The sequence below is a fragment of the Coffea eugenioides genome, chromosome 7 (assembly GCF_003713205.1).
Source record: "Coffea eugenioides isolate CCC68of chromosome 7, Ceug_1.0, whole genome shotgun sequence".
NCBI lineage: Eukaryota > Viridiplantae > Streptophyta > Magnoliopsida > Gentianales > Rubiaceae > Coffea > Coffea eugenioides.
Genome location: NC_040041.1, coordinates 35,699,022 through 35,759,969, shown reverse-complemented (window position 1 = coordinate 35,759,969; position 60,948 = coordinate 35,699,022). Strand labels below are relative to the sequence as shown.

Below are 60,948 nucleotides of genomic sequence, written 5' to 3'. Positions count from 1 at the left end.
TGAAAATCCGAAAGGTTGAGGTCATCAAGGTGAGATTTTGGAGCACAAGAGAATCATGAACGAAAAGCGGGTTGCTGACACTTGAGATAGTTGCCATTCATTCAAATCTGGTCATTAGAAAAGTTGATTTGTGGTACAAAGTGAGGTATGGCTGACTGATGCTAGAAAATTGAGAAGATTCAAAATAAGTTGCAGCACAACTCTTGAGGAGCAGTTTTGACATCGAAGGATCATGCTTGCATAGTTCTCAGGGCCAAAAGGAGCACAAGGAATCACATGGTATTCGTATCATATGATCATTCTTTTTGTTTTTTCGAAAGCATGAAAAATGTGGCCTTCGTTAAACATGATTTACACTGGGGCAAATATCAAGAGGAATGAGCTCCAATTTTGGTAATGCATTTTAAATCGGCTTTGTGGAAAAAAAAAAGGTCTTTTAAAATCGAGAGGACAGTGACATATGTATGTACCTCTCAAATCTCTTGAAAGGAGAGTTGTCATTGGTATTCTTCAAGTTTTAGAATTTGTCACCTTTGTTTTTTTTCAAAAAAAAAACAAAAAAAAATGTGTGTGTGCTTCTTTCATTTGAAAAAAAAGAAAAAGATTACAAATCCACCAACTTGAGCCACAATGTCAAAATGCAAAGCAGATGATTGGTTGAACAAAATTGATTCAAATTGAGTCAATTTCTGAAATGATTTTTCAGGTAAGTATTCAAGAACTTTTTCATGCAATAAAGTGTGTCATGTCTTTTATCACCGTTAGCATCGAGTATTGACTCACTAGCGTGTGTTTTGCTTTTTCATATCCGTTAGCATCGGGTCCAACCCACTAACGTGTCTTTTATCACCGTTAGTGTAGACACCAAATTTTTGTCAATTTTTAATATTTTCTCAAGATTTTTCTATTTAATGAATTATTTATTTTCTAGCATTTTAATGTGCATTTTTCTCATTTTTGTAGGTTTGCATTTAAAAAAAAAGGAAAAAAAGAAAAAGAAAAACAAACAACAAAAAAAAAAAAAACAACAAAAAAAATAATAAAAAAATCCATCATAATCATTTTCTCTACCAAAACCCCTATTAACCCATTCCATACTCAATTGCCATGGACCTTTCTTTTCATTGGCAGAAGTCATCATTTCGGAAGATTCAGCACACAAGCTCCATTTTTTCTTTGGCTACAAGTCCCTCTCGGTTCTCTGCTCACGGGGACAGAGAGACAAGAAGAAAAAAAAGCACTCTAGCTCCCAGACAACACTCGGCTCTTCCTCACACAGAAGACAAGATCCAAAAAAAAAAAACTCCCTCTCTCGGCTCTACCCCAGGGGACTGGACAGACAAGCAAAAACAAGACCAACACTCCAATTTTTCCTCCAGAAAATCTCCATCCCTCTCGGCTCTCTCTCTGGGCTGGACCGAAAAGAAGAAGGAAAAAAAAAGAGAAAAACTCCTCTCTCCCTCTCGGCTCTCCTCTCTCCCAAATTTTTTCCAACACATTTGCACACAACAAGGCAGCAATCGGTTGGATTGGAGCTTGGCAATTTCATCAAAAATCTTGGCAAAAGGACCAAACTCTTCATTGAGGTATTTATCTCCCTTTTTTCCAGCTTTTCTTTTTTTAATTAACTAGATTGAATGTATGTGTGGTTATCTTTTTTATTGCTTATTTTTGCTGGTTTTTGTTGGTGTTGTATGGATGAAATTTTGGGATGGGTCACTGAACTAAATTAGGAAAAAAGAAACGGTACTGTGAATGCATGCCAAATGCTTGATAAAATGCCGAAATGGAACAACGGATTAAGAAGCTGAATATTGTGTATGTTGTTGTCAAAATGGATGACCGTTAGCTAGCACCAGGCCTGGAAATGTGTGTTTATCTAAATTTTTTGGAGTTTTGAGCTTTAAAGGCATTAGAATAATTTTCTTCATTTTTTGGGCTGTTTTGATTTAATGCATCCTTTTGTTGTTGTTTACTTGTCAAACTAAGATTATAGTTGTATTGTGGAAGTTATAAGGAGGGTTTTGGCATAATTTTTATGATTTTTGGTGAAGATTTGAGGGTTTTAAAAAAATAAAAACTGAACTGATTTCTTGGCATTTGGCCACTTTTGGGTCATTTTCTGTAAAAACTAAGTTCAAAAATGGAACCTACGCGAAAAATGGAGTGGGGAAGTGCATTTTGAGAAATCTTGGCGACTGAATAAGTCGCCGGCGACCGCCGCCAGAGGCGGTGGTGCCACCGGCGGCCACCATGGCCGCCAACTGAAGTAAGCTTCGGATGGCCAGAGGAGGAGAAGAAACGAAGGAAGAAGAAAGAAAGAAAAGAAAAGAAGAAAAAAAAAAGGGGTTTGGGCTAATTTTTTTCGGTGGGCTTGTGGTTGGGTTTTGTTTTATTTCTTTTGGGTTTCGGTTGGTTTAGGAGGTCTGAGCCCATGTGTTTTCTTTGGTCAGGCTTGAGTGACAAAATGAAAGGTTGGCCTGCTAGTTTCTTTTGGGCTTCGGCTGGGCTAAGATAGCATCCGGCCCAAATAAATAAAAATGATGGCCCGATGGCCTTTTTCTCCCATATCAGAAACCGAAATTTGCAATTTAGCCCCTGATCTTTGGAGTTGTTTCACTTCGACCCAGAACATTTTAAATTTGTTTCACTTAGGTCCTTAAATTAATTGCACTTTGGTCCCTGAATTTTATCTTTCATTTAATTTGGACCCCTGAACTTTGGAAATATAATTTTTGTCCCCCAAAAGTTTTCAATTTTTGCAATTCAGTCCTTTGCAAATTTTGGCTCTCTTTATTATGATTGTTTCTTTTCTTCAATAACTAATTATGTTACTTTTGAACATATTCAACTTGTAATTTTTAGATGTTTTAAATTTCTTTATGTTTGACATATTAGCGTGAGTTTAGTACTTTTATTATTATTGTTTTTTCAATTAAATTGGTGCCATGATTCTTTTGTTCATTGTGAGTATAAATAGGACAATTTGACTCCATTTAGTCACCACTTCAAACGGGAGGTACCCCTATTTTTATTATTTCAATGTCAATTACGTGCTCTTATGTGCTCCTATGTGTTTATGTGTTTATATATTTTTATATGCTTTATTTATTTGATTTAAATATTCATTCAAATTTTCTTATATATGTTAGTTAGTTTTTATAATGATTCGAGAGGTATTTAAATACCTCAAAAATGTAATAGATAGGATAATTAGATTTGTTTTATTATATTTTTCCCTCCTAGATTGTAGTTAGGCGCTCCCCGATGTAATAGATAGGTTGCGTGTTTATGTGGCTTATGTGTTATGTGTTTTATCCGCTTTTCTTAGGATTTTGGCATCTAGATATTATGTTTACGTGTTATGTGCTACGTGCTCTTATGTGTTTATTTGTTTTAATTTATGTTTTATTTGTTTCACTATGAATTGTTAATGCATGACGTCACCACACTAGTCCAACGCTAGTTGTGGTTTCTCCCTCCGCTTACTTGCTAGTCCAACGCTAGTAAGGACTTTTAGAAATGGGCTAGTCCAATGCTAGACCCTTTAGGTCATCTTGCGCTAGATTCATCTTTGTATGCTATTCACTACATTTTCATGCATATTTTCATTTTTAGGATCTTTTCTCATTTGCATGATATTCCCTATTATATTATCCCCTACCCGCTATAGGTGCTAATCATGTCATTTAGAATTGCATCTCATTTAAGCTAGTTCATTTGCTTGTTCATGTTAGGATAATTATTTTTTCAAACATGGGAAATGGGTGATTATAACTTTCTAGTTTAAGTACCCTATTAATCCATGTATAAGAAAATTATGTCACGAGTTTTGCCTCCCGTACCCTTTATGTTGCATTCTCCTTTTCTTTGATCACTTATATATATGTATATAATTTAATTTCTTTTCTTTTATTTTAATTTCATCATTTGCATATTCGTGACACTTTCAAGGAATCATTTTGGACTTCGCAATTAATGCGATTGGTTCAATTAAACCCCTTGAATGAACATTTTGTCCCTTTCGATATATTTAGATTTGCATCCATATAGGAAACATCCAAATATGATAAAATTAAGGGTTAGATTAGGAAAATTTTGACTAAACCTCGCAACTAGCTTAGACTAGGTTGAAAGGGTGCCTTAGGTTTGAGTCAATTGAACCTTTGCCTTCCCTTTCTTCAACCGTGACTCCCGAACCCATTTTCTCTTGTTTTCAAAGACCTGGAGTTGTCAAAAAGGGTTTTATTTTATTTTACTTTATTTTTGGGTGACTTGGTACACCAAAACTCCATACCAAGTGGCGACTCCTATTTTTTTCTTAAAAACCCTTTTAGACTAAATTTTGGACACAAATTGTCGCATACTTTTAAGTCCCATTCTAGGTCCTTTTTCATTTATTATTAATAAATCACATCTTTTTATAAAACACTTTCTTTTTCCATCTTGTAAAAAATGGGGCACGACAGTTAGCATCGAGTATTGACTCACTAACGTGTGTTATGTTTTTTTTCACATCCGTTAGCATCGGGTTCAACCCACTAACGTGTCTTTTTTATATCATGTTGGGATTCGGCAGGTTCGGGTTTTATCCCACTGACCGTTTTTTATTGTTAGTTGGGCATGTGTTTTATCCCTCCAACCTCGGCAGGCTCGGGTTTTATCCCACTGACCGTTTTTTATTGTCGTTGGGCATGGGTTGTATCCCTCCAACCTCGGCAGGCTCGGGTTTTATCCCACTGACCGTTTTTATTTCGTTGGGCATGGTGTTTTATCTCTCCAACCTCGGCAGGCTCGGGTTTTATCCCACTGGCCGTTTTTATTTTCGTTGGGCATGAGTTTTATCCCTCCAAACTCGGCAGGCTCGGGTTTTATCCCACTGACCGCTTTTATTTTCGTTGGGGCAGGCTCGAGTTTTATCCCACTGGCCGTTTTTATTTTCGTTGGGCATGGGTTTTATCCCTCCAATCTCGGCAGGCTCGGATTTTATCCCACTGACCGCTTTTATTTTCGTTGGGCATGGGTTGTATCCCTCCAACCTCGGCAGGCTCGGGTCTTATCCCACTGGCCGTTGTTTTTTATTTTCGTTGGGCATGGGTTTTATCCCTCCAAACCTCGCAGGTTCGGGTTTTATCCCATTGACCGTTTTATTTCATTGGGCATGGGGTTTATCCCTCCAATCTTGGCAGGCTCGGGTTTTATCCCACTGATCGTTTTTATTTCGGTGGGCATGGGTTTTATCCCTCCAACCTCGTTGGGCATGGGTTTTATCCCTCCAATCTCGGCAGGCTCGGGTTTTATCCCACTGACCGTTTTTATTTCATTTGGCATGGGTTTTATCCCTCCAACCTCGGCAGGCTCGGGTTTTATCCCACTGACCGTTTTTATTTTCTGTCGGGATGGTTTTATCCCCCAACCTCGTTGGGCATGGGTTTTATCCTCCAAACCTCGGCAGGCTCGGGTTTTATCCCACTGACCGTTTTTATTGTCCGTTGGGCATGGTTTTCCCTCCAACCTCGGCAGGCTCGGGTTTTATCCCACTGACCGTTTTTATTTTCGTTGGGCATGGGTTTTATCCCTCCAACCTCGGCAGGCTCGGGTTTTATCCCACTGACCGTTTTTATTGTCGTTGGGCATGGGTTTTATCCCTCCAACCTCGGCAGGCTCGGGTCGTATCCCACTGACCGTTTTTCATGATTATTTGATTAATGATAGTGCTTTATCATTCATTTTGTATTTCATGTTTAGAAGTTTTGAGAGTTCAAACTTTTCCGATTTTTTCAAAGATCACAGATGGTTAATGCACTTGTTTCATTGTGATTCACTTAATTTGAACTACGTTTGACCTGATTCCCGTGGCGGGATACGTAGGCAACTCTACATGAGTTCGGTCACGTTTTTGTAATTTCATTGCATCATTTTGTTCAATAATTTCAGCCAAGTGTTAGCTTGTTTATTTTAGCTCAGGTACAGCTAGAAGAAACAGGTAAGCAATTTGGTGTCTACGTCTTTGTCTTGAGTTTCTTTGAAACTCTAGACAAAGAGGGGCAAGCTGTAGACACAAAATTTTTGTCAATTTTTAATATTTTCTCAAGATTTTTCTATATAATGAATTATTTATTTTCTAGCATTTTAATGTGCATTTTCCTCATTTTTGCAGGTTTACTTTTTTTAAAAAAAAAGAAAAAAAAGAAAAAAACAAACAAAAATAAAAAAATCATCATAATCATTTTCTCTACCAAAACCCCTATTAACCCATTCCACACTCAATGGCCATGGACCTTTCTTTTCATCTGCAGAAGCCATCATTTGAAAAAAAAAATCCTACACACAAGCTCCATTTTGGTTACAAGTCCCTCTCGGCTCTCTCTTGAAAAAAGGGGGAAAAAAAAGACACAAAAAAAAAGAGGCTCTCGGCTCTCTCTGGGCTGGACCGAAAAGAAGAAGGAAAAAAAAAGAAGAAAAAAACTACTTCCTCAATCTAGTCTCTCGGCTCTCACAAACGGAGGACAAGAAACAAAAACAGAGACAAGGAAAAAAGAAGGGAGGCTCTCGGCTCTCTCTCTTGGCTCTCAACCGAAAAAAGAAAGAAAGGCATCAGAAAAACTTCAGCCAAGGCAATTCCACTTTCATTGAGGTATTTTCCAGTTTTTTTTTTAAGCATATTAGATGCATTGTGATTTTAATTTATCTTGCTTTTGCTGGTTTTTATTGTTGTTGTTGTGTTGCTGAAAATTGGGAAATGGCATGAACTAGATTGAGGAAAAGGAAATGTTTTTTATGCATGCATGTTAACCGTTTGAAAAAATACCAAAATGAAAAGAAAGAATCTTAGGGGACTGTTTTGATTTATTTTAGTCCTTTTATGTTGTTTTCTTGTCAAAATAAAATCATAGTTGTATTGTAGAGGTTGTAAGGAGTATTGTAGTATAAATTTTTGTGATTTTTAGTGGTGATTATAGTGATTTTAAAAATGAAAAACTGGGCTGTTTTTTTGCATTTTGACCACTTTTGGGTCATCTTTTGTAAAAACTAACTCCGGAAATGAAATCTACGCGAAAAATGGAGTGGGGAGGTGTATTTTGAGAAATTTTGATGACCGGAGAGGTCGCCGGCGGTGGCGGCGGCGCCACCGGCGGCCGCCATGGCCGCCAGCTGAAGCTGCCTCAGCTGGCCGAAGAAGAAGGAAAAAGAAACGGCTGAAGGTGGAGGAAGAAGAAAGAAAGAAAAGAAAAGAAAGGAAAGAAAAGAAGAAAAACAAATGGTTTGGGCTAATGTTTTATTTCGGTTGGGCCAAGAGTTAGTTTTGGTTGGGTTTTGAAAATGGGTTTTGGTTTATTTTCCTTTGGGTTTCGGTTGGGCTTAGGTAGTTTTTTGGCCCAGAAATATATAAATGATGGCCCAAGGGCCTGTTTCCTTAAGAAGATCTGCTAGCGAATTTTCACTTTAGCCCCTGATCTTTGGAGTAGTTTCACTGCGGCCCAGAACATTGTAAATTTCTTTCATGTTGGTCCTTAAATTAATTGCACTTTGGTCCCTGAATTTTATCTTTCATTTAATTTTAACCCCTGAACTTTGGAAAATATAATTTTTGTCCCCCAAAAGTTTTCAATTTTTTCAATTCAGTCCTTGGCAAATTTTGGCTCTCTTTATTATGATTGTTTCTTTTCTTCAATAACTAATTATGTTACTTTTGAACATATTCAACTTGTAATTTTTAGATGTTTTAAATTTCTTTATGTTTGACATATTAGTGTGAGTTTAGTACTTTTATTATTATTGTTTTTTCAATTAAATTGGTGCCATGATTCTTTTGTTCATTGTGAGTATAAATAGGATAATTTGACTCCATTTAGTCACCACTTCAAACGGGAGGTACCCCTATTTTTATTATTTCAATGTCAATTACGTGCTCTTATGTGCTCTTATGTGTTCCTATGTGTTTATATTTTTATATGCTTTATTTATTTGATTTAAATATTCATTCAAATTTTCTTATATATGTTTTAGTTAATTTTTACAATGATTCAAGAGGCATTTAAATACCTCAAAAATGTAATAGATAGGATAATTAGATTTGTTTTATTATATTTTTCCCTTCTAGATTGTAGTTAGGCGCTCCCCGATGTAATAGATAGGTTGCGTGTTTATGTGGTTTATGTGTTATGTGTTTTATCCGCTTTTCTTAGGATTTTGGCATCTAGATATTATGTTTACGTGTTATGTGCTACGTGCTCTTATGTGTTTATTTGTTTTAATTTATGTTTTATTTGTTTCACTATGAATTGTTAATGCATGACGTCACCACACTAGTCCAACGCTAGTTGTGGTTTCTCCCTCCGCTTACTTGCTAGTCCAACGCTAGTAAGGACTTTTAGAAATGGGCTAGTCCAACGCTAGACCCTTTAGGTCATCTTGCGCTAGATTCATCTTTGTATGCTATTCACTACATTTTCATGCATATTTTCATTTTTAGGATCTTTTCTCATTTGCATGATATTCCCTATTATATTATCCCCTAACCGCTATAGGTGCTAATCATGTCATTTAGAATTGCATCTCATTTAAGCTAGTTCATTTGCTTGTTCATGTTAGGATAATTATTTTTCAAACATGGGAAATGGGTGATTATAACTTTCCAGTTTAAGTATCCTATTAATCCATGTATAAGAAAATTATGTCACGAGTTTTGCCTCCCGTACCCTTTATGTTGCATTCTCCTTTTCTTTGATCACTTATATATATGTATATAATTTAATTTCTTTTCTTTTATTTTAATTTCATCATTTGCATATTCGTGACACTTTCAAGGAATCATTTTGGCCTTCGCAATTAATGCGATTGGTTCAATTAAACCCCTTGAATGAACATTTTGTCCCTTTCGATATATTTAGATTTGCATCCATATAGGAAACATCCAAATATGATAAAATTAAGGGTTAGATTAGGAAAATTTTGACTAAACCTCGCAACTAGCTTAGACTAGGTTGAAAGGGTGCCTTAGGTTTGAGTCAATTGAACCTTTGCCTTCCCTTTCTTCAACCGTGACTCCCGAACCCATTTTCTCTTGTTTTCAAAGACGTGGAGTTGTCAAAAAGGGTTTTATTTTATTTTACTTTATTTTTGGGTGACTTGGTACACCAAAACTCCATACCAAGTGGCGACTCCTATTTTTTCTTAAAAACCCTTTTAGACTAAATTTTGGACCCAAATTGTCGCATTTTTTTTAAGTCCCATTTTAGGTCCTTTTCACTTATTTTTGAATGGAAATCATAGCTTTTATAAATACCTATTTCTTTTATTTTCTTTTCCATCGCGAAAAATGGGGCGCGACATAGCCTAGATTTTATGATAATATTACTTTCAATAACAAAAGTAAAAAAGATAGAAATAAATAAAGATGAAGACTAAGAAAATTAAAATTAATATATGGATAATAATAGTAAAAAAAGAAAGTATTTGATCACGTAAAAGAAGGGAAAAAACTAAAAAATATAAAGAAAATGGGCAAATAGAAAAGAGCAAAAATGAGAAAAAGAAATAAAATACTAATTAATATGGAAGGCGCACTTTTGTCCTCAAACATAAAATAGGGGGACAAAGTTCCTATTTATTGAGTTGAGAGGGATATAGTGCAACTGAAGGTAAAGTTCAAGGGTTTTGGGTTTTTAGGGGGGGGGGGTTATTGCTTTTACACGTTAATATTTTAAGAAGATGTCTTTCAGATATCATAGGAAGAGCAATGATAAATAGAAGAAAAAATCAGGAGAAATGATTTCAAATTTAAAGTGTAATATTAATCTAATGCAGAGAGAATAAATGAAAAGAAGTCTACACTGGTTAAGATATTACTCGATCCTAAACATTAAAAAAGTCAAAAGCTATATTAATCGGGGAGCAATTATAGAAGAACACAGGAGAGACATGGGTAATGAGAAAGAAATAGTAAACCGATATATAGGGTCAAAAACGTTTTGAGTGATTGGAAGAAATAAGGTTGCATATATGGGAGTTCATTTGCAATAGGTTCAGTAATAAATTAAAGTGAGCAATTTGTCAATAGATTTAAAAAAAATTAAAATCTAGTATTAATACTGTAAATTGAGGAAGAGAAAATTGAGAGATTCCAACATCAGTTAATGTTACCAAAAAAAAAAAAAAAAGAAGTCCTTAAGCTATATTTGGCTGATCAATTCAAAATATATGTCGTAATATAAATATTTTATATAAATAAGGAACAAATATAGAAAAATTCAGCAACCCGAAGTGATGAGGATAAACAGTAATGACAAAATGAAGCCATGATTCCATTTCTTTTCTTAACCTTGAACTTAAATTGTTCCTGCATCAACCTTTAGGAATGGATTATAGAACATTGAGGCAAATCATATACGTAAGTCAAGTTAAACAAAATTATAGTAATGAACTTAACTCAAGGAAGTCTAAGAAAAGATGAATATTAATATTTATGACTTACTTAAATTGTCATCGTAGATTGAAAAGGAAAGTACATGGACACATTATGAATATAGTTAAAGTTATTTAAAAAATGAGCAGCAATTGGTTAGATAAAGAATAAATGATGATTAAGGATAATTAGCACAATATCTCAAGAAGATTATTATGTTATGGCAATGAAAGTAACTCAAAGAAGTTGTTTGATACCAATTAGTATGTCAGGTCAAACAAAATTATAGTAATGAAAGTAATTTTAGGAAGTCTAAGAAAAGATAAATTTTATCATTTATGACTTACTTAAATTATCATCATAGACTGAAAAGGAAGGTAAAATACTTGGACTCATTGTGAATATTGTTAAAGCTATTTAAAAAATAACAAAGGAATATCAATCAGAGATATGTTTAGGACTTTTTTTTTTTTCTAAGAAAACATCCCCAGGAAACTAAGGACAGAATCTCAAATAAATAAATAAATACTCAAAACATAATCGAAGAAAAACAGAATTAGGAATCCTAGCATTTCAAAGAGAGGCTTTTCAGAGTGCCTGAACTTGCCTCCTCTGTTTCCAGGCAATGCTTTGTCTTGATGTGAAAATAAAGTTCAAGTGCCACCTGATCCTTCACTACTTGAATATGTAACCAGTTTGAGTATGTAAAAACAAAAGGTTCGCAACACATATATCTCCATCCCAAGTAACATATCCAAATGAGAGGACGAACAATTATAAAGCCAAGCTCCCAAACCAAGGGTTCTATCTCCCTACAAGTTACTTTCTTGTCACTCTAGAAAAAAGGCTACTAGTACACAAAGGCCACAATAGGTTTATGGCAAAAAGGAATTAGAAGACATCCCTTTGCTTAATTGTCTTCCATTGATTCTTTATGATAATTCTCTAAATCAGCATCAAGAGCTTCTGCAGACATCTTCTCACCACGACCTCTTCCTCGTCCACGACCTCTCCCAAATCCACGACCACGTCCCCCTGCACCTCGTGGCCTTCCAAAGGAGCCACCCCTGCCTTGTCCACTTCTAGGGATTCCATTTGAGTCACCAAAAGCACTACCTGGAAATTGAGGTCCAGCAGCAGCAGTCACAATATTTGTTCCAACGATCTCTATTTTCATTGGTTTACCATCAAGCTGAACACCATTGCATCTCTTGACAGCTGCTGCTGCATCTTGCCGATGAGAGAAGACTATTTCTGCTGTTCCCTTTGATCTACCACTCCTGTCATAATGTATTGTAGATCTTTTCAAGTCACCAACCTCTGAAAACAGTTCCTTGATATCCTCATTAGAGACACCGTAATCTAGATTGGAAATATACAGCTTGGTTCCAGTCTCAATCGCAGACGCTCGGCTGCCGCCGCCCCCACCGACGCCGAGTTGGCCGGCATAGGCCATAGCCTGATCCGAAGAAAACATGTCGTGCGTCCACACTGAGTCAGGCGCCTTAGGAACGCTGTAAGGAGTGGCTCGATTGGCGGCACGGTTATTGAATCGATGGGTGGGGACTAGGACGGGGACCGGGACCGGAGCCACGGCCTCGGCCGTGGCCGCTGAGAAGAGTATATTTTACGTATTTTTAGTGTGATTTATTGGTTAGTTTTGGTGTGTTTTATTTAATTTTATAAATAATTAACTAAGATTCTAGTGAAAATATGCATTTTGTTGTTTAAAGTGTGAAAATTGCATTTCTATGAATTTTTATGATAACAATTTCATATTTTACAGGTTTATTGATTCAATCATCAAATAGAGTGCATTGAGAATATAATTTGATGATTGATGATGGATTAAAGTGATAAAAACAGAATACAAAGTGTGAAAGAAGAAATGCAATTAAAGTCAAAAGGAAGCAAGATGTTCAGCTTTGACACGTTTTTGTATTTTGGCTATATCTTGAGTTACATACATTGGATTGAGATGATTCTTGAACCATTTTTGAAGCTAAGAGACAGATCTACATTTGGTATGAAGACATCAAAGTCCAATTCGGCTATTTTCCTGGTCAAAATGTCGAAATACAGAAGTAAAAGTCTGCTGCTGAGAGCTGAAAACGCGGAATTGACCAGTCAGTGGTATTTTTATCATATCTTGGTCCTCAAAACTCCAAATTGGATGATTCTTGAAGCATTGGACAGATATTTCAATGGACTACAACTTCTATGTTTTGAACAAGAGGCAATTCAGCCGCCATCATAGAGAAAATAGCAATTGAAGTAGCCAGATTCTGGTCAGAAATAGCTGCTCTCCACTGGTACAACCTGTTTTCTCCTTCAATAATTCACAGCTATGGATGAACGTATGACAACCAATTAGCAGCTGTAAAAGGGATGTTTTAAACCTCATTTCCTGTCACAGCTATGGATGAACGTATGACAACCAATTACACAGGAAATGAGGTTTAAAACATCCTTTTTACAGCTGCTAATTGGTTGTCATACGTTCATCCATAGCTGTGAATTATTGAAGGAGAAAACAGGTTGTACCAGTGGAGAGCAGCTATTTTTGACCAGAATCTGGCTACTTCAACTTCTATTTTCTCTATGATGACAGCTGAATTGCCTCTTGTTCAAAACATAGAAGTTGTAGTCCATTGAAATAGCTGTCCAATGCTTCAAGAATCATCCAATTTGGAGTTCTGAGGACCAAGATATGATAAAAATACCACTGATTGGTCAATTCCACGTTTTCAGCACTCAACAGCAGACTTTTACTTCTGTATTTCGACATTTTGACCAGGAAAACAGCCGAATTGGACTTTGATATCTTCATACCAAATGTAGATCTGTCTCTTAGCTTCAAAAATGGTTCAAGAATCATCTCAATCCAAAGTATATACCTCAAGATATAACCAAAATACAAAAACGTGTCAAAGCTGAACATCTTGCTTCCTTTTGACTTTAATTGCATTTCTTCTTCCACACTTCATATTCTATTTTTATCACTTTAATCCATCATCAATCATCAAATTATATTCTCAATGCACTCCATTTGATGATTGAATCAATAAACCTGTAAAATATGAAATTTTTATCATAAAAATCCATAGAAATGCAATTTTCACATTTTAAACCACAAAATGCATATTTTCACCAGAATCTTAGTTAATTATTTATAAAATTAAATAAAACACACCAAAACTAATCAATAAAGCACACTAAAAATACGTAAAATATACTCTTATTCACAATTAATGGCCGATTAATCATGATTAGAAAAGCAAAAATAATAAATAACTTGCTCAAAATAATATCATCAAATAACTAAGTAAAAATCATAAACAAGATGTAGAAAGTTCATCCATACTCTAGGCATAAACTTTAACTAAACATGGTAAAAACAAAAACCAAACTTGTATTATAGTTAAACATGAATTCAAATACAAAAGAGAAAGTGATAGGAGAAAAGTCACCCTTGTCACATGAGGTTCAAACTCTCCATCTTTGCTCCTCCAATCGTCCTCCAAATCTAACTACAAATACAAGAAGGATAAACTACTCTACCTATACTATACTAATGAACTAAGAAAAACTAGTGAACACTACATTTTTTGTGAGTTTTCCTAGCCTTGCAAAGTTATTTTGAATCTTGCAAGTCCATGGCTATATATAGATGAATGCAGTCAGGAAATGAGGCTTGAAACATCCCTTTTACAGTTGTTAATTGGTTGTCATACGTTCATCCATAGCTGTGAATTATTGAAGGAGAAAACAGGTTGTACCAGTGGAGAGCAGCTATTTCTGACCAGAATCTGGCTACTTCAACTGCTATTTTCTCTATGATGGCGGCTGAATTGCCTCTTGTTCAAAACATAGAAGTTGTAGTCCATTGAATTATCTGTCCAATGCTTCAAGCATCATCCAATTTGGAGTTTTGAGGACCAAGATATGATAAAAATACCACTGACTGGTCAATTCCACATTTTCAGCTCTCAGCAGCAGACTTTTACTTCTGTATTTCGACATTTTGACCAGGAAAACAGCCGAATTGGACTTTGATGTCTTCATACCAAATGTAGATCTATCTCTTAGCTTCAAAAATGGTTCAAGAATCATCTCAATCCAATGTATGTAACTCAAGATATAGCCAAAATACAAAAACGTGTCAAAGCTGAACATCTTGCTTCCTTTTGACTTTAATTGCATTTCTTCTTTCACACTTCATATTCTATTTTTATCACTTTAATCCATCATCAATCATCAAATTATATTCTCAATGCACTCCATTTGATGATTGAATCAATAAACCTGTAAAATATGAAGTTTTTATCATAAAAATCCATAGAAATGCAATTTTCACATTTTTAACCACAAAATGCATATTTTCACTAGAATCTTAGTTAATTATTTATAAAATTAAATAAAACACACCAAAACTAACCAATAAAGCACACTAAAAATACATAAAATATACTCTTATCAGCGGCCGCGGCCGCCACCTCCACCGCTAGGTTTTTTATTCTGCTTGATGAGATCGTCAAGAGTTATGTCAAGTGCAGCGCCTGACATCTTCAATATACCCTAGGACGAAGACGAGAGAGAGAGAGAGATAGAGATGCCGTGGGAAATAGGGGGTCGAAGAAAGAGAGGAAAAGGGCCGGGGTGGGGGAAGGAGAGATATGTCTAGGACTAATAAAAGCATTATGTTGTTAGCGAATGGAAGGGTTAAAGAAAAAGAAAAATCATACATTTAGTGGAAAATGAAAATAAAAAGAGGAGGAAAAACATTCAATCAGCCTAGAATGAAAGAGCCAATGGAAATTTAACGTACTTGTCAGGAGAGTAAAAAAATTGTGGAAGAGAATTCGACAGTTCATCCCGTATGTATTACTTACTGGGGAAGAAGCTTGCACACTGCGCAGGAGTGAGTACCTGTATTATATTTTGTTAAGCATCATGAGATTAAAAAAGTAAAAAATACTATCAATATTGGTAAGCAAATGAGAAAGTATAGTGATTTTTAAATGGACAAATTGAATCAAATACACTAATTTGTTTAAGTGGAGAAATGTAAAATAACTAAATGGTCATTTAATCACATAATCACAAGTCAGTAGGAATTTTTTCTAAATTTATTGTGAAAACATTTATATGTAAAAAAAAAAGAATCACTTTCGTCCTTGCAATTGTAATGATTAGAAAGAAAATCAAACAACTGATTGTAAATCCTTAATTCTAAAATTGTACTATTTCAGATTGTAAATTGTTTCTCCTGAAGTAATTAACAAATAGGAGTCCCCAGCCATAAAACTATCATATGCTTAGATATTTAGGAATGTTTGGTGTGCTTTTGTTAATTAGTGCCTATTTATGTTTCCAACTACTGTAATTTAACTGACATGTAGGCTTGCAGATAAATTGAAAAGGACAATATAAGTCTAATTAGCAAGTCTAAATTGTAGAAATCAGATGCATAACACAATTGCGGAAAACACAATTGTAATTCTAGTACAACAATGCATGAACACCAATAATGCATTCATTAATTAGAACAATTGTTTTAGAAAGTACCTTAATCAAAAAGCTGTTGCTGGACAAACCCCTTGTTTTACAGTTATACCTCAGTTGTTGGCAAACATGAAAATTCAAGAATACAGTTACAAATATAATTACAACTTTTAAACTACACAATATTTGTCATTGTTTCATTCAAAAATTCGATATACACATAGATAGTATCTACCTGAAAAACACAATGCAAGAAACCCTACCTCTTCAGGGACCACCTTGGTGATATAGAGCTTAAGCAACTCATGCAACCTTATTGTGTTTACGTCCTTCATTATTGCAGGTTGCTAAAAAAAACTGCTCAACAAATGCTTTAGAAAAGCCAAAAACTTTCAGTTTCCATTCAAACATGCTTTCCAACAGGTCCCTCATCTTCCAATCATTACTATTGTATTAAAGAAGCCATAATTGCTCACTCTAATGATCCAACTTTTTACATCTGCTGCATTCATTTTGTGAAAATTTTAGAAGAGAAAAGCCAACAGTTACACTTCTACTATAAAGGATTGAGTTAATGTTCTTCTCAATGTATTCATGTCCGCATAATCATGCTCCAATTATTCAATGTAACCCTTGGATCTCTTTGCAGAAACTCAATGACTTGCATGAAGATTTGCAGCAATTACAAATCAATAGTAACGGTTATTTAGAAGTGCAAAGCTGAAACAATAGCTGAATAGCTACACATCAGTAGTATAAGTATCAATCCACTAAGGATAGAGTGGGTAATGCACACCAATGCACATTCAATGCTAGTACTATACCGTCAATGATTTGTACACTCGTGCTGCATTGCCTGACTTGCCCCTCGAAAAGGTCAAATGAAAATTATCCAACTATCAAACAAGAAGTCGTTTTTATATATATATAGGATGTAATTGTCAAAATTAAGGTAAAAAAAAAAAGATAATACAAAAAATTGGAGAAAGAATTTTACTTTAAAATTTCCACGATTAGATATATAAACATATGTTGACATGAAGGAACTGAATTAGTTAAACTACTAAACACAATCTAAGAAAAAATTGAAGCGAAGATTACATAAAATAGATTGCAACCGATTTGAAGAAAATCAAAATTCATGGAAAGGTTAAAAAAGTTGAAGTAAATTGACCAAAGGAAAGAGAATGATAGCAACCAGAAATTATGTCTCTCAAAATTGGTCAACAGTCGGTGAGTTATTTAAAAAGAATGAATGATGATTGAGATTTTTCAGCAATTGGATAATCTTTTACATATGGTGACTCATGCTTTTACTTTTTGCTTGTTAACACTTGTCAATTTACTACCCAAAGTTTGACACTTGTCCTTTTCATTTTTTCCCCTCTTCAATTATGTGTGTGTTTATATATAAGAATAGAGGTTTTGTAGGAATATCACTTGGTACCCTTAAATTTTGAAAAATCTCACCTATGTCACTGATTTTCAAATTTTTGTAACATTGTTTGGATAGGGTATTATTTGAAATAATTACTGTAGCACTTTTTGTGATGTGATGTATGTGAGATAAAAAGGTGGTTAAAAATATAAAAAGGTGAGTTGGAAAATGTGTTTATGGTGCAAGCGAAATATTAACTCATTTCAAAAAATATTATTAAGAAACTCATATTTGGGGAGAAGAAATGTTTTTCATGCCAAAATTGCCCTTGTGTTATCCTACTATTTTTTCAAAAGTGAACATATATTACTAAAAGTTTGAAAATAAAGACAAATAGTGTGAAAGCATATTATAATAGAATAAATTATACCAGTAGGTGTTTCTAAGATACATAAGACTACTATTTAAGAGTATGCTTAACGTACTTTAGCAATAAAAAAATCATTCATTGTAAAACGTTTTTGTGAATTTGAGGAGTATTGTAAATTTTAGAATTTTGAACTTTCTAAATTTTTTTTATATAGATCGATGACTTGAATAACAAAAACAAAACAATGTCTAAAATTATGTTTACAAACTCATTTGAGGTACTTTCAAAAACATAAAAGTAACTATCTTTATTACAAAGTTTTGGATGAATTTAGAATTTTATAAATTGTTTAGAATTTTTTTTAATGTTCTAACCTTTTTGTCTAAATCGATGGCTTGATAACAAGAAAAAGAAAAATTATTAACAAAATAATTAGAAACTTACTTGAGGTATTTTCAAGGCACAAAATGTTATCCTTTTCTAATTATAACAATTTTTTCTTTTACATTTCTTGTCTTGATCAATGACTTTTAAAAATTGTAAAAGATATTTCAACGTCAGTAATATGTTATAATTCTTAAGGATTTAATTTGGTTTGTCATGAAAACTAAAGGTCCCTAAGAAAAGCGTAATTTTGGAATAGAAATATTTTATCTCTCTCAAAATGAGTTTTTAAATTATATCTTTTGAAATGGGATGACAAAAATTACAAAAAGTTTTAAAAGGGCGGTAGATGAGATTTTTTTTAAAATTCAGGGGTATCATGTTAGAAATCTCCCCTGTGGGGTTTTCTATCTCACATCGGTATTGGGGGGTTGGGGTTTGGGTAGATAAGTCCCTCACAGGACTCCAAAAGTTGCCGGCTTTTGAAGTTAGTATGGGGATTAGGTTTATTTGCGTAAATTCTTACTTCTGTAAGAAAATGTCAGAAAAAAAAATGTTAGAAATCTCAAGGAAGTTTCTAAAATAATATCCCAAATGATACGAATTTGGTCATCGTACCCGTATTCGATTTAGTGGGTTCGAATTTGGTCACACGAAATGGGAACTCTTAAATCCAAATTCGTTTCTAATTCGACTATTGTGAATACGAATAGTATTGAATTTCGAATTCAGCAGCCAATTAGGTAATCTGACTTTTTTGCACACCTCTATAAATGACTGGTTGAATATCAATTTTCCTAATAAGTTACTATATTCTTTAAACAAAAGAAACCAATTTGGTTCATCCCAAACTTCTTCAGTTCTTTTTTTTTTTTTTTGGCGAAGTACAGCCCATGGTTTAGGAATTAAAACTGCATTCTTCCCTTCATCAATTTATCTACTACAGATTTTTACGGACAAACAATGATGAACATGAGTATTTGCATATAACTATTTTTGTTTTGGAAATTGATTACCCTTAAAGACCCAAATAAAAAAAAAAATCATCCGTTTTAACTATTTCAGTTCTACATAGGCCAACCGCTATAGTTGTCTAGAACCCTCATCTCCGATAACCGCATAATCGACACACACTACACACACTAAACACAGTAGTTATTCTGCAGAGAAACCATCAAAATGACTAACAGGACGACAATCACAAGACAACTAGCCTCATCAGAGCCTCAGCGCCGACGCAACTTCGTCGTAATACGCCTCCCGCATCTCGTTTACACCACCGTCACTTCCACCCCTTCCGTAGTCAAACACTGGCTTTTCAGAATCTGCCGCCATCACGTCTACCGTATCCACAAAGGCCGCCTAGTGGTCGGTCTAGGCGTCCAATGGACTCCCGGACATCGAAAGTCTCCCGCCACCCTCCAACTATGCGTTGGACACCAATGTCTCGTATTCCAACTGCTCCACGCGCCCCACGCGCCGCTCAAACTCCGGCGCTTCCTCTCCAACCCTAACATCACATTTGTCGGTGTCTCCAACAAGAATGATGGTGCCTTGCTGCGATGTTCGAAGCATGAGTTGTGCGTCTCTTCAACGCTTGTTGATTTGGTGGATGTGGCAAGTGAGGAGAGAGGTTACAGCAAGAAAATATCGATGGAAAAGTTGGCTGAATTGGTGGTGGGAATGGAAGGTGTGAAGAAGGAGGAATGGGTTGGAAGAAGTGATTGGGATGAATTTTGGCTTAGTGAGCATCAAGTGGAGTATGCTTGTCTTGATGCTTTCGTTTCTTTCTTGATTGGGAAGGATCTCAAGGCTTGGAACTGGATGAAAGTTGATGAAGATTGCTCAACTTCAATCAAGTAATTAGTTATGAGTTGATTTGATCATCATGGATGAATTATCTCCTCTGCTTTTTGTTATGTTTGGTTTGTGATGATGCATGCAATTTGTTGGATTGCCAAATCTTTTGCAGGCATAAACTTCTTAATAGATTGTAGTTAGTTTGGAATTTAGGATGTTTCTAGGGCATTTTGTGAAGAGCTAAATGCAAATTTGACCATTAGGTTATTAGCTTGAGTTATCAAATGGACCTTGAAGTTTTTGGGGTGTTAATTTGCATATAATTTGGTCCAAGGAAACTTAAGCTGTGATATATTAGTTTATTACCTTTTGTATTTGCTGTAATGCTTTTGATCGTTTTAATATATCTCTATCTTAGTGTTTTATAAAGTTGAATGTTTGGTATTTCGCTTCTAAATTTATGATTTGGTTGGGAAGGTTTGGTAGTTAATCAAATTCAGCTAATCCGCCTCATTTCTCCCAAGAGCATGATAGGTAGAATGACCATCTGGTTCCTAATTAATTTGCCTCCTTTTGGGGCTGGTGCATCTGAATAATCTGATGTAAAGTAGTAATATATAGCTCTATGCGCGCAGGCTGATGTGATATGAGAATTAGGAAGCATTCCTGACAATTTCAGTCTTACCGAGTATGTCTCTCAATAATATAAAGCCTGAGCACCGTTTGGTGTTAAAATTCTGGATTACTTTAGGAGACGCCAAAACATATCTGGATTTGGTTTCTTCTCGGTGAATTTTTTTTCCATTTTTCTGACACATATCATCATTTATTAATGAGGTTAGGATTAGTTAAATTTAAAATAATCATGAGAATAAATAAAGATGCATGTCATGTATTAAGATATGCATCATGAGAAATGGAGAGAGAATCTCTTGTAGAGGAGCCAATTTCAAATATACCCTAGTTCCCTTTTTTCTGCTGCATACTTCGCCAATAAGATTAACATCATTAGCCTGAGGAAAAATAAATCATTAATGTAACTAATCTTCTACAAAATACTTTACACTTAACTATCTAATCATATATTGCCAATACAACTACCTATTAGTAGTATAACCATCAAACTAACTAGAGTAAATTTTGTATACATATTGACGGATTTGTTTGGATAGTAGATTATCTTTCAACTTTTATTTGCTTGCATCATCAATCTATTTTTTAATTATTTTTTTATTTTACATGTATTGCATCAAAAAAGTGTTACAGTAATTTTTTTCAAAAAATTATCAAAAATAATCTACAATCTAAATATCATAATTAGATAAATACCACATGAGTGAAATTTAGATTTAAAATTCAGATTTAACATATGTGGCATTCATTTAAACAAGACAGTGTATAGAAGATTAATTTAATTAACTATATGCTTATAAGAAATTTAATAGTTAAAAGTTCAAATTCTTTTCCAATGGTAAAATTTTTAAATGAAATTAATTCATATAAGAATAATTTGTTTCTAAATAAGACACACATAGAATGTACCCTTAACCTAGTATATATAATCCACTTCAGAGTGATAGAAAAGCCACCGCAATTTGTCGACATTATATTCTGTCGTGGTTTCATGTGTTCTAACTAATAAACTTAAGTTCAAGAGAAGTTTGATTTAAGTATCTCATGAGAAATTCAATTAATTGTATAAAATGGATTAGATCTCACAAGTTGAAATATGTTTAGCTCAAGTTGATTGGTGTAAATGTCACAACTTTTATACTGTATAAGTTATAATGTATAATTTTGGTGAAATCATTAAATTAATTTATGGTTGATAAATACAAGTTCCCACTAAAGTTATACTATATAAGTTTACACTAAAAGTTTTTAGGTTTTATACTAATTAATTTGAAGTGGACAAATTTGAACTTGTGAGGTCCTGATCCTGATCCGTATAAAATGTCCTGGCCTAACTAACTGGAGGAAGAGGCTAGACAGTGTGAAGCTTGAATGCTAACTAGTCCAGTCATGCATTTTCCATACAAATAGAAAATGAATTGCGGGAACTAAATGCCAATAAGCCACCCAAAAAATAATTAGAAATAAGAATAAACCCGGTAACCCAAGGAAACTTCAGAGGAAAAAAAATCCTGTAAAAAAGAGCGAATATACTAAATTGCTGAAAAAAAAAGTTGTTAAATGAATGGGGAATTAAACAACCACTACCCCTTCTTCCGTTATTTTACTTATTCAAATGCTAAAATGCATGCTAAAACTACAAAGTTCAAATGCTAAAAGCATGTTAAAACTTGGCTTGGCCACAGCATGATTTGATGGTGTGGTGAGCATTAATGAGCAGCCGCGGATGCTTCCTCTGGAATATGGAATAGCTACTCACTAGCTGTTAAATCATTAGCTGTAGGAGGATGCTGTGAAGCTTTTTGTTGAACTACGGCCCATTTGTCAAAGGAATTTTTAGCCAAATTTGTCTCATCCGAATTTTTTAAGGATAAAACACAAAAAAGACCTTTGTGATAAATTTAATACACAGAAAAGTCTCCCGTAATTTTAAAATATATAACACGACACCCCATATTTTGAACTAAATTATAAAGGTGACCGAATCCGTTAAATTTGATGAAAATGAACGAAATGATCAAAATGTCCTGACATAATTAAGCAAAAGACAGTTCAAAAAATCATTTGTTTTATTTTCTAGATAGAGAGAATTGAGGGTTAAACGATAGAAAATGTCTATTTGCTAAAAATTAGGTATAAAAAAAAATTTTTAGGTTCCAATAAATCATTTTCGTTAAGTTTAACGGATTTCATTATCTTTACAATTTAGTTGAATGCATGAGATGTCATGCTGTACGTTCTGAAATCATAGGGGATTTTTCTGTGTATTAGATTTATCACATGTGGCTTTTTTTTACCCATTTTTTAATAATTTTAATTATAGTAAACTTAAAAAAATTTTAAACTATACATTTTAAAATATTCAAAGCACACAAAAAAAATTTCCTTTCCTCCTTCCTTCTTCCATCTCAACCCACCATCACTTTTGTCGCCAACCAAGACCAACCTCTTCCGGCACCAGCCATCTTTTTTTTTTTTCTCTCTCTCCTCCTCCTCTCCCCTTTCCTCCACTCTTCCTTGCCATATCTCTTCTCTTTCTTCTTCCCTCTTTGCCCAATCTGGTCGTGAGACCAGATTACGCTTGCGATCTGGTCACATGACCAGATCGCGCGGGAGAGGGAGAGGGGAGGAGAGGAGGAGAGAGAAAAAAAAATGCTGGTTGTTCCGAGAGAGAGGGGGAGGGGAAAGGGTGAAAAAGAAGAGAGGAAAGAAAAGAAAAAAAAATGTTTTCTATCTTAAAATTTTTTCCTACAACTTTTATAGTAAGTTTTAGTAATATTTTAAACAAATACTCAAAAAACTCATTTACTAAACGGGTCATAATTTCGATCCCTTGAATCTCTTTTTCTTGTTCAAGTGGAGAACTAGACATGATTGATTTGGTTTAGATTTCCTGTTTTATTTTTGGGATAAATAACCTTTTACTACCTCTATTTTAGGTTTTTATCACAAAACCTTCCTATGTTTTAAAAATTGATATATAACCCGCTTATATTTCGAGGTAAAATATTATCGTTAGTTTTTCGTTAAAACTAATGATTAATAGTAAAAAGTCAAAATCAAATTAATAATTAATAATTTAATCATTTATTACTTCTTTTTTCTTCCAAATACAAAAAGGAAGGAATTAAAATAAAAATATAGATAAATAAGAATTAGAAATTACCATCAAAGATTTGGATTTAAAAACTATATGATATTTGTAGTAAAAAAAGATGTGGTATTTTTTGTTTCTCATTTATTTGTTTTATATTTCGCTTTCATCTTTTTTGTTATTTATTTATTTATTTCCCTTCCATCTTTTTGGTATTTGGACAAAATTAAGATTTTATAAGCTAAAATATAGGTTTTCAAGATTATCTCTTCTCTTTTAAGAGAGAGAGAGAGAGAGAAAGTAAAAAGAAAAAAGTAGTGAAATGATGAGTTTATCAATTTATTAGTTTGACTTTGATTTCTTACTATTGATTGTTATTTTTAACGAAAAAAATAACAATGACATTTTAACGAGAATCATGAGGGAGTTATTGTGTACAAGTTTTTAAAGTATAAAGAGATTATACGATAAAGTATCAAATCACGTAGCGCAAAAGTTAATTTAACCTTATTTTTGTAAGGTGACGAAACACACTATTATGTGACTCGTTTGGTGACGGTATGAGGAGTTTTTAACAAACCCAATTGTTGGCAAACAAATCATGTATTCATGTTCGATTCATTTAATTTCGAAAAGGTTCAATTTTATGATAAATAAATTGAGTTTGAATGCTATATTAGACTTGTTTAATAATCAAATCAAATACATTCATGCCAGTGAACTATTTAAATAGATTTGTGAACACATATGTAATCATAAAAATAAGTAAATATAAGTAAAAATATATTTAATAATATTTAATATTATTAAATATATGTATATATGCTTTATATTTTCCTTAAAATAAATAAGTATACATAAAATCAGTATTATATTTTCTAATACAATGAATATAATTAAATAGGTAAATTACTTTTTACTTCCCTATAACTTGATATTTTACCATATAACTTTCCTTATGGTTTAAAAATCTATATATAACCTTCTCCTGATTTTGTTTAAAGTATCACTGTTAATTTTTCTATTAAAATTAATTTTCAATAGTAAAAAGTCAAAATCAAACTAATAAATTGATAAATTCATCATTTCACTACTTTTTTTTCTTTCTTTCCTTTTCCTTCTCTCTTTATTTTTTTTTTGAAGAGCAAAGATGATTTTGAAAACTTATATTTTGGCCTACAAAATCGTAATTTTCTCCAAATACAAAAGAGATGGAAGGGAAATAAAATATAAATAAATAAGAAACAAAAAGGATGGAAAGAAAATATAAAACAAACAAATAAGAAACAAGAAATACCAAAATTTTTTGACTACAATTATCATTATAGGTTTTTTAACCAAATATTTAATATTTACAAGTTCTTATTTATCTAGTTTATATTTCAATTTATTCTCTTTTATGTTTGAAGGGAAAAACAGAAATAATGAAAGGATAAATTTGTAAATTTTTTAGTTTGATTTTAACTTTTTACTATTGACTGTTAGTTTTAACGGAAAAACTAACTATGAAACTTTAACCCAAATTATGCGAAGGTTATATATAGGTTTTTAAACCATATAGAGATTACATGATAAAGCACCAAACTACATGGGGTAAAAGGTAATTTGTTTTAATTAAATTTATTCTAATTTATGTATTATTTTTATAAAATATAATGAAATCAATTTTGAACTCAAATTCGAGCTCAAGTGCAAACCTGAATTTAGATAGTTCAGTTTAATGAGTCAAACATGTATTCAAATTCGAATATCTATATAAAGTCTCAAATCAAATTCAATCAACAATTACAACTCATTTTAATATCTATTCGTACATTATATGAGTAGAGTTTGAACACTAAATATTCAACTCATTTAAAGTTTTAGATATGATATTCTTTCATCCATTTGGCACTTAGTAAGGAGCAAATAAGAGAATATCGAAAAGAGAAAATCCCCTAAATCATCCTTTATCTTTTTATTAATCCAGAGTCGGTCGAAGAGAGAAAATCGGTCTTTTTATTAATCCACCGTCAGGCACTTATTGGAGGGGTAAATTCATGGATTTAATCATGCCAAATATTGAATCGAGTAAAAAAATTGATAAAATACCAAAAATTAGCAAAAAAAAATTAGCATTTTTAAGGATAAAATTAAAAGTTCAGAAAATATTTAACTAGCTATCATTGCCCTCCATTTGTATATTGTATGTACAGATATTGTAAAGATTATGTGGCCTGGGACATGTTTGGGTTGTGATTTTTTGTAGAAAAATTTTTAAGTTTTCCATATACATATTTTTCAATCACATTTCTATGTCACATACATTAAATTATTACAATAATTTTTTTTATAAAAATTTTTAAAAATAGCAATCCAAATAGGACCATTGGGATAAAAATTTCTACAAAAATGTTGTGATGAATTTGGATAAAAGATTATTTCGAATTTTTTTTTGAAATTAACATTTTTTTGTAACATGAAAAGGTAATTAAAATAGAAAAAGGTAATTAGAAATCGTGTGAATGATGCAAAAAAAAAAAAAATTTTGAAAAAATTTTACAATCCAAACAGAAATGATTCCCCAACTGAAAGATAAACCTTCTGTCAAGAAGAAACTGAAAAATGAACCCCACAACAGTGGCGTTGACAAGAAACTGAAATGGAAAGATGAGAAATAAAAAAAAGGGTGAAATGGAATGGTGACGTCCCGTCAAAAGGGCAGAGGTTGTATGGCTCGAAAAAGAGAGAAAGATCGGAAATTGTTCCCTAGGCAAGACCTATAAAGCTTTGGATAGACAACGACTGAACATCAAATCAAGGTAATTTGTGAGAGTGGGAATTGGTAAAAAGAAAACGAAAATGGGAAATGAGCTTAGTTTTTCCTCTGGATAAAAAACAAAAAGGTACCTGTGTGGTAAATCTAATATATAGGAGATGCTCCTGTAATTTCAAAATATAGGCCCTGTTTGGAAGCTTGATTTTTTACCAAGTTTGTATAAAACTAGTTTTTTAACAACTTTTGCTACAGGAACCCCAAAAAACTTATCAAAATTTTTAACCTACACACTTAAAATATCCAAAACACAACAAAAAAAAATTCCCTTCCCCTTTTCTTTTTCTTCCTCTCCCACCACCATCTCCATTGCCGGCTCTGTCACCAATTTCCGGTGCCGGTCTTTTTTTTTTCCCCCATTTTTTTCCCTCTCCCCCTCTTCCTCCACTGCCATCATCCTCTCTTGTCTTTTTTTTTTTCTCTCTACGTCCGGCGCAAAGGGGGTGGCGCAGAGGGGGGCAGCGAGAGGGGCAGAGGGGGGCGATGCAGAAGGGGACGGCGGGGGAGAGAGGGAAGGCGGGGAAGGGGCAGAGGGTGGCGCAAAGGGGGGCAGCGAGGGAGAGGGGGAAGGCGGGGCAGAGAGGGGCAGAGAGAGAGAGGGGGAAGGCGGGGCAGAGGGGGGTGGCGAGGGGGCAGAGGGCAGAGGGGGCGGCGCAGAGGGGGACGGCGGGGAGAGAGGGACGGCGGGGGGGGGGGCGGCGGGGAGAGGGGGAAGAAGGGGCAGAGGGGGGCGACGGGAGGTGGAGTTGCTGCTGGGGGTGGCGGAGGTAACGGGGAAGAAGAAGAAGAAGGAGAAAAAGAAGAAGAAGAAAGAAAAGAAAGAAAAAGAAAAAGAAAAAGAAAAAGAAAGGGAAAGAGAAAAAAAAGAAAAAAAAAAAAAGTTTTTCACCTTACAAAAACTTCTACAAAATTTTTTCAAAAATTTCTTCTACAGTGCACTACAGTAAAGTTTTAGACAAACTCCCAAAAAACTCAGGTTCCAAACAGGCCCATATAGGGATGTAATCGAGCCGAGTCGAGCTCGAGTATCACTATACTCGAGCTCGACTCGACTCATACACACAGAAGCTCGAGCTCGACTCGAGCTCGATCGAGTCCAAAAAATCGATACTCGAAGCTCGACTCGAAGAATTTCCTTTAGGCTCGAGACTCGACTCGATAAGGCTCGATCTTTAATCGAGCCTTATCAAGTCGAGTCTTATCAAGCTTTTTGACTCGATTTGACCAAAAAAACAGATCAAAGGTGACGTTTTGGGAAGATTCAAAGGCAAGCAAGTAGCTATCAGCTGGAGTAAATGAGGCATAAAATCCATGATTCATCAATACAAATACAACCAAAAGTATCCACATTCTACCTCCCACAGTTAGCATCTTTAACACCCCTAAAAATCAGATTCACCACAAAGAAGAATAGAGAAGAAAAAAGGGAAATTCCCACTTGCTGGATTGCTTGACATGAAACTTTCAAATTCAGCAATTACCCACCAACGGTAGGTGCCCACAAGAGCAGCAAAAAATGGATGATTCTAATTCCTCGGATCATAGTTCCTAAGTGTGCTGCAAAAGTACCCAAACTAACCAAAATTCCCCACAAAATTCCAAAACTCAGCAAAACATGAGCTGAGCCACCAAATTGAGAGACAAACAATTATCTCAAACAGCCACAATATCCCAACTACCACAAGCTCAATTCAGAAACCAATGCCAAGATCTATCCAGAAATTCCTTTTCCCCACAAATATCACTAATTACTAACTAAAGAAAGCTGCTTTAAACAAGAACATGTCAGAAAAATATGTTCCTGGTTCAGAAATGGACCATAGTCCAGCAGAATTACAAGTGTTTGAATAGGATATAGAAGAATGAAGTTGAAAACTCTTGTCACTAACCTGACCCAGCAAAGATGACCTCAATACCACCATTAAAATGCAATCCCAGAGGCTGGAGCCTTTTACAGCAAATTGCAACAGCTCTTTCCAGGCTGTTGATTAGGCTGTCATTTTAAACAGAGGAAAGAGCAAAAGAATTGGACCCACAAGCAAAACCTCTGAACCTTATACCACACACGACACACTCAAAAAACAAGTTTTCTAGACATTTATCCTACACATTAGCATGTCATTAACCAGCGGCCAGCCTGCTCACACAATAGTCATACATTCGGCAAATGAAAGAAAAAGGCTTTAAAATATAAACATACTCCACAATACATAATAAGTTACGTCTCATAAATTAACAAGGTCCAAATTATGAGCTAATCTAGATTTAGAAACATAAATCTTCAAAGCTTTGGCAAGTCGAATTCTTTGATTGTCTTGGCTTCCTACAAAAAGCATAGAGGTAAAAACACAAAAAAAGTTACATAACTTCCCAAAAGAATAAATTAACTTATACTCAATAACTCAAATATAGAAGTTTGGTAGTAAAACAATAAAGCTGACCTTCATCTTCTTTTTGACGCCGTGAAGATTCCTACACCAATCTCCTGCGCACATCAATACTTGAACTGTCTCGGGGTGAAGTGCTGCTCGATAGGTGTCAATTACTCTAGTTCCGGCACTAAAAGTGGCCTCCGATGCAACTGTAGTTATCGGAATGGCCAATATATCGCTAGCCATTCGAGAAAGTACTGGATATGAGATTCGATTTATTTTCCACCACCCCAAACAATCAAATTCATCGAGATCTTCTCCAATCTTTTGGCGAGGCTTGTCTAAATAATCAACCAATTCTGACTTATGAGGTTCGCTAGTCTCGACTTCATCACAATATTGATCAAAATCACCCCATCTAGTCTTCTTGGTCGCATTTGTTCCTTGCCTTTGGGAAGAGCTAGAAGCCATTGGCCCTCCTGTTGGATTCGCCGCTAGAGCAACATACTCATCATATAACTCAAAGAGCACTCGGCGAATGGTGGAAATGTTATGAGAAGCCTCTGAAGGTATATACATTTGAGGGTAGGTGAAGTCCACAACCCTCATTTTCTGTCTTGGATCTAAAATGGCAGCCACGGCCAATATCAAATTACAGTCACCCCAATACTTGTCAAACTTAGTTTTCATCCTTCGAACCATGGCCCGAATGAAGGGGTCTTCATCATTGACTCGAGCATCCAGCACTTTTTTTATCTTCACCAACTCTTGAAGGAATTGCTCGTAGGATAATCTGAACCAGAAATTATATGTGTGCACTCCCAAAATTTTTCCAAGACCGAACAAACCTTTTCAGCTTTTTTCCAATCCTCAGCAGATGGGCAAAAATCGTAACTTTGCTCTCTATCTTGGAAACGGGGAAAAACATCCTTAAATTTGATGGCACAATTCAGCATCTCAAATGTGGCATTCCATCTTGTCTTACAATTGTAAAGCAACTTTTTTCCTGGTATATGGAGTTGTTGCGCAATTTCAGCAAACATCAATGCACGCCCCTCTGATCGATTCACAAATTCCACGGAATCCCTAATGGCTTTGGTGATGTCCACAATCTCAGAAATGCCATCTTGAACTACAAGGTTCAAGATGTGTGCACAGCATCAAACATGGAACAATTTTCCATCACAAAGAAGCTTTTTGGACCTGGAGATGTCATCTCTTAATATTCTAACAGCTACATCATTGTTCGAGGCATTATCAACTGATATGCTGTAAATTTTGTGCTCAATGCCCCACTCTTTTGCACTTTTAAAAATTGAAGATGCTATCTCAACTCCTCGGTGAGGCGGTGGTATATGTACAAAACTGAAGACTCGCTTTTGTAGTTTCCAATCAGAATCAATCCAATGCCCGGTGATGACCATGTACTCGATCTTTTGATTTTTCGACTTCCAAAGATCGGTTGTGATGCTCACTCTTTCCACATTTTTCAACTTGTTCCTCAACTTATTTTTTTCAAGCTCATATACTTGCATACAATCATTTTTTGCTGTTGCTCGAGAGATTTTCTTCCACTCTGGCACCGCTCGTTTCATCATAAGATTGAAGCCTTCTTCTTCTAATATGGTGAATGGATGCTCATGCATTAGCACCCAATGTGCAGCTGCCTCTCTAACTTTCTCCATGTCAAACTTTCCGCTCAAGGGTGGCAAAGTCGGAAAAGAATCATCAGCTGGCTGGAAATTTAATTTTGTTTGCTGCTCAGCCTTTCTAATGCTTGCTTTTCGGGCTGAACATCTATTCCGATGTCTCCACATGCTACTTGTTTGCTTTGACTTGCCTCTTGACAGCTTTTTCTTGCAATGCTTGCAAATGGCATAATTCAATCCATTTTCCTCAACTTCGTCAAAATCATCCCAAGCCTCAGATGTTTTATTTCTTTTAGGGATCTGGAATTCATCTTCAGCTTCAGTTACTTCCCGCGTGTCTCCGCCTATTTGACCAGTTGGTTCTTCTTCTTCTTCTTCTTGTTCTTCAAGAGCAAATACTTGAACTCCAGCTGTTGTTGTATCATTACTTATGAAAACAGGGGTATCCAACGTGAATGGAGTAGTTGAATCATGAGCAGATGATCGCGGGATAGAAGATACCTCGGGAGGACTAATTGCTATACCTACAATTTACCCATAAAGTGAATATAAACATTCATTAGTACCAGCATATCACCTCAAAAAAACTGCCCAACATATTATACATTTAGCTTACCAACTCCTTCAACATTGCCTTCTAATCTTGAGCAACTCGTTGAATGTCTAGTGCCACTTTGCATTTTCTTGACAAAGATTCTGCCCGACTGGATTCAGAAGGCATGAAGGTAGTAAGACATCCAAAACAGCAAAGTGTAGTCTAAGAAGGAGCAGAAAAAGAAAAAGAATAAGCATGTGAGGTTGCTCAAATCCGAATTTGGGCAAATTCATCACACCTAGTTGGTCAAATCATAACACAAAGGATTTTGAAGTCAGTCTTAGCTATATTTTTTTACACCATTATCTAACTTTAGCACTATGAAAAATGCTATGAAAATTAATGACTGGGTCAGCCTGCAAGAGAGCTTTGACAAGATTAATAAGCAATTGGAGAAGGTGATGCGAGTCAATGAGTCTGACAGGGTGCCAAATGTTTATATTAAAGCTCTTGTTATGTTGGAAGACTTCTTAAATCAGGCGTTAGCTAATAAGGAGGCAAAGAAGAAGATGAGCAGTAGTAATGCTAAGGCACTAAATTCGATGAAGCAGAAGCTGAAGAAGAACAATAAACAGTATGAAGAGATGATTAACAAGTATAGGGAGAATCCTGAAGTTGAGGAGGAAGAAGATGGAGATGATGATGACGAGGATGGGGAAGATGAGGACTCAGAGTTTGAGGAAGACCCTTCAAAACTTGGTATGGAATCTGATGCAGAAGAAGATGAGGACAAGGAAGCTGGTGAGGATGATGCAAATGAAACTGGTCCAGGGTGGGAAAAGATGATGAGCAAAAAAGATAAGCTCATGGATAAACAGTTCAAGGACCCAAGTCAAATCACCTGGGATACAGTCAACAAGAAGTTCAAGGAGATTGTAGCTGCAAGAGGAAGGAAGGGAACTGGAAGGATTGAGTTGGTTGAGCAACTCACATTCTTGACCAGAGTTGCCAAGACCCCTGCTCAGAAGCTTGAGATTTTATTTAGTGTTGTCTCTGCGCAGTTTGATGTTAATCCTAGTCTCGAAGGACTTAAAAACGGACTCACGTCATGCCCTGTATGCATCTTCTACAAGTCCAGTACCCTTAATAGCAAGCAACCCCATGTAACTTGTCACCATGGCATGACACTCTACAAGTGTAAAAGAACACCAGTCCATTTAGGTTTTAGGATTTAAGGTATAGAGTTTAGAGCTCAGGGTTTAAGGTCATGATGTCTGGATTCATGGTGACACCATGCCCTTGAATCATGGCATCCATATCCGCCAGGGCAAACCAAAAGTTCCAATCCCCCTGCTCTTTCCCCGTTCTTAAATCCCCACCCCTCTCCTGGTGGAATTAAAAAAAAAAAGGAGCAAATGATGAAAGCATGAAACAGCCATCCTAAAGATTTGCCACCATTTCTTATCATCTATATGTGCCATCATTTATCCAAAACCAAGGAACTCAGCCACGAACTAAGAGCTACCAGCAAAGAAGTCTATCAATACTGCAAACACTTAAGTTCATGAGCACGAGTACTACTTCAGCTGACACTGGCGCATAAACAGCTTTAGCAAATCCGATATCCAACCATACATCATGATATCTAATATCCAAACATAAGCAATAACACAGTACAATGCATGGTGAACGCAGACAAAATGTCTACCTTGGACCAGGGCCACGGCGCTTGACATCTAATATCCAAACATAGTACAATAACAGAGCACAATAACATAGCACAATGACATCTTCCATTTCATCCTCTAACAAATGCCCTTCTGCTGCCGCTAGATATGCCTCTAACAGAATGAATGAATCTTTCTAACGGGTAAAAGGTGGAATTTTTCCCCAAGGCCTTAACTTTTAAAGGCTGCACAACCGGAGAGAGCTTCTTGTGTATAAAATACAAAGCTTATGTTATATCACACCTAATCTAAACTACTACAACAGTTAGAGTTTGCAATTGGAAGCTCAGATTTCGTCCCCTTATCAATTCAGGATAACAAGTTTCCTAGTCGATCTTGGCCCATTTTAATGCCAGAGACACAGAGCCAAAAACAGAGGAGCACTTACCTAAGTGAGCCAGAGATGAGCAGTGATGAACCAGCGATGAACTAGTGAGATCTTGGTGCTTCGTCTTCGACACTCGGCAGCGATGAACCAGCACGGCAGGACACAGTCGACAGGAGACGTAGAGCGCGGCGGACTGGCGGAGGCCGGAGAGGCAGAGAGCAGCTTCAATTTGGGCCTTGGGACTTGGGACTTGTTAAGGCGATGGCGATGGCGATGGAGTCTCACAGATGCGGCGAGCAACGGCGTCGGCGACGAACGGCGTGAGGGTGTAGATCTAAATCAGTCAGAGAAGAAAGTGAATTTTTTTGCTGGTAAAGTGAATTTTTTTGCTAGGCTTTCTTCGAACAGAGAAGAAAGTCGCACAGTCGGCAGACTCGGCACAGAGAAGGAAGAAAGTCTTTCCTTCCTTTTTTTTTGACATTTTTTCTTTTTAGTGTTTTTTACAATTATGTTATTACTTTTTTGCCATTATAGGATTTTATTATAAAGAAGGTAATATTGTAAATTCCATATAACTTATACCCATAATGGTCATTTTATAATTATAATAAATATATATTATTTAAATGATAAATATTTTATTTAATTAATCGTGGCTCGTCGAGCTACTCGACGAGCCACGAGCTCAGCATATACGGCTCGAAGCTCGACTCGATTAAGAGTCGAGCTACTCGAAACTCGACTCGAACTCGGTCAACCCGAGTTCGAGTCGAGTTGTTGACCGAGCTACTCGCGAGCTACTCGCGAGTAGCTCGGCTCACCAACAACCCTAGGCCCATATAGCACGATATCCTATACTTTAAACTAAATTATAAAGGTAACGAAATCCGTTAAACTTAACGAAAATGGACGAAATGACCAAAATACTATGATATAATTAAACAAAGGACAGCTCAAAAAAATCATTTGTTTTAGTCTCTAAATAGAGAAAATTGAGGGTTAAGGGATAGATCAGGTATATTTGTTAAAAATTAGATATAATTTTTTTTTATGTTCCAATAAGTCATTTCCGTTAAGTTTAACGGATTCCGTCACCTTTATAATTTAGTTCAAAGTACAAAGTGTCGTGTTATATATTTTGAAATCACGGGGGACTTTTCTGTATATTAGGTTTAACACAGGAAACTTTTTTATATTTTACCCTTTTCCTTTTTTTCTTTAAGGGATAATTGCAGAAACCTCAGGAATAGCCCTCACCTCCCCTATAATTTACAAAATAGCACTAACCTCCCTTAAGAACTAATTGGGACCTATTGCTATCAAAAGATTGTGTGAATTTACCTAGCTACCCCAATTATTTGTGATTATCTGATGAACGAATTTTACAAAAGAATGAACGTTGCTTGTTAATAAATTGAGGAAGTAAATAAGCTAATTAATTACTAATTAAACAAATTGAGTAACTAATTAAATTACCTTATGAAAAAATTGATAATGGAAAAGTATGTTGACTGCTACATTTTGAGTTCCTGCCCTTGCCACTACAATTGGCATTTCCCTTTGATCACTGAGGAAGAAGGCAATTGTTGTTGAGATTGTAGTACTGCAACTGTGAATGTTCTTCTTCGGGACCATCATACCACTGAAAATACTTGCATTTTGCACAAAAAAATATAACTTGTTGGGATTCTTTTCGGTCTCAGAAATCTTCAGTGTTGCTTTTCGATTGCAGGTGCAATATTTGTTCCTTATTGTGAAGGATGTTGGGGAGTTCTATGACTCTCCCCTAACTGGAAGAAGCCATATTTTTTGCTACAACACTTCACCTCTAACTACCAAGCTAGAGACAAGAAAACCAGATGTGTTACCGGCAAAACCAGCTGTAGTAGTGTATTGCTAAACCAGACCTCATTTATAAGCTCATGCAAGTTCAGATCTCATTTAGCTGTTTAATTAGTCGTTGCATTTACCTCATGCTTAAGTTGTTGCAGGTGCATTGGAAATGGTTTGCACTTATACCCCCTGAAGTCTATTGATACTTAATAGGATTTGTCCTTCCTTTGCTAATACTACTAGGCAAGTAAGATGAAGGGCAAATCTAGCACAAATTTCTTATCTTCCTCTTTAAAACAATTTTTAACGGGACTCTTTCTACTTTGGACCGAATCTGCAACAGATTCCTTAATCTTAGGGGCGGTCGATGCAATTTCTTAAATCAGAGGGGAGGTGAGTGCTACTGTCACAAACCTCAGAGGAGGTTTCTGCAATTTTCCCTTTCTTTAAAGTAGTATATATATTTGATCTATATTTATTTTGAAAACCAGGCCTCTGCAGTTCTTTAAAAAAAAAATTTCTAATTTTTATTAACATTTATTTTACATATTTTTCAATCACAATTTATTTCATATGCATCGCAGACCAATTAATAATTTTGCCCTCAATCTATCATGCATTCGGCCGCCAAGTTTTAAAAGTTTTTGGCCACTGCATCTACTAAGTAATGAGGATTAATTGTCAAACTCCAAGTTGGAAATTTGGTGGGTAAAGAGGCGCCACCAAAATGCTTCCACTTCTATCAAGTTTTCAAAATTTATTAGTATGTAGCCTGCTAATACTGGAAAATTAGTTATGAAATGATGCAAGACATAAATCATTCATCAATAATCTTTTTACATATTATTAATATTGATATAAAAAAAATTATTATCCCGCTTTCGAGACCTGACCAGATGTTCGCCTGGCTCTTGTTAGGACAAACTATAAAAATTGAAAACTTCATAACTTTAGAAAATTACACCATTGCAGATTATACTTTAACACTCAGTACAAAATTTTCAATGTATCCTAACCATAACATTCTAAACTAAATATAAATTTACAAGTTGCCAAATTATAATTGCTTCACCGCCTTTCCTCATCATTCGATCTGCTGACCTTTGATTTCTCTCACCTAAGGAACAACAAATTGAAAACAAATAACGTGAGCTTATGCCCAAAGAGGTTTTAGGTTTTAAAACATTTGAAATTCCAAAAATTACTCGTAAAAGCACTTCTCAATAATATATATCAAGGTAACCAAAGTTTAACAAGATATTCAATTGATACATGTTTAGTTTCAATAAACAACATAAATACACGAAAGAGTCAAACAACAATTTAACACATGAGAAAGAAAGATATAGGGACTAATACAGGTTTTAGAGGTGGCTTCCGCCCATTTTTAGATGTGACACTTAATCCCTCTTAGTATTTCACTGGGCAAGCAACTTTAACTCCAAGTGTAGCAATCTGTAACATTAAATTTCCATCATTGATATACACAAAGTCTAAGTGACCATATCTCCAAATACCCGAATAACACGGCACAGTCCGACAAGCCATCGCACATCCCAACTAATAAGTAGGTAGTGGAATCATGGTGGTGATACCATTTTGACCAAGCCTGTTGCTGGTTCGACATATCTAACCTTCACAAGGTAGAACTTAAGTTTTCCTCGATACGATAAAGTACACAATCGAGTTTATAAGCATACGCAAGTAACTTTAGATACAATTTAACTTTTCAATGGTAATACTAGACTTAATGCCTCGCAGGTTCCGCGAGATGCCATTATTAACTGTTTTAGGCTAATGTAAGATTTATTTAATAATATAAATTTAGAGTATTTTGTATGATAATGGAGTTGGAATAGTGGATAGAGAAGTGATATATTGGATTGATTGATTTATAAATAGATATAGTAAAATTGATGTGATTTGTATTGTGTTTTTTAAAATTAATATGATCTAAAGATTTGATGGATAATATTGGTTTCAAAAAAAATTGTTTTTAAATTTTAATTTAGTGATAAGTAAATATTATTTAAATTAATGAAATATATATTAATTTTTTAAAGTTGATAGGATGGAAAATTAGGTGGAGAATTACATTGAGAGTGTTATAATTTATTGTACTTTGGGCGTTGGTAGTTTATGTATTTTAGGATGATGATATTTTCATAATTTGGATAGCTAGGATGAGAAAGTGTGCATTGTTGTAGTGGAAAAGTCTATGGAAAGGATATAAAAGAATGGGAAGTTTGTTGAAAAATAAATGGATAATAGATATTTTTTTGGCCAAATTGATATAGTTTGGGTGTTGTGTGATGAGATTAATTAATAATTTAGAATAATTTGATACTATAGCTTCATTAAATATGTGTTTATTCATCAAGTAGGTTTTTTTTTCGATAAGTAAAGATGATATTGATTTAGTTATGAATGAATGTAATTGAAATATATGGAAGCGGTATTTTTTTAATTAATAGAATCTGAAAAGGTAAAGGATAATATTAATTTTGAGAGCTAAGAGATTTATAGTAATAGTTTAGTAATAAATGGATATTATGGAAAGTAAGGTGATGTGTATAAATTTTTTTAATAAGAAATAGAAATGATTGCACATGAAAATTATAGAGTTTAATCATTGTAATTTACAGTAGAATTTTTAAATATTTATTATTTGATGTTTATACGACTTGTTTTATGGTACTCAAAGTTGTAGTGAATTTTGTATTAATATATAGATATAGGTATGTGATATATTTTGTAATATGTGTGCATATATATATATATATATATATATATATGCGCGTGTGTGTTTAGTATTTTATTTTAGGAGATATGATGGTTTAATTTTTTATTGTTTATATTTTTTGTGGTTTTGTTTGTTTGTTATATTTTTATTATTTATTTATTTATATATGTGTATGTATATTTAATATTTTATTTGAGCTTGTATGATTGTTTAATATTGTTGTAGCGTGTCTATCTTTTCTAGTTTTGTTTGTTTGTTATATTTGTGGTGTTCCTATTTGTCTTGTGATTCATGTGTCAATATGATAATTTTTTTTTGAGTTGCATCATGTATATTTTTGCTATATATATAGGGGTGCGGTTTTAAGTATTTGTCTGTAAATTTCTGGTAGTTTGGTTATCTTTGTTATAGTTTTAGAGAAAAGTTTGTCTTTTTTATTTTGGTTTTCAGTGGTATATTTTTGAATTTTGAAAATTTTGAAATATTATCGAAGTAACATTTTTGAAATAGAGGGAAATTATGCTGTATTTTTAAAAACAATTAGTCATGTTAATGCAAGCAAATACAAAGTGGCACAATTGATTTATATTTATTAGATGCACACAAAATTTAATACTTGCATTAATTTTTTGAAAATTAATAAGATTCCAAAATCTAAAGATAACACAATTTCGAAGAGTCCGTTAGTTCATTGATATCGAAAATTAATAATGCTTGATTGAATAGCATACATGAATAAATATCTATTTAATGATGAAGTAATTTATTTATTGATTAATCAATATCTTACTTTAAATCAATGAATAGCACATTTTATGTGTAAGGGAAATTTAAATTACAATTAGATGACTCGAATAACACTCATTATGTGTTAATATGAAGTAGCATAACGTAACACATAGAATTTGTATTGTTCTGTATATATTAGATGCACACAGAATTTTTATCAATTCGTATATTTTTTAGAAAATCAATATCTTTGTTAATAAATATATTTTGGAGAAAGTTAATAAATATAAAAGAGCAGAGGGAGTTATATTTTGAAGAAAGACACGTTAATACAAAGTTAGGAAATTGAGATTTTTGTGAGAATTATATTTTGAAGGAAGTTATATGTTGAAGGAAGTTAATAAATGAAATCGATAAACTAATATTTTTGTTAATAAAGTCAGATAACAATTGCAGCAGTGGAAGATGCAGAAGAAACAAAAGGACAAAATAGATTGCAAAATTAAGTTAGATAACAATTGCAGTAGTAGAAGATGCAGAAGAAACAAAGGGACAAAATTGATCACAAAATTACAAAGGAACCAGGAGAAAAAGGCACAATCGGAAGAAGGGAACAAAAGCAGAAATGAGAAAAAGCGCACCAGCAGCCAAAGGTAGGGCTGCAAACGAGTCGAGCCGAGTCGAGCTTTGAGCTAATCGAGCCGAACCTCGACTAAATTTTACCAAGCTCGAGCTCAACGAGCCGGCAATTTTCAAGCTCGAGCTCGACTCGAATCAAGTCGAGCCGAGCTCGAGCTCGAAAAAAATAAAAAATAAAAAATATATTTAAAAAAAAATAAATAAAATAATATTTTTTTCTTAATAAATAATAAAATATTAAGGATATATACGTAATTTTACTATGAAAATAAAAAATAAAAACATATATATATAATATACGTAATTTTATTATTAAATAAAAATAAAAATAAAAGAAAATATATATATACTCAAGCTCGCGGCTCGCGAGCTAACGAGCTTAATATTCTAAGCTCGACTCGAGCTTGACTCGAGCTGCTCGCGAGCGGCTCGATTCGTTTGCAGCTCTAGCCAAAGGGGCTGTATGGAGCCTGAGAAAAGACAAAAAAGGACGAAATGAGCCGCGAAATCACAGCGAAACCGGCACAATCAACTGTAGCTCATCACTCGGCGCTTTATGTAGTTTAGGATATTATAATAGCAAGTTCAATCACATCAATATGTCAAATAACATTTACCCTTGTGATGAAGTACACCACGGTTTCATTTGCATTCACGCATAAATTTTACAAACGAGTCAAGACAATTGAATGAGCACTACATGAGTAAGTGAATGAGAGATTAGAACAAGTGTTAATCCAATAGTTAAGCCATAAAAATTGTCCATGATAAGAGGAGGTTGCCAAGGATAATTTTAGCATTTTTAGGAAAATCACCACATTTGAATGTCACTGGATCAATACATCATGGAATTTGCACCATTAGAACTTCACACAACACAATAGAACCCATGTGGAGAGAGGACTCTAGATCGAAGGCTGGCTCATCATGCGCACTAGGCACGACGAGCCAGTTTGGTTTTAAAAAAAGGCTGTGGTCATCGTGCCATGTTGGCAAGACAACCGTTATGATTTAAAAAAAATAAAAATGGTCAGTCAATCTGTCGTACTGACCAGGTAGGGGTGGCAATGGGGCGGGGGATCCTTCCCCCGTCCCCCGCCCCCGCCTCCGCCTTTTTCCCCCGCAGTCCCCCGCGAGGAAAGATTAGAAACTTTCGGCTACTAATTCCAAGCTAAGATTAGAAACATGAGCTTACAATATCCATGATCATATCGGTGTAACATGATTTCTTGTCCAGGTATCAATGAGTATCTAGTAACATAATGCACACTAAAGCATGTAACAAGGAAGAAATATTACCTGTAACTCACCCCGTCCAGGTGATGGCTTTAATAAATTGGCAATATCAAGACCAGATCCCTTATTACCTCGTCCTACTGTCCCAGAACCAATAAGTGTGTGGACCTCATCAATAAAAACAATGACATTGCCTGCAATGTTGTCACAACAAGTTAAGCGACAGTAGACGACTTACTTCAAATGCACCAAAAAGAAATGGGCACACCTGACTTTTTGATGTCCTTAAGTAATGTAGTCACGCATCCTTCCAGTTTACCTCTTTCCTTTGCGTCTGCGATTAATTGAGTAGTGATTAGAACTGAGGGGAATGGGAGGCGATGGCGGTGGCTGCGAAGGAGGGAACGAAGGAGGAACTAAGGGAGATAATAAGGGGCTTTGTTACTTTTGTATATATATACATAAATATATATATAAATATATATATGTGTGTGTATTTTTTTTTATGCGGGAGATGGGGCGGGTGTAGGTTGCCCCATCCCCTGCCCCGTTTTAAGGTGGGGGTAAATATTTTGCCCCCGCCTCCGTCCCCACCCCGCCCCATTTCTACCCCGCGGGCAACCGCCTCCATTGCCATCCCTATGACCAGGCATAGAATAAAAATCCCTCTCCACACAATCATATTTGACTTATTGTTTTTCAAAACATCAATATTCTTATAAATTCGCCCAATAGGAGCAGGATTCAGAATTCCACAATTCCTAATAAAGGAGCTTGAAAAGATTCAGGTCAAAGCTTAAACTTTTCTCTAAATCAATTAAGCAACTATTTACCATCATTGGCTCCCCAAGAGCAGCAACTAGAAACTAGGTTCCAATGAGCATAACTTAAGATCCATAACTTGAACTCAGGGGTGCTTTGTTCAACCATAGTAATCGGAGTTGTAATTGGAATCATACAAAAAAAACTTAGTATGGGTTTTTGCCAAAGATATTACAAAAGGGGGGTGCTTGGTAAATATTGGTAAGAAATGGGTATCAAATTTAATAATCAATTTTTTACCTTTAATTTCTTTTTTTCTTTTCATATCTTTCCTCTTCCTCATTCGAATGCTTATCCCACATACACATCCACCATAATCCCATTGAACCAGCACCCAACCATGACAACACCCATTAAACCAGAACCTAACCAGCACCAATTAGTATTAATATTCAATTTTTGGTAAAGATAATGGAGCTTTAGAAGCAACAGTCCCAGTGACGCAATGGTAGCCGAAGCAAATTTGGATTTGATTTTGTCAAAGTTTATGACCAGAAATTAGATATACCTACATAATTTCAATCCCCCAAAGATCAACACAAAGGAAGGCTGTGAGGACCTGGAAAAATTTTCTCTACTTTATTTTACTTTATTTTATTTCTTCGAATACATTTTCTTTACATTGATTTATTGCCTTAATTTTCTAGATATTTTTATAAGAGAATTAAAGTTTTAAACCATTTTTCTTGTATAAGTTGGTTCATGTTAAGTTTGAATTGCATTATGGACGTGGGATCCGTTAATACGGTAAGTGTGATAAATTTTTGATGACTAGGTGGAGTTTTGTATAGAAGGATATTATTTTATAAGGTGCTAAAGAATAATTAAAGATTAACTAGATAGATTAACTTTGGAAGACAAAAAGATAAGAATAAACTTTTGGAAGTTGGACTTTGACTAAGACTATCTCACCTTTTTAATTAACAAAAATTGACCAAAATTTCTTCATTGTGCACCTTGCTTTGGCCGAAACTTTGAGAGGGAAAACAAGAGAAGAAAAGTTCATCTTCAACCTCAAAAATTTGCTTGAATCTTGAGTTTAGCCAACTATCTTGCTAACTACTCCACAAAAGTTAATCACTAAGGAAGATTAAAGGCTTGAGTGGAGAGATTTTGGAGGAAGAACCTATAAGTTTCCATCTTTCTTGGGGTTTTAAGGTATTTATGGCAAGAAACTTCTCTTTACTTCTAATACTAGCATACTAGTGGTTTATAGTTGAAAATTGGTAGTTTTATGAGAAATTTCTTGGTTTGAAGTGGAGATTTGGAAATTTTCAGTTTTTATGGTGAAATTTCTGCCCTTATATGATGTTTAAGGTTGGCCATGATTTGATAGCTTTTCCATGTGCAATATCTAGCTTTTATATGTTAGTTTGGCTTGCTTTAGCAAAATTCCAGCTTGTATGTGAAAATTTCAGCTTAGGGTTTCCAAAATTCAGCTTGGTTATGGTTGGTTTTGAGCTATAAATTTGCTATATTTGGATGGTTTTGTGGCCTTAATCAAGTGTATGTTATAGCCTATGACTTGTGGTTATGGTTGAGGTTGATCTGAGATGAATTTTGGTGTTGAGTTTGGATGGAAAGGTAAAGAAAATAAGGGGAGGAGCTGTCCAATTTTTGGGGCCGTTTGTTTCCTTCAAGTTTGGGTTGATTTTGTGATAACCTTAGTTAAGATGCTTGGTAAACCTATAAGCTTTACTTATGTGTTGAATTTTGGTTGAAATGGAAGGATTTGCATTGGTATTTTCCTCCAATTTGCTGGCTGAAATTTCACTTGTTGGCCAAGTGATAGCGAAGTCTATTACCTTGTTGTTTTCTAACATTTTCATAGTTGGTTTTGGCCAAAACTTGTTCCAAACATTAGTTAAGCCTTTTGTACGTGAATTTGAGTGAAAACTATGAGGATTTGGAGGTGAAAAATCTCATGATTGTACTTGTTTCATGGCTGCGAAAAATTCTGGTTTGGAGGGTAGTTTTGAACCTTGCTATCTTTTAGTCTCAAAGTCTTTAGTTTGGAAGTCTTGGACACAATCTCGCTGACTTTACTTGCTAAAACCTTGAACAACAATTGTATGTTGAGTTGGAGTGAATATCCTAACCTAAAGAGGTGCATTACCCTGTTCTTTCACTCCCAAATCATATTTGCATCTTTGCACTAGTAGTCATTTGGATTTTCTTTGGTTCACCTAAACTTTGGATAGTTGAACCATTATATTTTCTCTTGCTTATTCTTAGGGTTTGTTGGTGATCAAGGGCATAATCCAGAAGAAAACTTTTGACGTTATTTTGCTTAAACTGGCGAGTGTTCCTTGCATGTGTATGCTTTAAATGACTATGTGAAATGTTGTGAATGTTGCTGGAATATTAAATGCTTTCTAATGATTGTTAAATGGATTTTCGATGGACGAGTGTGTATTTTATTGTACTCGACCTAAACAAAAGTGAATTTTCAATGATTAAATGCTACTTGTGCATCAATGTAAGCCTTTGGCTGAATTGAGCCCTTACTCTTTGGTGCCAGTCGACTCGAGCCAGAAGCGGATTCGATCGGGTGGCTGGTGACCCTGGGACAATGTTTGGTATACTCGAGTGTTACCACGAAATCTGGTGGAGAACTGGCTAGTGGATTCAATGCAGTGATATCAATGAATGAATGACAAGAACATTGAAGGAGTTTTCACTTGCAAACGTTTTCTAATGTTGGAGGGATAAGGAAAATGGTTGGCGAATGAATGAATAAATGACTTGAATGAATGGCTCCAAGTGAGCACGTATCCTTCCAATGATTGAATGTTTCTTTCTTGAATGATTGGATATTATTGTGCTAAGTGTTCAAATTGTTAAATGTCATATTTCCATGGTTTCTCTACCTGATTGCTTGTTTAAGAACCTTACTGGGCTTTTAGTTCATTCCTTTAGTTTTTGTTTTCCTTACAGGAATGGAGGTCCGAAACAATTAAATGTAAACTAGAATGTATAACGCTCTTGTACTTATACTTTTGGTTGATAGGATATATTTTGCCATTTGATATTGTATCATACGTTTGGCTTTTGGGTTGTAAATAAGTTTACATTTTAGTTGAATTGTAGAACTTAAATGTTATTTTGGAGGCTTGAATGATTAATCTTGAAAGTTGATTGAGTGAGTGAGTGAATTCTGACGAAAGTTGCGTAGGTGGTCCGCCAATCCTTGGGTACGCCCTAAAGGGAAGGTGGGGTCATCACAGAGGCTCTCACAGCAGCTATATTTCAGCAAAAATAAAAAAGACAAGTAGGTCGGTAGTCAAGAGAAAGAGCCGTAGGAACCTCGGTGTTGCCATAGAGGATTGGAAAAGTGAGCGACAAGAAGAGAGAGGTGACTGCCATAGAGGATGGAAGAATGAGCGACAAGGAGGTAAAGACGTATAGAGAGATTAGGTTGCCATGGAGAGCAAGAAGAGAGGGTTACATGAGGAAGTGAAGGGACCAGAAGCTTTTTTTTTTTTTTTTAAAGATTCTGGAATCAAATGTGGGATTCATTTAAACCCTCCAATCTAGTTGGGTATTGAGAGTGGCAGATTTTTATGATTCATTCCAAGATTTCAAAACCCATACCCATTAGCTAAGCAACAATTTTGGCACTCAATCCAATCTGGGAAATGGAATTTAGGATTAAAGTTCTAAAACTATAATAAGAGATCACTCCTAGAATCTTACCATTAATAACCCAGAACTAGACTCAAGCTGGATTGTTGGTTTGATCATATTTATTTGAATCCACCCTATCATGTGATACGGAGGTCCAAATGGAATGACATATGAGGAGAAAGAAGAATAATTAGATTAAAGGCTCTTATGTAGAAGTCATTTCAAATTCAGATGATAACTACTCAAAATTGACAACAAACTTTTAATATTTGTGTGACGCCCCCACTTCTCCCAAGGGCGAACCCAAGGGTATCGGCGGGATGTCTGCCCAACTCTCGCCAGAACTTGATACAATTCCAATCCAAACTTAAGGTAAATAACCAAATAATAAAAGTCGAAGATATGAAGAAAGTCGCTTCCATACACAAGTGTTCAATCTTACATCACAGTTTTCAAAATACATCAACTTTTCCAAAATATACAACCTCCAAAAGTTGTCTTAATAATTACATTCAAAACCCTAATCAAAAGAGCCATCAAGTAGGCTTCTCCAATTCCTTCAATTTTAGCTCCGGTTAAGGAAAACAAATCTAACGGAGTGAGCGAATGCTCGTGAGGCCAAGAAAACATGCAAAACACGTAGTTCAAATAACAATAGCACTTAAACAAGAATGAAAGCTATAACATTCAAGTAGTTCACAATTAATAATAAAACACACTTGATAAGGATACGGGAGCTCTCAGAAACTATACTCCACTTGTTCGATCCAGTACCTCCACGAGTTGACACTCCGTCAACTGGATAGGTCATAAGTCCGTAGAACTTCACTTACTCTTCCCCGTTCACCATAACACCCCCTGCTCCGGGCCCGTACTTCTTTTATATAAGGCGATACTACTCAAGTATGCCAAGCGAGATCTCTCTAATAGATCAAGCTTATACAATTTTCTCATGGCTCACCAAGCTTCACGACCAAACCCATGCCGGCTGGATTCGTAAGGTCGGCCGATGAGTTTTGGGCGTCCCCAACTATTATCACTAGGAGTCGAGGAGATTCACTCCAATCGACATATGCAACCATAGCATAATTCACTATTGCAACACTTCACTTAATTCACTTAACAATTCACTTCAAGCAATTCAAATACACTTCATTTAAACGAGAACGACTGCGATAAAGTACACACTCGACTTGACACTTTCAAAATACTTTCAATTTTGCACGTCAAATTTAGAAAAATCGGAACTTGCACTCAGTAGGTCCAAAAATGGAAAACTTTATACCGTTGGAGTACTAAAAGTTCCTAGAAGACACTTTTCCAAGATTCTAAACCGAAAGTACTCATTTTTCAACTTAAAGTTTCAGTTCTAATAGGATAGGTTTGAACCAGTCTTGGTTTTGCAATCATTTTTGGAAATTTGGCATAATTCACAGAAAATGAATCAGCCCTTGAAATTTGTAGCACAATAAGATTTCCAAATTAGCTTGCGAACACGAGAAACGGAACTAAATTCGGAGTCTTGAGTATCAAGATATAGCAGTTCAAAGTCGGTAAATTTTCACTACTAAAACAGTGAACTTCCAGATTTTAAAAGCCATCTTTGTAGCATCATTTGGATATCGAAAGGTTATTGAAATAACACCAAATTTGGTACACTTAAACCTCACATGGGAAGGCAGTTAACAAAATGACTAAAGTTCAAAAAATGTTTCAAGGACAATCTGCCTTCTTGCTTTTATTTCTTTTCCAAACATTTTGCACAATGAAATCAGTCCAAATTCGATCCATTTTTGAAACCAAGGTCTTAGAAACCTTTAATAAACACTTGATGGTTGATTGACATCAAAATTTTTGAAATAAAACATCCCACAACAAAATAGACTAGTCGGCCAGCAAGAAGGAAAAGCTTTCCAGTTTTCCAGCTTTATCGTACTTTCAAAATCAGGCCATATCTCACTCAATACAACTTGAAATTGAGAATGGTTGGTGGCATTGAAAACTAAGTTCAAAATGATTCATTTTATCAGAAGAAAACATTTTCAAAATCAGTTCACAAGTAGTTCAAATTCAAGCCAAAAGTTGCAGCTTCTCATGTCCATTCGAATGGAATAGGCAGACAGAACAGAACAGCCGAATTTATCAATTCACTGCAGTTCACTCAGATTGAACTAGCAAGTAATTTTTATATCGTTAGAAAGCTACGGATGTCTAGTTTCAAATGCCACAAACGACATTCGATTTCGACTTATATACAGAGAGATATGTTCAATCAAAGAAGCACTATTTGGGCTTCCTGAACACCATTTCCAGGTTTCATTCAATTTCAAAATTCCAAGTTTTGTTCAACCAAATCAAATGATTTTTGGACAACACTTTGTACACACCATATACAACATATAAGCATCAATTTCACAGCCAACAATCATCAAAAATTTCGAAATATCATAGAGCAACATGACCAGAAATTTTCAGCCAGCTCAAGTCTCCACTTCCTTTGATTTTCCTTTCACTTTTCTAACCATAATCAACTCACTTAACATATAAACAACATTAATCAAGCATTTAATCCTCAAGGCAGCTACCTAAAGGTCACACCAAGTCCACTATCTTAGAGTTTAAAGCAAGAAATAGAGCACCTCAAGTCCGCTAGCCTAATCCTTGCTTAGGGTTTCAAATCTATGCAACCCAAGCTTGATTCTTAAAGAAAAATGAAGAGCTTACAAGAGTTGAAATGTACCTCTTGAATTTTTGAAGAAATCAGAAATTTTCACCAATAAACCTCCAAGAATCACCACAAGATGAAGCCTTTCACCAGGCTAAAGCTAATCTCCAAGTGGTTTTGAGGTTGGATGCAAATTTGGAAGTGAAATGGAGCAAGTTTAAGCAAGATGAAGTGAAGCTTTCTTCTCTTCTTTTCCCTTTGCTGTTTGGCCGAGACTAAGAGAGAAAGAGAGAGTGTTTGGTGTGTTTAGCTTGTGAGGAAAGTTTGAATGATGAATAGCTAACAAACTTGGAGTCAAAGAATGAAATTTTTCTTTCCCCCTTTTACCCTTGGCTGGCCGAGAATGAGAGATGGTGAGGGAGTGGTTGTGTAGTGAAACTTGGGGAGAAAGAATGAAGAAAAACTACTTTTAAGTTGTGCCAAAAAATCAACTCTTAAAAGTGTCGCGCTAGGGTTTCGTACTATCATTTTCTCTCGGATTTGATACACTTGTGCACTAATCCTCCAGGGTACTTCCTTTAATATGGTAATTATTCACTCTTAGTAGTCTTGTATTAATTTCTCATATCTCCACTTAGCCGTTCCGACGCGAAATACGCGAACTTTCGATTCGTGCACGATAAAGCGAAAATTTGAACTCACTTACCTCTAATCTCTCAATTAACTTTTCTTAGTCTACTATTGATCATTCTTAATTCTCCAAGATTATTGCACTCGCGAATCGAATATTACCTCGAAAAATATGTACTAGCTATTTCTGGCTAAACAAGCCTCCAAAAAAAATAAATAAATTTGTTAACGGGCGTTTTAAAAATATAAGTGAGGTATTACTCCATGTAAATGGATTTAAAATGGTTGAAATAAATTATTCGGAGAAAACAGGTGAATAAGGTCCTCACAATTTGTATGTCTACAAATTCTTCAATGTCATTATCTTTTACACCTTCTTTGTCTTTATCGATACTGTTAACCTTATCTTTTATACATTCAGCATATTCTCATGTAGCTTTATCCCTACCAAAAATTTCAATCCAGTCTTCATAATAAGGCCAAGATTTGAATCTCATCAATTTTGCATTTGGATATATATATATATATATATATATATATATAAAGTTATTGTTAACTAGTGGAATATACACGTTAAATTGTGTAAAAAGAATTAAATTTGCAAAGAAGTATGATGACAACATAAAATAAACCAAGATTCAAGATAAGTAGAGCAAATGTTCCCTCAATTGAATGTTCGTTCATCAAAGACTGTACAAGGAAACATAATCCTAAACGATAAGTCTATTAAATTGCAATCATAGATACGACTTACCACTAGACCGTGGACTTTGTCCCACGGGTCATGCATGCTTTCCTCTATTTGAAATTAAAATGAAATTATATATTTTTCTAGAAAGAAAAAAAATAGAGAACAAATCATGGCCAAACACTTTTTTAAAGATATACATGTTAAATTATGCTAAATTATTAAATTTGCAAAAAGAAAGTTAATGAAATATATGTTACCTTAACATAGTTTTCCCAAATATCATTAGAGTTGACGGTGATCATGTGATCAGAATGGTTCCAACCAAATCCACTTTTTACTACCATAGATGCTAAAGAGCCATAATTCTTCTTCCAAATTTTAACTTTGATACAATTTGTGGAACTACTCTTATATCCGTTAAAGGAAATGCATTCACCATTGCTTTTTCAAGTAAGGTAGTATAGCCGGATCAAAATGTGCTATTATCACACTTCCAGCTTGTTGCACAAAGTTTCTTCAAACTATTTATTAGCACACACTCTTTTTTAGGAGTCCATACTCGTCTGCCTTTATTTGTCTTCTTCTCTTTGCCTTTGTTTTGGCTAATTGAAGGGAGTTCCACATCTAAAAATAAGATTTCATATTTTTATAATGATAAATAATTATCATCAAGAAAAAATAAACATTGTTATGCATAGCACAGGGTAAAACTAATGTATTATTAAATTAAATTCAATATAATGTGCAAAAAACAAAACATATCCTAAGATGTGCTTCTTCATTCATTGTACATAGAGATTGACAAATTTGCTCTCCAATTATTCCACTCATTACAAGTCTCTACTGTATCTATGAAATTTACATTATTTTCTTGAATTTCCTCTTCTTCATCATCAGAATCATCCTCGTCTTGATCACCCACATCTTGATTTTCTATAGGATCAATTGACATCTTGGTACAAATAAAATTATGAAGAAGGCAACATGCCATTATAATTCGATTTTGAGTCTTAATTGGATAAAAAGTTGGGCTATATTTTAGGACATTCCATCTCATTTTTAAGAGACCAAAACATCTCTCTATAGTATTACGAGCAAAAGAATGTTTCATGTTAAAATATTCATGAGGAATTTGAAGACTTAGGGAACCCTCCCTCCGCTCTTTTAAATGATATCTTTGTCTTTAATAGGGTGCTAAAAATCCTGACCCATTCCAATACCCAGCATCACACAAATAGTAATTTCCTGAAAAAATATGACAACCTAATCAAATTTAAAAAATTATTGAAATCTATAAATATCTGCCTTGTTTATGTGAAACATGCCGGTAGGGACTCTCAAACCATCTGGTCTACTAATTGCATCTCTAAGAGCTCTCCCATCTGCTACAAATCCTTTCCACTCGGGTAAAGCATAAATAAATCTCATATTTTTTTCACAAACCCAAAGGACATTTGTTGCCACGTCTCCTTTTCTTGTCTTACATCATGGTTTGTCAGTTTCAGACACTCTTACTTTAATGTAGATCCCATCTAAAGCGCCTAGGCATGCCTAGTTGAATAAAAAAAAATCCAATTTAGTTAGAAATTTTAAACACAAAACTAATGTTTATAAACTTCAAAACATGTATGAAAAATAATTACCTTAAATCACTTCCATCTTGCAGCATTGCAATCTTCAGGAACTAGTTGTGAATTAACAAGGAGTTGAGAGTGTAATTTTAAAACTGCATTTAGTATAGTGTGGAAGTGTCTGCTAACAGTCTCCCTGGATCTTAAAAAATTCAATTTGATTGTACAATTTTTGTGATGATGTGGCCTAATTTCTCATAATTTACCCAAAAAAAAAAGCATCCGTCAAATATATTTCTAATAAGGATAATGTGTAAAATTATACCTGCCGTCGTGCTGCAAGAAACTACAAACACTGAAGCGCCGACAATTACAAAATTTGTCAGACGGCTGACTGTGCACAGAGATTCCTTCTTACGCCTTTTCCTGCCTTTCCCGTACCTTAGCTTACTGGAACATATCGCTATACATTAAATGCTGGGCACATATCATATCCCTATGCATTAAATGCCTTTTCCTACCGTTCCTAAACATTAAATGTCGGGCACAAATTTTTTAGGGAAAATAACCTGTTTTATTTTTTATATTTCGTAAAAATATTCTTTTCGTCCCTTACATCCTTTATATTTAAAAATTCAAACTTTTATATCCTAAAAATAAACTCTCAGCTGTGAATTAAACCATTTAACAATCCGGTTACAAATTTTGGGGGTAGAATTGATAGATCACTCGCATTGTGAATCAAACTATCTAACAACCCGGTTACAAATTTTGGGGATAGAATTGATAGATCACTCGCAAAAATATATTTCCAACATATAAATTAAAGCAATTAAAAAACTTAATTAAAACTCATTTGCTTCTTCAAAAAATCTTAATTAACCTAAATGACATCATTGGTCTTGTCCCATTTACGTTGGGTCAGGGTTGTTGCACTAAGGATTTAATGCTTGAGAGTTTTAGCATTGTTTTGTTCTTTTGAAGAGGCAAATGGATTTTTATTAAGATTTTTTAATTGCTTTAATTTATTTGTTAGAAATATGTTTTTGCGAGTGATCTACCAATTCTACCCCCAAAATTTGTAACCGGGTTATTAGATGGTTTGATTCACAACTGAGAGTTTATTTCTAGGATGTAAAAGCTTGGGTTTTTAAATGTGAAGCACCAATTTGCTTGGTTTTAAATGTGAGGGATGAATAAAATATTTTTACGAAATGTGAGGGATGAAACAGGTCATTTTCTCAAATTTTTATTACGTTGCTTGTTATTCCAAACTTAATATCAGCTAAATAACTATAAACACAAATATGCTCCTACCGCAAACATGAAGATATGGACTCGTATTATTTATAATACTTATAAATATTATTTATAAGATTTTTATAAATAAATTGCCCATTTACAATATTTATGAAGTGTTTTTTATCAGTTTGGTAGCTGAAGAGAAAAACAAAAAATTCTAAAGCGCTAATCAAGATAGATTTCTATTTTACTGTTTTAGTTAGAATTTTAAAGCAAAATCAAGACAGATTTCTTATTTTCATGCATTGATATCTAATGTAATAATAAATGACATTCCTTTCGCTTCGTACCAAACAAAAACGAATAAAAATCACAATGCCGTATTATTTTTTTGTAAGATTTAAACCTATCTGTTGATTCTAAACCTTCAAAATCCTCTCCTATCTAGTGCTCAATCAAAAGGGGATATTCTATAACAATGTAATGTACATAAAATAAACAGATTATTAAGACAAATGTTTACAAAAAATATAATTTTTTTTGGAAAAATAAATGTTTGTAAGCTATAGTCAATAAAACATGCTTACTAGTGTAAGATGTTTAATTTTTAAAATGTTACTTTTTAATAATTTAACTCTTAAAACAAGCTTTTATAAATTTTCTTGTAACAAATTAATCCATAACATGCAATAGACAAAAATCATAATAACGTAGATATAGTTTTACACGAGAGTTATATCAGAACTGTGCACAGTTAACCTTTTTTTCTGGCTATACTCTAAGAAACTAACTTCTAAATGAGAGTCTTTTTAAAAATATATATATTGGTTAGTTTAAGTATATCCAAAATAAAAGAAAGAAAAAAAACAGCTTTTGATTTAAAGTGAAAGGTAGCTGTAGCTTCAAAGCCAAAGAGGAAGTTTCTTCTGATTTGAAGGCTTCCCACGCAATAGTTAACATGGTGGGTAAGGCGGAAAAAGAACTCAAACTCAACCACAAAATCAGCTACTCATTCTCTTGAGTTTCCTCTCTCCTTCTTATAGGGATATGTTCCAGTAAGCTACGGGAAAGGCAGGAAAAGGCGTAAGAAGGAATCTTTGTTATTGCTTTTTTTCTTGCTTGAAATTTCGCTCGGTAAAAAGTCAGCCGCTACCGTGCTGACTGTGCACGGTAAGTGCACGGTAGCGACTGACAATTTTCTAAAAAATAAAATTTGCAGCGATGCAGGTAGCAGCGATTTAAAAAGAATATTTCCTGCTGTGTCCAGTCAGCACGGGTAGGTATAATTTTGTATATTACCTTTGTCAGATATCCATTTGACGGATTTTTTTTTTGATATATTCTGAGAAATTGGCCGATGTTGTGCCAAAATATTTACAAACATTGTGACTTTTTCTTCAACCCTAATATGTCTAGAGTCAACTAATCCTCCGATACCCTGCAACAAATAAATAGTCTTGCAAATGCATTACGATTCATTCTCAAACTAAGCACGCACCAGCATCACTAAAATTTGTAAACCTATTAAACCTAGTAAATTGGTGGGGTGGGAGGTTAGGGGATCAAACCCTGCCTTCCACTAGTGGCCACAAAATGTGGCAAGCTACTTCAAGTGGGGCGCACTCGTCTGGGGCGGTAGGTGATTCTGTCCCCTCCAATTTTCTCCCGCCTTCTTCAGGTTCTCCCCTTCCTGTAGTATAGAATAATTGTAGGTCTATCGTATCGACAAAAAAAAAAGTGTATATATAGACTCTATAATAATTTCCTCCAACTTCACAAGCACGTCACTCTTTCTTCTCAAAGCATCCATTATGTAACACAATTCACTGAAACAAAATTAAAGAAAATACAAAACACATTGGAGTTGTTAATTTTTTGCCAAATTTAAATGACTAAAAACTAAAAAATAATAATCTAAACACAATTTTAAAAAATAATGAAGCTTAAGGCACCATACATAATTAGTATACACTGATTGCATTATGTGTGTGCTATAATGTACATAGATAAAGTGATTGAACTTCTTCACAAATTGGCAGACTTAATTAGAGTAAAATATTAGAGCAACGACTTAATTTCTCTTCTTGGATGGAATAATTAAAACATACCACCAAAGGTACTAACTTTTGACTTAGTCCATGTGAATGTTATCATAAACTTGTTGCTAAACAACATCCCAAACTTACCCAATTCTAGTATTACATGCCTAGGCTGGTCCATATGCCCAATGTATAAGATATTTCCTATCTTTCTTTTTAATCCTTTTTAATTTTTGACTCAAGAAGTTCTTATCTTACCTACTCAATAGCACAATATAATTATGTCTCAAAAACATTTGTACATTCTAGTACAATTTAAATTACGAAAAGTGTACCAGAGTAATCCAATGTGGCTCTCAATTCTTGTGGCAGTTTTTTTTAATATGATTTACCCAAGTAAAATTAAGACACCAGGCAACAAAGCCTCTCTAGGTTTTACTTTTCCTAGTTGCAGCCCATTTGTCATCGCCACCTATTACGAACTAATGGATACCGATATGGTTGCATTGTGTGTGTGCTATAATAGTGATAGACTTGCTGTCTAAGGAGTAAGGACAATTAGCATAAGAAATACCCAACAAATGAATAAACTTAAAAAATTACAGAGAAAATTAGTCAAGAAAATAAATAAAAAATCCTCAAATTCAGTACGTAAAATATTTTCACAATAGCGATGATACCTTCAAAAGTCAGTTACTTACTGATAGATTGCAATTTTATCAGTTTTATTATTAATTTTCCCCATTACCTGACGCGATGTGGATTAATTGTTAGATTCTATTCACTTTTGATATTTTGCATTTATTTTAGGGAGTAGAACGGAAATGTGATAACAAGTGCCAATTTGATAGGACAGGAGTCCAAGTAACAGAGCTTATTCCAGGGGCATTTGTAGAAAAGGAAAACTTTTTCCCATTTTGGTAAATTGCTGAAGAGGGAAGAACGGAAGGGCTGGAGTCTTATTCCGCGGGAGCCGCCACACAGTAGGAGGCATTAGATAGCAATTAGAATCAGGAACAGAGGATGAGACAATCCTTGGGGGGCTTTGCTTTTGACTTTTCCACTTTGGTTTTTTTTCTTAGCAGTTTTTCCCACGCATGCCAGGAGCAATGGAGGAATTGAATCACTTCCTTTAGTTTTTAGCTTTGACTTTTCTCTTGGTTCTCAGTAGCTTTTCTCCTCGGATGTCAGGAGCAATTAGGAGATTCAATCATTCTCTGTAACTTTCGTTTTCCTTTCATTTGTTCGGACGAATTAGGCTTTTCCAAACGCAGACAATGGCTGCGACTTTTGCTTCAATTTTATATGGGTTTTTCACACCAAATATGAACTAATTTTCTCATTCTAATCAAGAAATAACGGAGGATTTGGTTCGCTTAAAATTATGAGATCGATTTAATTTAATTTTTTTCTTTTATTTATTGGTATTCGCATATTCCTTGATTGCTACTTATGATTATTTAATTAATTGATTGTCTTGGATTCGGATAATTAGTTAACTTGATAATCTATTGTCAATTAGGGCATTAAATCCGTAATTGTTTAATTGCCTTGAGTTAGTGACAACTGGCATGATTAGATTTGTGTCAGGAGAATACGCGGGCTAATTTAAAATAACCCTGGTAGTGCGTTATTTGGTTAGAATAGGGCTCCTCTAATACGTAAGGCAATTGGAAAATTAAATCTTACAGGCGTACCTAAGATTATTTCACAATTAGAGTAGTGGTTAACGGGTGTACCTTAATCAACGCAGTAAGGAGGGGTTGACTGTCAACGGTTGTTTGGCAGTTATAACCTATTTATCAATAAATAACTAGAATTGCTCGTGCATCGATGATCAATTAGGTGAACCATTGCTGAACTTATTTCTTGGCTAGACCTTTAACTATTGTTACTTTAATTTTAGTGAATTGTCATTTAATTTCTAGTTAGCTATTTATTTTTAGTTGAATTGTTTTAATTGTCATCCTTTATACAAAAACACCCCCTGTGTTACTTTGGATTTCTAAAGAGACAAATACCCCCAGTCCCTGAGGATACGACCCTACTTGCCCTGTTCACAAATTAATAATTATTTATGAAAAAGCCAACTCATTCGGGTATATCGGATCAAGTAAACTCTTTGGGAACAGGGTGAATCAAGTAACCCATTGCACACCTAAAGTCCCTGCTCCGGTACTTGGAATCGGATTTTGGTGACTTTAATTGGCAATTAGGTTTATTTTTATTATTGCACAGGCTTCGACAACCTGTCAGTTACCATTGAAGAAAAGATGCTATCGAGAATGAGTGGCAGTGGGGAGAGGGGTGTCGTAGAGCAGAGGCAAAGAAAGAAATCGAGGTTAGGTTGAATATGAATGATCAATATTGGTAGGAGAGGTGATGAGGATAGAAAAGTTTGAAATTGTTATAATCCCACATCTCTTTCATACTGGGATAAGTAATAGCATCTCCTTCATCGAATGATTTTATCCCCCAAATAGGGGATTAAATTGGTTAGGTGAGATACATTATCCCATGCATAAAAGTAATCAAACATGAGAAGAGACTGAATCAATAATCCTATCCTGTGTAATCCCTTAAACCAAACGGACCCTCAGGGATAGTGGGAGTTGATAACTAACTCACTTTCTATATAACTAACCGACCTAGTATTGTTCTTACTAACTCCATCTGACCAACACTAGAAATGCAAATTTAATGGATATTATGGGAGAAATAGTTAGAATGAACATGAACTAGTAGGTACTATAGGAGATAAAGTAGGTGGAACTTAGTTTGAACGGTGGAGTTATTTTAGGACGATTGGTTGGAATAACTTGGAAGAATCGGACTTTTTGTGACAAAATGAAAAAAAATTGCATGCTCTTTTATTCATATCTTATTCATAGCAAGTTACTTCAATTTATGTGGTGAATAACTGACGGGATTTTTACTATCAATGCAAGTTTAATTCCGATTTTACACCCGTTGGACTGCAAGTATACAGGTCGCAATTGTAGTACAAGATGTGTATCGGGTCGATCCCACGAGGAGCAATTTAAACAATTACTAAGCCCTTGTTCTCTCTATTATTTAGACTTACAATTAATCTGAGCAGAGAAAGTCTAATGCTGTAATCTACAACTCTGATATACAAATCTAGTTTAACAAATGCTGAATGCAAATAGAGAAATTTCACTTAAATAAGATTCTAGGGATGTAGATTCCACTTATGGCATAAACTACACAAATGAATGGATTTACTTCTTGCTATTATTCTTGCTTAACCAGAGATTTATTTCCAAGATTACTAAGTCTCATTTTCATGATGAAATGGCCTAGAGCAATATAGATTTCCCTATTTTCATGGTGAAATACTACTACTACTCCGTTTTATTTCATGAAATGCTCAATAATCCACTTAAGTGTATCTCTATTTTCATGAACATACAACTCAAGCTCTACTCATGTGTTTCAATTGTTATTACCAATTCTCATTGAATAATAACACTATAAACATGCTATTGGTGATCAATCAATAACAAGTGATAACAGCTACACAAGTAGACAAGTTAATACAAGATATAACAAGTGTAAATCACATTCAATTAGTATTATTTAGCCATAAGTTTCATCTACTCCCTAGATGAAGGAGTTTAGCTACTCATGAATGATTTAACAATCAAACTCACAAGTTTATTAATGCAAAACATCATAAAGTACAAGTATAAGAAAGATAAAAGAAAGCTTAGCCAATTGAAGGTGAAGCTCTCCAATTCCTGCTATATTCTTGCACAATATGATTACAAGTGAAACACCAAATGCTTCTCTAAGAACTCTTAACTAGAGAGAAAACTTGTTGCAAGAAGGAAAACTAGCTACGTATGGTGATGCCAGGCTTCTCCCCTGTGTTTCTGCATAAAAGGTGGTAGAAATTCCATTCATCTCACTTCATAATTTCCTCCACTCAGATTTTGTAAAAAGAAGTCAAAGATATGATGTTTCCTTTTTGTCCACACTCATTTGGTCTTCTCTTTTATTGCAGAAGCATGTGCACCGAATTCCCTTGCATATTATAGCTGGAAAGTGGTATGAACACAAGAGAATTGACTGAGTCAAATTGCAGAATTTCGGCTATAAAACGCGCCTACACAAAACGCGGCATAAACTCGCGTTTTGTCTACTCGCGTTTTCACTCTGGCCTTATTTCAACTGCGATTTTCTCCATGATAAAGGCCAAACTAGCTTTTGTGCAAAACACAAAAGTTGTAGCCCTTTGAGTTAGCTTTCCAATTATTCAAGAATCATCCAAATCGGAGCTTTGTAGCCTGAGATATGATCGAAATACTGTCACCTATTCAAACCTCTGTTTTAACTTCCGACCACAGAATGCAGCTTCTGTATTCCAACGTTTTGCCCATGAAGATGGCAGAAATGGATTTCGATGTCTTCATACGAATTGTAGGTCTCTTTCTTAGCTTTAAAATGGTATAAAGATCACCTCAATCCGATAAGTGTAGCTCCAGATATGGTCAAAATACTGAAGAGTGTCAAAACTGACTTGTATTGCATTTCCTCACTTGAACGTTTTTCACTTCATTCTTCTTGTTGCCACTTGAATTCATCACCAAATCTCTATTTTTTACCTCATTTGACATCCTTTGGTGATTGAATCATCATTCCTGCATAAAAATGAAGTTTTTACCATTAAAATCAATAGAAATGCAATATTATCCACTTTTACCAAAAATATATAATTTTACCAAAAACCTCTTTATTTTATTTATAAAACTAAATAATCAACTCAAAATTAACTAATAAAATGCACTTAAAAATACGTAAAATAAACTCTTATCAAATACCCCCATACTTGAATCATTGCTTGTCCTCAAGCAATATAAAATTCTAACCATCAATGATCCAAAAAAATTGAAAATAAACATATGTAGTATTTCAACTCTATTTCCTTGAATCAAGGTAAATAACCCTTATGTGATCTTTCCATTAAATTCAAGTACTCATAATATCAAGCAAAGAAGAGCCAAGTATACCATAATTTTACCAATTCAACTCAACTTCTTATTTTTATCAAATTTCACAAGCAAGCAACTCCTATAGTCAATAAAGATGCTAACTAATCTCATGATCAACTTCTTATTTTTCTTAAAGAGGGATTTAATTTACTTTTTATTTATTTATTTATTATTATTATTATTTTTTATATATTTTAAGGGTTAAATATTACTTAAGTTGTGAAAAATGCCTTTTGACGCGAAGATCAACATTTTTAGATGCAGATCCCCGGTTACTCAACATTTCACATACTCAAGTTACTTTGCATACTCTTAATTCAAGTACCTTTTTACGCGAATGTCGACATTTGTAGATGCCAACCCCCGGTTACTCGGTATGAGAATCATTGGAGTAGAATAACCCTTTTTTTTTTTCAATATATATATATATAATAAAATTCCCTCTAAGAGTAATCATGAGAAGAGTATGACACTTATTAACCATATTAATTTCTTATCTTATAAAATTAGATAAAAAGAAGAATTTTCATCAAATATACAAAATGTAGGCATAATTTTCTCCACTTTACTAGATATACTTTCCTATAGATGTAAAAATTATAATCACATAAAAATTATTTCCAAATTTCATGAGAAAAGAAGTATCAAAACCGCAATTTATTTTAAAAGGATAAGTGACAAAATTTTATTTATTTGTTATAGTTAATAACATATATATGTATAAGGTTTTGGAAAAATTTTGACAGAGTCTCCCCTTAAAAGTGGACTAAAACTCCCTGCCAGCAACCACAAGAAACATAATTTAAGCACAAGAATTATATCAAAAACAACTAAAATCACAAGTACCACACATATTTCTCCCTCCCACACTTAAATTACACATTGTCCTCAATGTGTAGGGAAGGAAATAAACAAAAGTAGAAAAGAAAAGAAAGAAGTACTCCCCAAGTCAATGGCTGAGATTCTTATCAGCCACTAATCACGAACCACTGTCAAAATACAAGTACCTACCACATAGAAAACAGAAAAATAAAATGAAGTTAAACATCTTAAGTTCCACAAGTTAAGATAATTAGGCAAGCAAGTTCATCAACTAAAGATAGCTTCTGCAGTGTGCCAAGTCAGTCATCCCCCTCGGCATCATCGTCATCCTCTGCATCACGATTGGGCGGTGGATGAATGCCCAAATGATCTTCAATTCGGCTTAGACGATTATGGAGTAAAAATGAAGATTTGTGAGTTGGGTAGAAGGAAAAAGGAAAAATGCGGCTGGAAAAATGGAAAAGTGAAGAAATGTTCTGGAAATCGCGTTTTTGAAGCAAAAAAGTGAACCTAAAACGCGACTAAAAACGCGCCTTCAACGCGCGTTTTTAAAGACGCGTTTTCTGCACAAATCTCGCAGAATTGAAAACGCAACTTAAAGTCGCGTTTATATGTATCGCGTTTTCCAGTTTTGCTCAGGCGAGAAAACGCGACGTCCTCCAAAACGCGACTTTAAGTCGCGTTTTAAAGGCGCGTTTTCTGTTCTGCAGGCGCAGAATTGAAAACGCGATTCTCAGAAACGCGACCTTTAGTCGCGTTTTATTGGAAAACGCGTTTTCTGCTTCGATTTTTAGCAGAATTTCAACTTTTGAAAAATTACAAAAGGTACCCCAATGACTCAAAATGCATCATAGATCATTTGTTTGCCAATTTTAATGACTGGAACAAATGTAAAACATTAAAAACATGCATTTTACCCCTTTATAATGAATCAAAAACACCTTTAACGCAAATCGAGGGGTTGAGTTGTTTGATCAAAGTTCGCCTTTTTTGTACTCAATTGGTCCTCCTTGCCTTCAATTGCCAACCCTAAATTACAAAAACAACAATTTAGCTAAACATTGATTCAAACCACAAAATCACACCAAGTTAACAAATATAACCTAAATATTGGGTTGCCTCCCAATTAGCGCTTTTGTTTATAGTCGTTGGCTCGACTGAAAAAGTTGAATCATTTTAGAGCATTAGAGAGAGATTTTCTCCCCATGGGTCGAAACTCCCGAACCAATCCATCATGTGGTGAACCATGCATTGATCTTCATAGTCCAATTTCCTCAAATGCCAAGGAGGAATATTAGACTTGTCATAGAGAGGCTCAACTTCACCTTGGAGTGGATTTTGCTTGTCTTTTCTGAATTGGCTCAACTTTTCACCATTTTCTTCATGTAATGGAGAATTTATTAAGCCAACTTCCATCCTTATCTTCTCCTCCTTTGTTCCTACACCATGAAAGTTAGTACCAAGGACATTTATAAATTTAACTTCTTCGGTCCTTTCTTGGTTAATCTTTTCATCATATGGCATATTAGACACAAGAGCAGTAGGCTCTATACTCCCTTCTTTATTATCCAAATTGAATTCCAATTCCTCACCATTAACCCGTAATATAAGCTTACCTTTTTCTACATCAATTATAGTTCGTGCAG

The 60,948-nt window shown here is 34.6% G+C and overlaps 4 protein-coding genes across 4 annotated transcripts; 2 read left to right on the top strand and 2 right to left on the bottom strand.

Annotated features, from left to right (window-relative positions):
• Positions 1 to 11,079: 11,079 nt before the first annotated feature.
• On the bottom strand, positions 11,080 to 16,248 carry LOC113777309 (THO complex subunit 4A-like). The gene is made up of 2 exons (XM_027322343.1): positions 16,149 to 16,248; positions 11,080 to 12,019 (listed from the first exon to the last, which is right to left on the bottom strand). The coding sequence occupies exons 1-2, from the start codon at positions 16,246 to 16,248 to the stop codon at positions 11,319 to 11,321; spliced, it is 801 nt and encodes a 266-aa protein (XP_027178144.1). The 3' UTR covers positions 11,080 to 11,318.
• A 2,976-nt stretch (positions 16,249 to 19,224) lies between these two features.
• Positions 19,225 to 19,938, top strand: LOC113777308. Its single transcript, XM_027322342.1, has one exon. The coding sequence runs from the start codon at positions 19,225 to 19,227 to the stop codon at positions 19,906 to 19,908; it is 684 nt and encodes a 227-aa protein (XP_027178143.1). The 3' UTR covers positions 19,909 to 19,938.
• An 8,730-nt stretch (positions 19,939 to 28,668) lies between these two features.
• LOC113777307 (zinc finger BED domain-containing protein RICESLEEPER 2-like) lies at positions 28,669 to 31,088 on the bottom strand. The gene is made up of 5 exons (XM_027322341.1): positions 31,025 to 31,088; positions 29,946 to 30,932; positions 29,608 to 29,891; positions 28,829 to 29,515; positions 28,669 to 28,710 (listed from the first exon to the last, which is right to left on the bottom strand). Exons 1-5 carry the CDS (start codon positions 31,086 to 31,088, stop codon positions 28,669 to 28,671), a joined length of 2,064 nt encoding a protein of 687 aa, XP_027178142.1.
• A 235-nt stretch (positions 31,089 to 31,323) lies between these two features.
• Positions 31,324 to 32,178, top strand: LOC113777306 (eukaryotic translation initiation factor 3 subunit C-like). Its single transcript, XM_027322340.1, has one exon. The coding sequence runs from the start codon at positions 31,324 to 31,326 to the stop codon at positions 32,176 to 32,178; it is 855 nt and encodes a 284-aa protein (XP_027178141.1).
• Positions 32,179 to 60,948: the final 28,770 nt, after the last annotated feature.

What these genes read in the sequence shown, in the direction of transcription:
- LOC113777309 (XM_027322343.1), bottom strand. Translation starts at nt 16,248, where the DNA reads ATGAAGGACGTAAACACAATAAGGTTGCATGAGTTGCTTAAGCTCTAT. An exon ending in TCTTGCATTGTGTTTTTCAG is followed by an intron (nt 12,020 to 16,148) that starts GTAGATACTATC and finishes TACTCTTCTCAG; the next exon opens with CGGCCACGGCCGAGGCCGTG.
- LOC113777307 (XM_027322341.1), bottom strand. Translation starts at nt 31,088, where the DNA reads ATGCAAAGTGGCACTAGACATTCAACGAGTTGCTCAAGATTAGAAGGC. An exon ending in ATTGGAAAAAAGCTGAAAAG is followed by an intron (nt 29,516 to 29,607) that starts GTTTGTTCGGTC and finishes GAGTTGGTGAAG; the next exon opens with ATAAAAAAAGTGCTGGATGC. An exon ending in GCGTCAAAAAGAAGATGAAG is followed by an intron (nt 28,711 to 28,828) that starts GTCAGCTTTATT and finishes TGCTTTTTGTAG; the next exon opens with GAAGCCAAGACAATCAAAGA.
- LOC113777308 (XM_027322342.1), top strand. Translation starts at nt 19,225, where the DNA reads ATGACTAACAGGACGACAATCACAAGACAACTAGCCTCATCAGAGCCT.
- LOC113777306 (XM_027322340.1), top strand. Translation starts at nt 31,324, where the DNA reads ATGAAAAATGCTATGAAAATTAATGACTGGGTCAGCCTGCAAGAGAGC.